The sequence below is a fragment of the Nicotiana tabacum genome, chromosome 10 (assembly GCF_000715075.1).
Source record: "Nicotiana tabacum cultivar K326 chromosome 10, ASM71507v2, whole genome shotgun sequence".
NCBI lineage: Eukaryota > Viridiplantae > Streptophyta > Magnoliopsida > Solanales > Solanaceae > Nicotiana > Nicotiana tabacum.
This window is the reverse complement of record NC_134089.1, coordinates 75,034,895-75,106,983: the sequence shown is the minus strand read 5'-3', so window position 1 is coordinate 75,106,983 and position 72,089 is coordinate 75,034,895.

The window sequence follows — 72,089 nt, the reverse complement described above, 5'->3', positions numbered from 1 at the left end:
AAAAAGTTCAAGTTTTTCGGCTAAGTATTATGTTCCAGTAGCTTGTCCCTAACTTCTTTTTTCTCTTTTCATTCCTACTCAAGTTCGATCTCTGTACGTGATTCATTTTGGGCTTGGACTCCTAAACGGCTAGCAAAAGACTCTTGCTTGATTTGCTACTCTGTAGAGGGTAAGCGTACACTGACCCTCTCTCTATTAGTGATTAACTGTGCAATTTTGTGTCTACAATGTTTTCTCCTTTTTTTGTTACTTTTTTTATAGCATATATCAATGACATGCGATCATATTTGTGATGTTCTTCCTTTATATGGCATTTTCACTAATTAGGCTAATTATTTCCTAATAAGTTATGATTGTTTTGGTACTGCTGACCAATTTTGTTGTAATAAACTTTATAACTTAGCTAGATAAATGTTTTATGTGATGGCTATACTCTTATGAATAAATCTTGTTGAAACTTTTTGAGCTAGATCTTAAGTTAATACTATGTGTGCTCTATCTCTGTCAGTTAAATGATAATTATACTACCCTATTAACTAAATCAATCTAGTTATATATAATGACCCAACGATTGTTCTAATTTATAGATCCATGTTTCCCTATTTAAGACTTTCCGTACGTGCTTTTACTATTTTATGAATTGCGGGGATGATTGATTTGTTTTTTCAAGGGTTCGGGTTGAATCAAAAACACTTAGTTCCATAATAGTGGCCTAAGGTGGCCATGTTTGACTTGATTCAACATTTTTAGTAAATGACCTCGGATCTGGGATTTAAGCTTCTAATAAGTTCGTATGATGATTTTGCACTTGGGCATATGTTCGATCGAGTTTCCGGTGAGCAAGAAGCGTCTCAACGCTTATTGTTGAAGGTTGATGTTTTGATCGTTTTAGAATTTCCTAAGTTTGACTTGAAGTGGATTTTGGTGTTATTGATGATCGTTTGAGATTCTGAGCCTTGGAATAGGTTCGTATTATGATTTATGGCCTTTGCGTAAAATTTGGCGTCATTCAGAGTTTTTCAAGTATGTTTCATCACATTCAGAGTTAGTTGAAATGCTTTTGAAACTTAAGAGTTGATTGATTTGGTGTTGAGGTATGATTCTTGGTTTAGGTGTTATTTAATGTAATCCAAGGCTTTGCGTAAGTTCGTAGTATGTTTATAGACTTGTTGATGCATTTGTACGGGGTCCTGCGTGGCTCTGGTGTGTTTTAGATGACCCAGAGCATGATTGAAATTGACTAGTTCATCTCAAACGTGGCCTTGTGGTCGCGAACGTGTAGGGAGAATTTGGGCAGCTGGGTAGTTAATCTTCTCTATCCCGAGGCCTCTTCTGCGATCGCGAAGAAGGGGTACCTGAGCAAACTTGAATTTATTACGGGACTTTGCCCTCTTTTTTCTCATTTCCACTTGGTCTTGGATGAATTTGAGAGCATTTTTGTGGGGGATTTTTATCAACATCACAAGGTAAGTGATCCCTATCCATTCTTGAGTTAAATACACGGATTATGGTTGGATTTAACATGGAATTAGAGAAAATTTGTGGGATTTTTGTTGGAACCTAGGGTTTGGTAAAAATAGGATTTGACTACGAAATTCTTATGGTTATGGAATAAACTATATATTTGAGTTAGTGAGGCCATGGGTAACGTTAATCTTCGAATATTTTGAAATCCAAGCACGTGGGCCCGGGGTGACTTTATGGACTTTCCAAATTTTGTTGGGAAATTATTTTAATAGTTAAATTATGAACTTTTGAGCATATATTTATTAGTTTATACGAATTTTGATTAGTTTCGATTTGCTTGGCATCGTTTGAGGATTTCTAGTACGGTCAAGAGCCGGATAGTGAACTTGGAAGAGAGGTAAGTCTCTTGCCTACTCTTGTAAGAGGGAATTATCCCTTTAGATGTATTAATTCTTGTGTGCTACTTGTTGTGGGAGCTACGTATGCACGAGGTGACGAGAGTCCATATGTAGCTATATTTATGTTATGTCGGAGTAGACTTAGATTCACATTTATGTTATCTCGGGGTAGACTTAGATTCACATCATGCCTTAATTGTGCTATTTGTATTTACCCTATGTATTTGATTTCCTTAATTTCTGACTGAGATTGTAATGAACCGACCAGTCATTTTGCTTTCTATATCCCAGTTCCCTTAATTAAGACTACCTCGTATGTGCTTTTACTATTTTATGACATGTGGAGATGGTTAGTTCGGGTTTGGAAGGGTTTGGGTTGAAATCGGAAAACTTAGTTCCTTAATAATGGCTTAAATTGGTTAAGTTTAACTTGAGTAAACAACCTCGAAACCGTGATTTGACGGTCCCAATGGGTTTGCATGATGATTTTAGATTTAGGCGTGTGTTCGGATCGAGTTTCGGATGACCCGGGAGAGTTTCGGTGCTTAATATTGGAAGTTGGCGCATAGAAGGTTTTCATGTTATGTAAGTTTGTCTTGGAGTAGGTTTTGGTGTCGAGGTTCGTTTGAGATTCCGAGCTTGGGAATAGTTCTGTATGGTGAGTAGATTAATGATTGCATGCAAAATTTGGTGTCATTCCGAGTAGTTTAAGTATGATTCAGCGCATTCGGAGTAAGTTAGAAGAACTTATAGTTCATAAGTTGATTCGATTTGGTTTTGTGGTGCGATTCGTAGTTTTGATGTTGGTTTACGTGTTTCAAGGATTCAAGTGAGTGCGTTAGTTTACGAACCTGTTGGTATGTTTGGGTGAGGCCACAGGGGGCTCGGGTGCTATTCGGACGATGTGTGGAACATGTTTGGACTTGGAATAATTGTTGAAGAAGCAGGGGTTTTGGTGCATTCGCACCTGGGAGAAATATGCCATAGGTGTGAGCCAACGAATACAAGAGTGGCTGGGAGTAGGCTTACCAGTGTCCGCAAAAGCAAAGCATCTTCCATAGAAGCAGACTCACTTTTGCGATGGAGGGACCGCAGATGCAGAGGGAGGCAACATGGCAGGGTCGCAGGTGCGCGAGGCTAGCCGCAGAAGCAGGCTCGCAAATGCAGAGCTTTTCCGCAGGTGCGATCAGTCCAATGTCATGCGTGTTCCGTAAAAAGCAGACGTTTGACCGCAGGAGCGGCCTTGAAGAAGCGGCGAAGCTGCCGCAGGTGCAAAATCGCTGAAGGCAGTGAGGTGCATTTAAGTCGGGACTTAGGCTTTTTGGTCCATTTCTCTCACTTGTTGGTCGATTTTAAATCTCTTTGAGGAGGGATTTTTACCTAGCGCTTTGAGGTAAGTAATTTCTACATAATATGATTTTAATACATGCATTTTGGGTAGATTCGTAACATATAAATTGTGGAAATTATGGGTTTGACTGAAAAACCTAGGTTTTGATAAAAATGAGATTAAACCATGAAAATGATTACGGAATTAGGTAGAAATTATATATTTGAGTTCGTGAGGTTATGGGTACATTTATCTTTAAAAAAATTCAAAATTCGGGCAAGTGGGCCTGTTGGCCCGTGGGGTAAATTTTAGGAATCTTCTAATTTGTGAGTACATATTGATTAATTTTTTTAATATTTGGCTAGCTTCGGATTGTTCGGCACCAACTTGTGGCTTTAGAGTGAATTTGTGGGCCGGAAAGTGAGCTTTGGGCCAGGTAAGTCTCTTCCCTAACCTTGTAAGAGGGAAGTCACTCCATAGGTGTTTGAAATTACTATTTGCTTCTAATTGTGGGTGCTACGCACGCACGACGTGACGAGAGTCTGTGCGCACCTACAAATCATGCTTATGTCCAGGTAGTTTTAGGAGCCTATCATTACATTACTTGTATTGTTTGCACTCTACTTGTTACTTTAAGTGCTTAAATTATATTGAGACTCAATAAATGATTCCTTAAGACCGAACTTCATTTACTTTAAGTTTTGGCGAGTTACTTGATCGTCGATAGAAATTATGCCTCTGGTGTGTATTACTCTTGTGATAACCGTTAAATTGAATGTTTGTAGAGTATTCTCTCTTCTTATGAAATGGGCCGAACACCTCGGTAGTATAATAGATGTATCTATGGTTTGTGTCGGTCGACTCTCGGCAGTGAACATATTATTCTGGATCAAGTTGTACGACGTCGGCATAAATCATGCGTGAAAATGCTCGAGGTCCGGTTGCACTTGATAATATTTTTATGATTTGAGAAATTATAACTTACTTGATGGCCCATAATTGTTGAAGTTAGTATGTGTCAGTGGAGATTTTAAACTGTTTAGTTAAAGAATAACTTATTTATTATTTATTATTATGTTATTATTATTATTGATGTATTCCATGCCTATATAAAATTTCCGTATTTTATTTATTGGCCCATAGTAAGTGTCGATGTTGATCCCTCGTCACTACTTCTTCGAGGTTAGACTAGATAGTTACTAGGTACATGTTGTTTATTTACTCACGCTAACTTTCTGCACTAATCATGCAGGATCTGAGGCAGGTGCATCTGGAAGTCATTCAAGAGCGCACTCCCGTTACCCTAAGGAATAGTGGCGAGCTACTCTCTGAGTCCATTCTGCAGCACCCATAGTCCCTCTTTTGTATTTACTTTATCGCTATCTCATTTCAGATAGTAGCATAGGTGTTTTGTATATTCTACTAGTTGCTGATACACCCGTGACACCGGATTTTCGGAACATGCTAATAGACACTTTATGGTTTTGAGTATTTATTTCACCGTATTTACTCTCTCATTAGTTTATACTTTACCTTACTAAATTTCTCATTATTCATCTACTTAATAAATAAAAAAATCAACTACTTTTAAATTATTAAAAAGCAACAAGAACATGACTATTTCACTATTGGCTTGTCTAGCGGCAACGTTGGGCACCATCACGACCTATAAGGGAAATTGGGTCGTGTCAACTTGGTGTCAGAGCACTAAGTTCATTTATGTCTCACAAGTTATGAGTAGGCCTAATGGAGTCCTGCGGATCGGTGCGTAGACGTCCGTACTTATCTTCGAAAGTATATAGGGTGTTAGGAAACTTCTCTTTCTTCATCTCCTATAGATATGGTGAGAACGCGCACGTCAGATATACCCAACCATGGAGGAGCTACTCCCCCTGTTTCTAAAGGTCGAGGGAGGGATCCAACTCGTTCTAGAGGAGGAGGGCGTCCTAGAGCTGCTCCAGTTGTGCCACTAGTGGATCCAATGGAGGACCTGTTATTGAGGAGTAGGGTGAGGTACCTGCAGCAGAGCCCGCCCCAGCGAATTTCATGTCCGCACTATAATTCCAAGAGGTCATGGGTTGTATGCTGCGGTTCATAGATTCTATGACGCAGGTTAGTTTATTTCCAGCAGATCCAGCCATATCTCAGGTGGGAGGGGGAGCATAGACCACTACCACTGAGGCTCTAGGGCATGCAACTGCCGTATATTAGACCCCGGGTGCACTACCTATCGGTGGAGCTCAGTAAGTTGCAACGGATATACGAGAGCCTAGACCAGTCGCGACCAACGAGCCGCAAAAGCTATTGGATAGATGGACCATGCTACATCCTCCTGCCTTTGGAGATGAGTGACATGAGTACCCCCAGGACTTTATTGATTGTTGCAGGGACAAAATTTGACGAGCGCAAAACGCACACTTTAATTATGTTCGCTAATCAAATATAGTATAGTAGAATATCATATCGTATCTACAGGGATTAGATTTAAAGTATTTTCGTAGTTTCTAGATTGATTTCTATCGATGAGGATCAATAATTGAGATTTATTTGATTACTAACTACAATTAACTAAAAATCTAAGATATTGACTAATGACTATCTAGATAAGGATTAAGTAAATAGAGTTATTAGTAGGAGAAGATAGGGGTTTGATAGGATAGGTGCAAGATAATTGTCCAAGATCTAACTCTAGATAATTTACTTCTAATCTTTAAGTAAGTCTCTCGAATTCACTCAATTATTAGTTCAAACGTTTATAAGAAACTCCTCTCTCGATTAAGTCTCAACCTCGCGAGATCAACCAATTTAAGTTATGTGAAGATATGCAATAATGCGTAGTGGATTGGTCTTTAGGAGAACCTCTCTTGATTATCCTCCTAACTAGGTTTAATCAATAATTCGACTAGCCTCTTTCAATTACTTATAGGAATATATGAATTCAACCAATAATATAATGCAAAGATATCACAAGTTACGCCTCTCTCGATTACATGAACTAGTGAATATAGATGCAACAATTAAATTGTCACGACCTAAACCGAAAGGGCCACGATGGGCACCCGGTGCCTTACTCAACCGAGTACCAACATAACATATCTTTCTTATCATACTATCATAGGTAAATGAGCTAGAAAACCTGTCATGAGATAACAAGAATAAAACATAAGGGAATACTCAACATATGATGACCCAACATGATATACAAACTTATACATGAGACATACGGGCCTATAAGGCCGACATGACCATTTGTAAACTCGAAACATAGGCTGACAAGGCCATACAAGTATCCATACACCTGATATCTATCTACAAGCCTTTAAGAGTCCATAAATTCATAAAGGTCTGGACAGGGCCCCGCCATACCAATCAATACATATCCAAAGCATACTAACCAAATAGACAACTCCGGAGCAAGTAGAGTACACCAACACCTTCCGCTGAGCTGATAGCCTACTTGGAGGACTGTTAACCTATCAATTGGGACTTGCATTCATGAAACTCAATGTCCCCAGGAAAGAGAGATGTCAATATGAATAATGTACCGAGTATATAAGGCAGGAAAGCATAAACAAGAATAGTACTGTAAAGAGAGATAGAAGAGATACAACCTGTAACATCTGAGTGCCTCTGGGGCTACTGACATGAAATGCATAATACATATATATACATAAACTTTTAAAAACATTCGCCTCTGTGGGCATCATCATCATCATATCATACCCAGCCTCAAAGAGGACTTCGGTAAAAACGTACCTGGCCATCATAAGGCTCGGTAGAATCATACCCGGCCACGTGGAGCTCGGTAAATCCAGCTGATCAGTGGTTGCACAATAGGTTCCGTACCCGGCCGACTATAGCACAGATCGGTAGAGTAAAATCGGTACTATATATAATGCATGCTAGACTCATGGAATCATGTTCTAAACCTTTCGGAGTGACTTAAGGTCGTTGCACCTTCGATTAACATTATGGACATCCATACCCGCAATATGAACCTCAGTAGGATTCAAGGATCATACACACTTACTTAGAATAATTTCATAAGGAAATAACAACATGGACAACCTTAGTTGCTAGGAGTAGATCCCTTATGAAATAGCGTATTCATTTCACTTTAGATCATGCCAAAAGAAAGAAGGAAGTGCCTTAACATACCTTAAACCATGTTGAGTCCTTAATCCCTTCCAAGCAACTCTTCAAACAAGTCAACTCAATCTATCGTAGTATAAGGAGATTCAAAGTTAGTGCTGAGCAAAGGCTAAGTCTGTAACTTCAGCTAGCAGCTCATTTACGTAAATTCAGACAACATCTCCCTGTAACAAGGGCCTCCACTAATACCATATACCAATAACAACAACTAGATAAATCTATCAACATATAAATATCAATAACAAGACACCATATTACAATAACAAGTCACAACTTCTTCATGACGAGCGGTAAGCTCCGTTTGGAATCCGTATAACCCATATCACCCCTTATAGACTTCTTGCATTAACTTAACAGCATCATTAACATGATAATTAATTAGTTCATAAATGATTCCACCCTTACACCGTATATTTATAACAAAGGAAACAATCCACAACTCCAACTGTCTTCAAATTAGAAACTTTATTCACTAGTTCATGTCTAGTCCAACCATTAACTTAATCAACATCAATATAACCTTAAGCACCTGCACGAATGCAATACACATACCTCCTACAGTAGCTTCAAGTTAAAATCCAAGTTATATTTAGCTTACAACAGCCCTCAATGGCAATACAACACCATAGAAGTGACTTAAGCTAATCCTAGTATTATCTTGTAATTTATCATACTAAAACCTTAACCAACATACACGCAAGCTTAAGAACAACTAGTAGGATGTTATACTCACCTTAGACAGTAGAAAAAACTTGAAATTTTAGGACAAAACAGCCCACAAGTATCCTCAATGACAACACAACCTCAAAGAGGTGTTATTCTTCATTTTTGATGTTAAAATATGGTGTAATCCATTTGAAAGACTTGAAATAACCTAGGGTTGATATGAAAACCATGGGAGAGTATTTTACATAACATATACCAATTAAAACAACCTCTCAGACGAGCTCGAACCACCCAAAAATCAGCAACAACAAGAAGAACTAGAAACTTAATAGCGCCACGGGATTCCCGACATTTGATTTGTGTTGTTTGCCCTTTGTTTGGGTATGGGATCATGAGAGAAACTTGAGAGAGTGTTTATAGTGTTCTAAGGACTTAATATACTGATAATAATGATTTAAAACGGGGTTGAGGCATCTTATATATATCCATATGTCATAAACCGCCTATGTGGGCCCTAGAGAGCTGCTTGGCACAGTCTTGCGAAAATGTGAAAATTTTATATGTATATCATCCCTTGATTCCAAGTATATTGGGAGACAAGTGCAGCTATATTTGACCTAAATTTCAGCACATTATGAATGCAACTTGTGATGACCTATGCCAACTTTTGTTCTACAACTCGCTTGACTTCAAAACAAACCACACGACTATCATACGACTACAATAACTCATAACTTAACCTCCTCATAATGTTAATCGCCCTAGTATCACCCCAAAAGTATATGTTATAACATTCCAAACCTGTCGACTTTCGACGAAACTTATTTTTTTCAATTCGTTTAGCGTCTAAGTTCTCCAACCCTTTTGGTACTTGTTATTCATCATCTTAAGGATTTTTAACCTCCAAGATAACATTATGAACTTATGTTATGTACTTTCAAAAATTATCTCATTTTCGAGCTTACATAAATTGGCTTACGACGTACTCTCACGTACTAAAACATGGGATTGTCGCGCCCTCGCTTTTCCCTTTTGATGGGGAAGTCCGAGTTTCGACATTCATGGGGGTAATAACTTATTTCCTTTTGGGAATTGGGTATTTGAAGAGTCTCCACCTAACGGATTACGGTGAGTTAGGGCACCTAGAGTGATTAACTCTTGGGTTGGTCTGCATGATCAGAGATTAGGGTAATGGCTCGAAGTAACCTCGAGGAGAAAGTGTTAGGCACCCCTCTTGGTCCATAACTATGGGACCCAGCCGAACTTATATTCACAAATTAGTCCATTACAAGTAAATAGTCGAATTGAATAGGTTATAGGTAAAGCAAGTTGGATAACTCAAGTAATAAGATAAAGATTCGGACAAGTTGTAAAACAAAGGTTTAAATAAAAAGGGAATTTTGGTAAAGGAGGGGTCCTAAGTTGGTTATCCTATAGGATCACCCCATACAATGTCTGGTAAACACTCCTCAATGAGGGGCTACACGTGACATAAGAGCGTAGTAATCATATCGCATATTTACCCTTCCCATCCCCTTAGTGGTCATGCAAAGCGAGTGTTTGGTTAATGATTTCTATTGCGTGCTGCTACCCGACCTTTCTTAATGGTCTTAGAGGGAGTTAGGACCTCTACTTATAGGTGGTTCTAGATGGACCCCTATGGTTTTAAAGGTGGAAATTCTAAGGAAACAAGCAAAACACTTAGGACTTTCAGCACATAAAAGGGAGCAAATAGAGGCTCAAGGTTTCCTCCTCAAACAAGAACATAAACAACACGACTCAAGCACAATTAAGGGCTTTTATTAGACAGTATCTTAAGACAGGATGTCTAGGTGAATATGCAAAAGACAAATAATTTCTTTTTAGATTCAGAAGTGATAACCCTAGCAGTCGCCTATCGATTTTAAAAAGCATGTTAGGATCAGAAAACATTAAGCAATAGGAATAGTTTCGGAGATGCAGTTTTGTAAACGCCCTAAAGGCTTGCCTACATGTGGAGTACTGATGACTGCATTGTATAATAAGACAGGGCAGATTTCAAAATAGACTTTGAAAACCCTATGGGCATGATGTCTAATAATAGATTAAGGCGGTTTTAAAAGACTTGTTTCAGAAATGTAAACTACTTAATTGAACCAATTCAGAAGTGAACTAGGCATGGATTAGGTTGAATCATTTAGACTAGTTTAGGCAAATATTCGAGCATGGTTTCCTATAGGCATGATATCTAAGTTAAATACTGGTTTTAAAGACTAGCAGACATGGAAACATACATAACACTTGTTATAACAGAATCTGGATTAAGTCCTATAGGCATGGCATTTATTAGTTAATCTGTTTTTAAGACATTGAAAGCATGATTTCCATTACGAAATTATTTGAAACCTATAGGCATGGTTTCTAAATATGACAAGATGTAAAGCCCTATAAACATGATTTCTACATGGTACGATAGTCAAATTTAAACATGAAGTCCTATGAGCATGATTTCTACTTGGTAAAGTAATCAGATTGAAACATGAAGTCCTATGAGCATGACTTCTACTTGGTAAAGCAATCAGATTAAAACATGAAGTTCTATGAGCATGATTTCTACTTGGTAAAGCAATCAAATTTAAACATGAAGTCCTATGAACATGATTTCTACCCGTATTATCCCCATAAACATGTATCTACCCATCCCTTTCACTAAATACCCTAATATTTATTTACAAGTTATTACAAACCAATGAATGAATTACATAAGTAAATAAGAAAATAAGAAGCTATTCTATAGGGAGCCTTCGATTAGGCCCAGATTTCCCAAAGCCTCCAATGGCCTCAAATGCCTCAATTCCATAGACAATGTCAGAGTCTAGGTGCATCAAAGTTCCCTAAGGATCTCAAGGATCCCGGGCAGTGCTTACACCTATACTTAGTAACCAAAGATTGAACAAGTGCAGTGTGGAAAGGCCAGCCTCAATATGCCAGAGTTCAGAGGGTTCTCAAGAGGATCCCAAGGCAGTACACATACTGGAGGGGCAAAACTTATTGAATAGAAGTAGAGTGAAAGTGATTGACACAAGTTGAAGGTTTTGGTGAAAAACTTTATTAAAGAGGAATTTTGTTTGAAAGTAATTTAGGAAAACACATAGACTGTTTGAAAAGAGATCGAGGAAATGAATAGAAGCCCAAACACAACACCTTAGGACAGGTTCATACACAGCCAGGGGTCACAGCACCAAGGCAAGTTCAGTAGCCACAAACATGGGTCGAGGGGTTTGGGGAATACATAGGACACATAATTAAGCAAAGATCTAGGAATTGGTATAGACATGCTCAGAAACAAACAGAGGGGTAATACACCGATTTTTAAGGGAGGGGAGTACATAATATGTAAACATCAACTACAAATTCCCCAATAAAACCATAAATAGAAGCAAACTAGAAATAGGATGAACTAAAACAGTAACAGAATCATATTGTTGTTGGAACTTTGAATTGAAACTAGAACATACCAGTAAATAGGACAGTAAGCAAAGTGAAAGAACAGGAGAACACAATGGTTAGCCTTGGCTTGCAGTCGGCTAACTTAGAGCAGTAGCAAGTAGCACAAAAGATAGCAGAAAGTTTTAAGTGTGAGAGATAGTTTTGAACTGAGAGTGTTCGTGTGTTATGTTTACGAAAGACTAAGGTATTTATAGTCTGAAAGCAGGTAGCAAATAATGTAAACAAAATCAAAGTCCATCAGTAATTAAGGAATTCAGAATCAGTCAGTCAGGAAATCAAGGCAAGTACTCCCTTTAGGTCAAGGGAATTAACTCAAATGGTAAGACACATGATAATAAAGAAGGAAATTAGTATACAACTAATAAAGGAAGATTCAAATTCAGTAAGTATAGGGTATACAATTAGGGCCAAGTTTAGAAGGCTCTTATTAAGGAAATAATTCAGTAAGAATAAAGTACCACAGCAAATAAGGTAGGAGAATCAGTTAATTTAAATAGACGACGTAGAAATTTAGGATTTAAAAGAAGATATTTCAATCAAACCATAAAATAAGGAAATCAGAATCAATCAAGAGGAAATAATGATTCTATACTCAACATATAAATACAGTAAGAACAACTAGACTTAGGAAAAAGGCAAGGCCAACAATATAGATAGAAAGAGGCAAGTCTTGAACAATCAAGATGAATATAATCACATAGAGGTGGTATGAGTTAGTCTAAGAACTTAGTAAAACATATTCGAAGCAAGGTAATCACAGGAACTTAACAAAAATCGAGTAGTCACGCCAATACACAGAACCAAACAAAGGGAACCTAGAAATATTAGGGATTTTAACATAGGCGAGTTGAAAAAGTTGTAAGAACATAGGATTAGTCGAGATATGCAAAGGATAGAAGTTTGAACATAAAAATCGGTTTAAACAATGTGTAGAAGAAGTTTCGAAAAATCCTAACTTTAGAAGAAAGTGAAAACAACTTGAAATCGATGATTTGTGCAAAAGAGGTTCAAGAACAGTGTAAAACATAAAAGGAACAGACTCGAATCGTTTAAAAATAGCACAGATCTAGGATATGTAAACAAAAATTAGGGTTTTAGAAGAAAGCCAAGTAGATATGGAAGAACCTGCTTAGAAACTCAAAAGATCGTAAAATATACAGTGTGATTTTGCTTGAAATCACACTGGAGCAACCATGAACAGCCAAAACAGCAAACCTTAGATACAAGTCGGCATGGCCTAGGGCCCTTGAAGGCCTTAGAGGAGATGAGCAAGTCAATGTAGGAGCCATTAGAGGCTTGGGGTTGAAGGGTGGTCACCGGAGAAGACCGGAGAAGGGAGGCGGTTGAAAGGAGGATAGGGTTAGGTTGAGAGAAGAGAGGAGATGAGAGGATTTGAGGGAGCAGGCTTTTGGAAATGAGGCTAGGTTAGGGGTCTTAGGAATTAAAAAAAGGAAAGAAGTAATACGGGTTGTTTATATGGGAGATCAACGGCCAAGATTTAGTCAATATTGGATCGGGTAGACGAGTTCAGGGTTTGGGTCGGGTATTTTAATAGGAAATTGGGCTGGGGTTGGGTTCGATTTAGGCTATAATCACAATGAAAATCTGGCTATTTAAAATATATATTTATCATTTTAAAAATATAGGGACCAATTTTACGCATATAAAAAGTAATTATACATTAGATAGGCTAATATTGCAATTAGATGCAATTTTGCCTAAAAAATACCAAATGCCATTATAAAAATGCATAAAAAATATATTAACCATATTTGGCATAAGTATATGAATTAAATGGCTAAATCATCATAACAATAGTTTTGGAAATAATTATTGGGGATTTTATGAATAAAAAGGGGAGAAAATAAATCAATTTAAATACTCAAAATTATGGAAAATTTATAAAAACCATGTGCATGATTATATATGCATTTATATGCTATTATGAAGGTATTTGTGCATATTTAAAATATATAGGAAAAATTGGGTATCAACAGTTGCCCCTCTACCCGGAAAGAATGAAAGAGTTTTCGGGTAAAGAAATGATGGCCAATTGTGACCAGACGGGATGTTTTGAAAAATAGAGGCTGAACTTCTATCTTCGAGTTGCCTACAAATCCCTGGTATTACAGGAATCAGGCCATGTGTAGTTCTGGATTCAGCCATGGAGTATGCCGATAAAATTATTGCAAGAACGGACACGAGATGTGGAAGCGGCTACGGTGAGCAGTTAAGGCTCGGGACGGTTAGAGGGAACTGGAGTGAGATTGCTCCTTATAGTATAGCAGTTGCTTACTAGTTACCTGCAGATAAAGAAGCTACGACGTATTTGCGAAAATTTGAACATGATGCAGATTTCCCTTTGGACCATGAGGTTGTCTTTGGAAGATTAAAGATGACGTCCTCAGACCATGATATCCTGGTTCATGAATTTTTTAGTGAGGGATTTGCAGGCCATGAAATGATGTTCTCAGGCCATGAAAATGGTGCCTCCGAACTATGACACCTTTGAATAATGATATTCAAATTTGATAGATCCTCAAGCCATGACATGGTGTCTTCCGGCTATGAGGATGATGCCTTTAGACTATGACGCCTTCAGATAGATTAGAGATATTTCATCCCATGATGTGCAATAGTCATGATGTTATCAAGACAATGATTAGTCTTGTGAAATAGAGGGCAGAGCTTAGCCCGATTGGAAAACAAATAGATAGTAAAATAGAGCAATATCTATGCAAAAGGGACAGTTCTTAGTCCCATACAAATGTGGAGGCAGGGATTAGCCTTATACAGATAGGGAGACAAGGATTAGCCTCATGCAAACAGGGAGGCAAGGATTAGCCTTATGGAGTCAAGGATTAGACTCATGCAAATAGGGAGTCATGGATTAGACTCATGCAAGTATGGAGGCAAGGATTAGCCTCATGTAGATATGGAGCCAAGGATTAGACTCATGCAAATATGGAGGCAAGGATTAGCCTCATGCAAATAAGGAGTCAAGGATTAGACTCATTCAAGTATGGAGTCAAGGATTAGTCTCATGCAAATATGGAGGAAAAGGATTAGACTCATGCAAATATGGAGGCAAGGATTAGCCTCATGCAAACGTGGAGCTAGGATTAGACTCATGCAAGTATAGAGTCAAGGATTAGACTCGTGCAAATATGGAGGCAAGGATTAGCCTCATGCAAATATGGAATCAAGGATTAGACTCATGCAAATATGGAGGCAAGGATTAGCCTCATGCAAGTGGGGAGGCAGGGATTAGCCTCATGCAAGCGTGGAGTCAGGGATTAGACTCATGCAAATATGGAGGCAAGGATTAGACTCATGAAATATGGAGGCAAGGATTAGCCTCATGCAAGTGGGGAGGCAGGGATTAGCCTCATGCAAGCGTGGAGTCAGGGATTAGACTCATACAAGTAGGGAGGCAGGGATTAGCCTCATGGAGTCAAGGATTAGACTCATGCAAGTATGGGGAGAGGGATTAATCCCATGCAAAGAGCAAATAGTAGGTAAGAGTAGTGTATTTCTTAGCTGGAGATGTATTCGATGTCTAATGGCCTGATCGATAGTGAATTATCTTTGTGTACACATGTTTTGCGAATGCTATCATCACGTCAAATGTGCCTGCATTCAAAGAAAAATTGTAAGTTTTATGAGGGGAGGTTGGTTTTTGCTTCGTCTGTGGGCCTTGCTCCGCTTCGTTCTGAAAGCCCCTTAGAGTCCCCCTAAGTAGCACTTGACTGTTATGGAAATAGAGTTTTCGAAAATATACAATTATTGATAAAAATATAGAGTTGTTTTCAGAAATATATTCATACATTTAGATGAACTAGTGATTGTGACACATTTCAAAGGCATCGCAGCTATCTCTTATTGGAATTTTGAGGGTCCTTCTCAAAATTCTGCACCATTTCTTGACTGATTACTGACTTCCCGGCTTGCGATGGCATTGGATGGACTTGCTCTGAAATTTTGAGGGTCCTCATCAAAATTATGCCCCAGTTTTTGATTTTTGGCAAATGAAAATTTTATTATAATATGACCGAACCCATAAAGCTGCCTACGTATCCCCTCTTTAACGGGTATCAGGTCGAGCGTAGTTTAATTACATCAAGTGGGAAATGTATATAATCTAAGCATAGTATCTCTTGACTGCGTCTGAAATGATTGGTTTTGGCCAGATTTCTCCGTCCATTTCTGCAAGTATGACTGCTCCTCCTGTTAGTACTTTGTGAACCATATAAGGACCCTGCCAGTTGGGATAGAATTTCCCTTTGGCTTCATCTTTATGCGGGAAGATTTTCTTCAGCACCAGCTGCCCTGGTGCGAACTGTCTTAGTTTGACCCTTTTGTTGAAAGCTCTAGACATTCTATTCTGATAAAGTTGGGCGTGACATACTGCGTTCATCTTCTTTCCATCGATAAGGTCCAATTGTTCTTGGCAACTCCTTATCCATTCTGTATAGCTGAGTTCATCTTCCTGTATGATTCTTAGAGAAGGGATTTCCACCTCAGCTAGGATGACAACTTCGGTACCATAAACCAGCATGTAGGGAGTTGCCCCAGTTGGTGTGCGAACCGTGGTGCGTTACCCCAACAGAGCAAAGGGTAGCTTCTCATGCCACTGTTTGTGGTTCTCTACCATTTTCCTTAGTATCTTCTTAATGTTTTTATTGGCGGCCTCTACGGCACCATTCCTCTAAGATCTGTAGGCCGTGTAATTCTTGTGCTTGATTTTGAAAGCTTCACATATAGCTTTCATTAGATCACTGTTGAGATTGGCGGGGTTGTCACTAATAATGGACTCAGGAACTCTGAATCGACAGACAATACGATCCTCGACAAAATCTGCGATGACTTTCTTGGTTACAACTTTGTAAGATGCAGCTTCTACATATTTTGTGAAGTAATCAATGGCTACCAGTGGGCTCAATCGGACAAATAACATCCATTCCCCAGGCAGTTAATGGCCAAGGTGAGCTTGTTGCATTGAGCTCATTTGGTGGCACTTTTATTATATCGGCATGCATTTGACAGTGAAAGCATAGGCGGACATACTGAATGCAATCTGTCTCCATCGTCATCCAGAAGTAACCTGCTCTGAGTATCTTCTTAGCTAAGATGAAGCCATTCATGTGCGGACCGCAGGTCCCAACATGCACATCCTCAAGTAGCTTGGGAGCTTCCTTCGCGTCGACACACCTTAGTATCCCCAAATCAGGAGTTCTTCTGTATAAGTTTTCTCCGCTGTGGAAGAGGTAATTTGACAATTTTCAAAGCGTGTGTTTCTGAGTGTGATTTGCATGCTCTGAGTATTCTCCTTTTGATAAGTATTATTTGATGTCATGGAACCAAGGCTTTCCATCTCCTTCTTCCTCGACATGAGCATAATACGCCGGCTGGTTATGGACTTTCACCGGGATGGGATCAATGCAGTTCTTATCCAGATGTTGTATCATGGATGACAAAGTGGCTAAGGCATCGGCAAACTCATTTTGAATTGTAGGCACATGTTAGAATTCTATCTTTGTGAACCTCTTTCTCAATTCCTACACATGGTGCAGATATGGCAATATCTTGAAATTCTTGGTGGCCCACTCTCCTTGTACCTGGTGCACAAGCAAATCTGAGTCACCGATCACCAGCAACTCCTAAACGTTCATGTCGATTGCCATGTTGATCCCTAGTATACAGGCTTCATACTCTGACATGTTGTTGGTGTAGGGAAATCTGAGTTTACCAGATACGGGATAATGTTAACCCGTTTCTGATACCAAAACTACTCCAATGCCTACTCCTTCGAAATTTGCGGCCCCGTTAAAGAACATTCCCCAACCGCTGTATGCTTCGTTAATGTCTTCCCCTACAAATGATACTTCTTCATTGGGAAAATATGTTTTCAAGGGTTCGTATTCTCCTGCTACCGGATTTTCGGCAAAGTGATCGGCCAACGCTTGTCCCTTGACCACCTTTTGATTTCTATAGACAATATCGAACTCACTTAGTAGTATCTTCCATTTAGACAACTTCCTAGTCGGCATGGGTTTCTGGAATATATACTTTAGAGGATCCATCCTGGATATGAGGTATGTAGTGTAGGCATAGAAGTAATGCCTAAATTTCTGGGCTGTCTAGGTCAAAGTACAGCAAGTGCGTTCAAGCAGAGAATATCTTGCTTCATAAGGTGTCAACTTCTTACTCAAGTAATATATGGCTTGGTTTTTCCTTCCTATCTCATCATGTTGTCCCAAAACATAGCCAAATTCTCCATCCAATACAAACAGATAGAGTAGCAAAGGTCATCCTGGTTTTGGCGGGACTAGAACTGGTGGTATGGACAGGTACTCCTTCATCTTGTCAACAGATTTCTTACAATTCTCAGTCCAACATATCTCGGCGTCTTTCCTCAGCATCTTGAAGATGGGTTCACATATGACTGTGAACTATGCTATGAAGCGACTCATATAGTTGAGACGTCCTATGAAGCTCATCACATCCTTTTTGCCCTTGGGAGGTGGTAACTCTTGAATAGCTTTGACTTTGGATGGATCTAGCTCGATCCCTCGGCGACTGACAATGAATCCCATCAACTTTCCTGCGGGAACCCCGAATGCACACTTTGCAGGGTTTAGTTTCAAGTTGTACCTCCTTAGCCTGTGAAAGAACTTTTTCAAGTCTGCTATGTGATCTGCGGCCCTCTTGGATTTGATAATGACGACGTCCACATATACCTCTATATCCTTGTGTATCATATCATGGAAGATGGTTGTCATGGCCCTCATGTAAGTGGCCCTAGCATTCTTCAAACCGAATGGCATCATCTTGTAATAATATACACCCCATGGTGTAATAAAAGATGTCTTCTCGGCATCTTCTTCATATATCCAAATCTAGTGAAAACCCGCAAAGCAGTCTACAAAGGATTGGAGTTCATGCTTGGTGCAATTATCGATCAGGATGTGTATATTTGGCAGTGGAAAATCGTCTTTGGGACTTGCTCTGTTTAAATCTTGATAGTCAACACATACCTTGACCTTCCTATCTTTCTTTGGAACTTGCATGATGGTAGCTAACCAGGTTGGATATTCAACCACCCTGAGAACCTTGGCTTTGATCGGCTTGGTAACTTCCTCCTTGATTTTCAGACTCATGTCTGGTTTGAATTTTCTGAGTTTCTTCTTGACTGGCGGACACATGGGGTTAGTAGGCAAGTTGTGAGCTACTATGGAAGTGCTCAAACCGGTCATGTCATCATATGACCAGGCAAAAATGTCCTCATATTCCTTTAGGAAACGAATGTACTCTTGCTTTTCTGTTAGTGACAAGTGAATGCTGATGCAGGTCTCCTTGACAGTCTCGGCATCTCCCAAATTTACTATTTCTGTTTCATCCAAGTTGGACTTAGGCTTGTTCTCAAAATTCTCAACCTCCCTGACAATTTCCTCAGGTATCTCATCTTCTTCCTCTGAGTCACTATTCTCATGTTGCGTTGCCTCATTACATGTCACAGTCACTGGTTCATCAGGAAAAGTAATAATAGCGTTGTGGAAAGAAAAGGTTTAAAGATAGTAGTGAATCATAAAGAGCAAATGCATTTTGTTAAAACTTGAGAAATTGTTCAGATAAAGCAGAGCTCGATGAATCGAGTATTTATTTTGAAACAAGTAAAGATTAAAATGAAACTACAGGAAATTTTAAGTGCCTAAAACGGCTATAGAGGTAAATCTTGCCAAGCTACCTAAGGACTTTGTGGGCTCGGGATGGTGTGGCGGTCCAGTTTCTGAGAACAACTCCCTTTTCCACGGTCTGAATTGTGAGGCCTTCTTCCTCCTCCTCCTCCTCAATTATGGCACATCAATCTATGTCCTCGTCCTCCAAGAACAGATCCTTCAGCCCAACTAGTGTTTCTTCTTATGTAGTTCCTCATATTGTGTCGGCCTGATGAAAAGCCTGTTTCAAATAAGGCACTGGCTGCTCAAGAGGGTAGTACGGCCCGCGCCATAGAGGCGACCAATCATTGTACTCTTGCCATGTATACTGGTATCTGAGTCCAAAGGTGCTACCATGATTTTTCAGCCATATTGGTTTGGTGATACATTGGAGGTTCTTTCCCAACCCTTTGCCGGGTTCATATCCAGACCATGCTAGTATGCTTTCTATTTTGTTACTCCATTACTTATCCTTCTTGATGGCATTGACCCGTTCGATGTGATGATAGGTTTCCCCTCCTAGCCTTCTTCTATGTCCAATGGCCGGGATGGTTTGACTAGTGTATATGGAGTTACTCCCATCTCCATGGATGATTACCTCCTGGCGGTTCCATTCAAACTTCATGGCTTGATTTAGTGTGGAGGGCACGACTCTAGCATCATGGATCCATAGGCGGCCTAACAAAAGATTATATGAGGCTAGTATGTCAAGCACTTGGAATTCAACATCGAACCAAGTTGGCCCTATCTGCAAGCAAAGGTTGATTCCCCCGATCATGGCCCTATGGGACCCATCAAAAGCCTTCACATTCATGCTTCCTGTCCATATTTCATGGAAACCTTTGTCCAACCTTTTCAGGGTGTCTAATGGACAAATATTTAAGCTCGAACCTCCATCAACCAGGACCCTGGCAATGAACTTGTCTTCAAATTGTACCGTAATATGCAATGCTTGATTGTGATTCAAACCCTCGGGCGGTAACTCATCTTCGTGGAAGATAATCTTATGGCTTTCCAGTACTTGCTCGACCATGTTAGCCATTTCTCCGCCGGTGACGTTATTGGGCACATAAGCCTCACTCAGTACTTTCATCAAAGCGTTCTTATGTGCTTCTACATTCTGCAATAGTGACAGGATAGATATTTGAGTAGGGACTTTATTCAGATGGTCAACAATAGAGTACTCTTTTGCTTGCACTTTCCTCCACAAGTCATCTAGCCCAGTCTCAATGATAGGCTGCCTAGTAGTGGCATCCTTACTTGAACCTCCCAAATGTTCAGGAGTATAGGCTCTTCCAGTTCTAGTCATTCCTTGCGCGGCATCAGATTCCTCTACCTTAGTCTTCCTTATTCGCCGAACCTTGGCAACATAATCCCAGGGTATTGCTTTTGAGTTGAATGGGGGTGTGGTTGATACTGTCACATTAAAAGGTGTGACCATCTCTACTTCAAATGAAGTCGAGGCAGCTGTGGGTGGAGCCACTTCTACTTTGAATAGAACTGGTGCATTTACATCAATAGGTGCCTGAGTTTGTACCATAATAGGAGTAAGTGTGACTGCAACCTTAAAGTCGCCACCTTCTCGAATAAGCTCGATTGACCCCTCAGGGTCCCATTCTTCATTTGTTTCTATCACATGTACACCATCACCTCTGTGATCATGGAGGGGATTGTTGTGGACATTAGGTGCAGCTTCATTTGCTAGTATTACCTTGTTGTCAATGAGTTTCTGGATCTTATCCTTCAATGTTCGGCACTCAGCAGTGGTATGCCCCTTCATACCGGAATGGTATGAACAATTTTTGTTCGGATTGACCTATTGGGATGGATTTTCTAGTGCCACAGTGGGAATATGAGTGATGTAACCTACGACTTTCAACCTTTCATACAGTTGGTCAATGGGTTCAGCAATGGCGGTATATTGTCTAGGTGGCTTGCGGTCGAAGTTGACTCTTGGTCTTGGATAATTCTGGCGAGCTGGTGGTGATTAGAAGTGGGATGGTTGGGAATTATAGGTGTGATGGACAGTGGCTGGTTGGGAATATCTGGGAGATGAGGGTTGATATGTAGGCGATGATGCTTGGTATGTAGGTGGAGGTGTTTGATATGTGGGTGAAGGTATCTGATATATAGGTGGAGGTGTTTGATAGGTAAGTGAGGATTTTTCGCTCTGAGCCACCATTACTGCCCTAACATCTCTCTTCTTCAATATGCTGCCTGATTGGAGTGCTTTATTTGTGGCTTGCAGTGCCTCAAAGTTCATTACCATCCCGCTCTTGATTCCTTCCTCGATCCTTTCCCCGAGTTTGATTATATCAGAGAATTTGTGACCATCAACCTCTCATAATATTGTGGATCATATGCCCTGATGAAGAATTTATTCATATGTTCCTCATCTAAAGATGGTCTGACCTTGGCTGCTTCCGAGTAGCATACTCACAGAAAGTTTCAGTAGGTTTCTTCTTGAGATTCTAAATGTAAAAGACATCAGGTGAATTCTCTATGTTGAATCTAAACTGGTCCATGAAAACTGATGCCATGCTTACCCAATTTGACCATTTCTTGGGATTTTGGCTGATATACCAAGATAAAGCGTCCCCAGTAAGGCTCCTCATAAAGAGCTTCATCCGGATCTTTTTATCTTTTCCGACCCCAACAAGCTTGTCACAATAGGTCCTTAGATGAACCTTGGGATGACCTGTAACATCGAACATTTCGAACTTGGGAGGTTTGTACCCCTCTGGCAGTTCTACATCCGGTTGTATGCACAGATCCTCAAAGTTCAAACCTTTTATCCCTTTGTCACCTTCAATACCCTGAACTCGGCTTGTTAATTTTTTGAGTTCTTCAAACATGTTTTTAATGAGTATATCCTTTTCAGAAGATTCCGGTGTATAGGAAATTAGTTGGGTAGAATGAGGTATAGTTTCCACATATATGGGGTTACTTTGATGGGTGCCAGGAACTTGAGTATAGTGATGGTCATTGGTGGAGTTTTGGGGATCGGGAATGGGTTGTGTGTTTTGGGGAGTGTGGTAAGTAGTGGTTGGTGGGTATAGAATTGGTTGATGATGATGTTGTGGTGGAGTTGATATTGGCAATGGATTGATATTTTGGGGTGGAGTTGCGTATTGATTTGGTGCGGGAGGATTTTGTGGCTGTTGGTTTTGTGTGTTCTGAGGAGGTGTAGGGTTCTTTGTGTTTTGTTGATGGATGTCAGGGACATTGAGGGTAAGTGACAGGTTTTCCAAGTTGCGGACCTGCTCAAGTTCTCCTGGCAGTTCTAGCATCTTTTGTTCTAGTCTCAAAACCAGGTTGTTTAGGGCCGGAGTACTACGGCCATCTAAAGTCTCTGCATTCTCAACATTTTTCTTTCGGATTCCACTTAAGTCGTCCATCTTTGATTTTCCTTTGCCCTTTGTTTTTCTTGGAGGAGGAGGTGGTGGAGGGCCTCTAGATCTGGTATGATATGCTGATGAGGCCAGTATGAGTGAACCAACCTAAGGGGATGGGAATAATCATAATGAAAATAAGCAAAAACAAAAAAAGTAACAAGTTAGTGAGGATTCTGAAATGTTTGCAATATTTAAACACATATTGCGAAATGTAAACTCGGATCTTAATTTGGGAGCCTCATTGTGCCCGAGGTAGACCTAGCGACAAATGGATTTGGAGAACTTTAAATTCCAATAAATGCTTTATTTCATAATATAAAAATAGACGAATCCCAAAACGACACTAAAATAATAATAAAATAAGTCACTACTGGCACTTGGCCTTATTATATTTTTAGGAAAATCAAGTAAATCTAATCTATTTGGTCCTAGAAGGACCTTCCCTAGATTCGATCTTCCGGACTCCATCGTACAGATTTCCCAGCTCGCATAGTCCCAGCAGCAAGTAGGCTCTGGCCAGATGTCCTCCGTCAGCTCCTTCAGCGTTCTGGCAATTTTCAATCCTCTTTATGACTTTGCCCTCCAGCTCCACTATTCCTCGCTCCAGATATTCCAGTTTCCTGTTGGAAGTGATTGCCATCTCTTTCCACTCCTCGATCAACCTCACATTCCTCTCATGTATTTCCCGGTGCTCATTCTTAGAGTCTTGAACCCTCTTGCACAGCCTGTTGTATTTCACTTGAGCTTCAGCTTCCTCATCTATGATTTTGTTCCCTTGACCAGTTTCTGGTGTCACCATTCCTTTCAGATTTTCCTCCAACCATGCCGGGTAGAGAGGCTCGCACCTTGCATGATACCTGTCTGGTGTTGATACCCAATTTTTTCCTATTTATTTTTATACTCAAAACACTTTCAAAATAGCATGTGTATGCATATATACGCATGCCCAAGAGATTTGGTATTTTCCCCTAATTTTTAAAGATTTTAAAATTAATTTATTGTCTATTATAGCAGTGCAAAACCCATAATTATTCTCAAAATCATCAATCTTGGTGAATAATTTATTTCATTCCTATATTTATACCAAAATATAGATAAGATAATATTTGCATATTTTTTCAAATTTATTTGGTATGTTAAAAGCTAAATTGCATATAATTGCAATTGTAGCCTACTTTAAGATTAATAGCATTTTATAATTGTAAAATTAGTTCCAATATTTTAAAATTAATATTTATATATTATTTGTTGGCTCAGTACTTTTAATTTGCTTTCAAGATCATTTTACCATTTTTGTAAAAAATAAAAAGGGAAAAATTGGCTATTTAAAATCTGGCCCATTTTTATTTCAATCATAGCCAAATTGATCCCCCCTAATTGACCCAATTCTGAAACTCAATTGGACCGGCCCAATTCCGATTTAACCCAACCCCTTTACCCATTTATCCGACCCGCCCGGTTTTCTTTTAGTCCCAGCCGTTGATATTTTAGATCAACGGCTCCCCTCATCCCCTTCCTTTTTTAATTCAAACGACCCCTTTACCCTACCTCATTCTCACCAACCACTGCCTCTGCAACCCTCCACTATCTCAAACTCTCTCAAGGGTTCTCAAACCCTAGCCTCCTCCTGGCTTGTTCCACCGTGTTTTCACCGGAATCCATGGCTTCTCAGGCCGTGGACATCCTATATTCACCTCCTCCGGCTCTTGCATGCCTGATGCTCGAAGGTTCGAGGCCAGACCTCGAAGGTCTTCACTCAGACCTTCACCGATTCTAAGGTTCTGGCCATCTCCGACTTTGCTCTAGTGGCTCTTGGTCTTCTGAGCCTGTTTCTGACCTCATCCAATTTAGATCGGACCTCTTTCCAAGCCTTTCTCATTCCAGGGTTCCTCTGAAACCCTAGCTATTCGAGGTTTTCTCTGATTGTTCTTTTAAATCTATGTTATATCTGTGCTTTACTGGAGTTTTAAAACGCTTTCCCCAATTTTTCTTTCGAAAATTACTTCTTTCCGATCTAGGGTTTCTGAAAAGCTTAAAATGTTTTTCTGACTCTTCCTTTTCTTTTCTTTGTATGTATGTGTCCATACTATGTTCGTATGTTTTCTTTTCTACCACGCCTGTATTGTCCTTTTACTTTTCTCTTATACATGTTACTCCTGTGCTCACATGATTATCCTTGTTATGTTTTCATTACTCTTCTACTATATGTGTTTACTGTTAAGTTCTTCAATTTTTGTTTGCTTTACTGGACTCTGTTCGTGTTATGTTTCATCTACTGCTTCTTAAGTTTGTATCACTTTTTCTTCTGAACTTGTTTAAGTTCTGAGTTTTTCTCAAAACATGTTCTCCATGCTTTTGACTGTGTATCATGTCTGTTTATTTCTCATAAGTCTTTGGAAAAGACTCCTGAGCCTCTATTGAATGATTTGCCTTCTCATCTCTATTGTCTGACTCAACTCGAAACCCTAAGGTTCGAGGATTTCTTGGCATTTTGATCTTTTGTGTGCGAGTTAGGTTCCACTTCGGGACCCTGGACTCTCAGACTCATTGTGAGTCTGCGAACTAGACTTATACCTCTTCTTGCTTATGATTCTGAACCTTTCTTTGTTAAACTCTCTTCTAAATAATTTGACAAACCCCTCTTGTATTCACATATTTGTGTGCTTTATATATAAGGACTCTGCCTTCAAAGGTTTTTGATTGATTCTGAAATCCTCTAATGGGGTTTGATTGATTGTTACTGATTTTTCTTTTATTGAACCTCTTTTACCATTTCCTGACTTAGTTCATTCGAATTGAATTGTAATTTTGATTTCTCTGGCTGTTTGATTGATTCCCTTTCCTTATTTTTTCCAACCCATGTACTATTGAATTCTTTCCTTTAATAACTTCTTTGTATTTACCCCTTTTGTGCTACTTTGAAAAGGTTTTAATCAAAACTGCTTTCCTTAATTGGCTTTTACCCATTGAAATTAGAATCCCTTAACTAAAGGGAGATTGATTTCAATGTTATTTCCTTACCTTTTCTCACTTGTTTTCTGCACAATAAAAGGGGCATGACCCTTCTGCACTTTGATCATCCTTAACTTACAATTCAATACTTTTACAACACACTTCAAATTGCATACTCTTACACACACACACTCTCAATTCAGCACTTTACACACATGATCTCATAGCTCTCTTCTAATATCTTCTGACTATTTGTTGGCTTTACAAGACTACTGTTTTTCTTTTCTTGCTTCCCTGAAACTGGTATGTCCTTTATTTAATTTTCTGCCTCACCCTTATGTGCTTCAGCCTGTTGTTTACTCTATTGCCTATGTTTAGTAATTTGTGTTAAATAGTTTTCTTCCTAGCTTCTATTTCTGTTATGAATCCTCTACCTCTATCCCCTTCTATGCGCTGAGTTAAGTTCTTGGCCTGACAGTATCCTAATTACTCTCCAGGCCTTAGCTTGATCCACAATGGATCCTAACTCTCAATGCTTGACTAGCAGGCTGGTTAGGGGTGTGCCAGCATCCCAAATGCTGGGCATGACCACTAGCTTGCCCTGTCTCTCTTTGATTCCCTTCCCCCCCTTGTGCACTTACACCTATTCCTAGAATCTTAAGTTCTGCCCCTCTCTTTTGAGCCTTGCTTTGGGACCTTGAGTTCCCTCTGAACTTGGACATCTGAGAGCTGGCATTTCCACACTGCACTATAATCTAAATCTGCAATATATTTGGGGTGTAAGCACTGCCTGGAGTTCCTGAAACTCCTTGGATCTCTGAAACACCCCAGATAAGAGAAGGCTTTGGAAATTTGGATTTCGGAAGTGGTTCAATTTCATATTGTTAGACACTAAGTCTGAATTAGGCTGCTCGGATGTAGCTGTGATTTCTGATGTACTTTTAATTTCTGTCATATTTTTTATTGGCCTGTAATAATTTGTATAAACTCATGGGGATTTAGTGAAAAGGGAGGGGGTTACTTTATGCACAAAGGATAGAGATCATGCCTATAGGATTTAATTTTTGGTCTATGCAACTCTACACGTAGAAAGCATATCTATAGGGATTAACTTCTAAACTTTCCGCAACTACGCATATAGATGCCATGCTTATAAGAGTTTATATTTTCAGCGCATAATGATACCATTAGGCAAACTGTAGGTTTAACAACAAGGTTGCATATAGACATAATGTTTGTAAGACTCCTGTTTTTTTTTAAAAAGGTGTTAAAATCAGTTGACATACAGAAAGCATGCCTATAGGAATTTCGAATTTGAACTATCTCATTCTTGTGCAAGACAGCACCAACCGTTTAATTAATAAATACTTTTGGTAAAACTGGCAGTCTTCTGCGATTTTCTGAGCCTCGTAAGTTAACAAACATTTCCTAAACAAACTGGCATTTTCTGAAACTCTCTTTTTCTGATAAGTTCGTGAAATCTCTTTTACTAGTCTGCATTCCTTTTGAAGTTCCTTTCATTTCTTTTAGACCTCTTCAAAAGGGAACACACTTTTCCTGAAACTCGTTTTATTCTGAAAAACTGATAACTCTTTATAATCAGTCTGCTTTTCGAAATCGTTAGTTCTGTCCAACACATAGCTAAAGTGGTTCAGTCTTTGACGACTGCATTCGAGTAAGCCTAATGCGGACTTCCTATCTAAAAATATGAGTTAAACCAGTCCGTTTATCGCTTTAATTTTAAAGACCAAACCAGTATGTGCAAGACATGCTAACCTCCATGGCTTATGTGATTTAAGGAGGTTTACTCGAGCCGTATTTGCTTATTTGCTCTCTCCTCTATTGTATTGTGTGTTTTGATTAACGCCTTAATATTTTGTCCTTTGAAGCTCTCCAAAGGCCCCAAATCCCTTCCCTTTTAGGATTAGTAGTCCTAAATGCCTCCGAGACTGATAGGATTGAGGGCGGGTAGTAGCATGCAATAAGTAACGATACCATTCCACGCTTTAATACCTTAACGGGTGGGAAGGGTAGAATATTGATATGATGACCGGTGCGCTAATATCACGTGCGACCCCTCTTCCGAGGAGTGATTGCTGGATATTGCATTGAAGTGATCCATATTAATTATAAACCTAAGACCCCCCTCCCTTTATTTGCTTTCATCTTTTCTGGTAAAATTATTCAAATCTCTTTTTTAAAATTTCTGCCCTCTCTATATACTTTCAAAAGTTTTCAACCTAATTGCAATGTTATATGCAAGTCTTTATTCGAGCCTTGATTATTTACTTGTAAAGTCACAATTGCAACATGGACGGGACCACACTAGTGGATCTTGAGGGGTGCCTAACACCTTCCCCTCGAGATAATTTCTAGCCATTACCCGAACTCTGGTTTTCCAACTCAAACTCTTCTAAAAAAAGTGTCCTAATGCACCATAATCATTAGATGGCGACTCTTCAAATTCCGAAACCCAATTCTCGAAAGGGAATAGAGTTGTCCTTCCCAATGTCGTATACCCGATTTATGACCCCACGGTCAGAGAAAAAGGGGGCGTCGACATCTGGCTCAACAGTGCTTTTCTCCACAATGATTTTGCAGTGCCACATGTGCTGTGCTTGGCACTTGTAAGGGACGTCGTTATCTTGGAAGCGTGCCCTGAAATGACTCATCTTGACAACCCTTGGTACAACCTGTTGTCTACATACTTTCCTCATAAATTGCATAGGGACATATGGATATATCCTTCTCAACCTGATCAGCACCAAGTGCGGAGCATCCCTGAACCTGATAATAAACTCATCTATTGGGAACCATTCAACCATCCACTGTACTTGTTCCTCGTTCATATTGTCGAAGAACTATACCCATTCTTTGGCATTTTCCGGCCGAGCAAATCTATCTGGAATGTAGGTCATATGCTTAGGGTGATGGAAGACAATATGGTCGTTCCAATCCCTTAGCAGAAATTCTTTGCGATAGCGACCCTTTTGGAAATACTCCAATAACCATAACTGCAGCAACAAATTAAAACCCTCGAAATGCTTGACCCCTCTTTGACAGCGTTCCAGAGCCCTGTAGATGTCGGCTATGTTCTTGGGGACTATGGTATATGTCTGTCCATTAATCCCTTCCATCAGAGTCTTGGCGACCATGGCCAACCTAGTGTGGATTCTTCCTTTTTTAATGGGAACACTATCAGGCCTAGGAAGCACACAATGAATATAAACACTTTGCGGTGGATGTGACCCAGAGAAGTGAGAGAGATCTCATCATGGTAAGTGCAGAAAGACTTGCTATGGCCATACCTTTCATACAGATATTCGAAAGGTATGTATGAATCCTTCAAGCACACTAGGTCAACATTCTTTTTCATCCCATCATCTTCAAAAATCCCCTGCCCGTACGGTTTTCTAGTACCAAAAGCCCGGGACTGTCCCAAGTCAACCCCGCAAGACCTTTTATTTCTTCTAGAAGCGGTATCATCTCTATGTCACCAAAACGGAACACAACTCTTTCACTATCCCAGAATAAGGTGGCACCCTCAATCAGTTTGTTGTTTGGTTCAATGTCTAACAAGGAAGGCAAGTTACCCAGGTGCTTTTTCACATGCTTCTTGTCACTTGAAGAAAGATCCTCCCACCAATCTAGCAGCAATGGTGGGATGTTTCTAACCATATTGAATCTGGGGACCTCGTGCCTCATTTTCTGCAAAACAAACGGGTTATACCTTACCCCCACTGGAAGCGACTATTTATACATTTATGATCAACATATCAGCATTTAGTTCTTCAAATTAATGCACAAAACGTGGTTACGTCCATTGGGATTATGGAAAACCCGATGGACTTTGGATAAGGCTTATCTTAAAGGATCACTATGTGGACAACATAACTGATCTGACTAGGTTTGACCATGATGCATGCATAATTTTAAATAGAGTAAGGTTTCTATGGGGTTTTAGACTGGTACCCTCAAGCGGACAACTTGAGGCGGAAGGCACGGAACCGTTGACTTCACCGCTGATCGACTGGTTTTACCGCAAATAACCCTTTCCGAATTTAAGGGTAGTAAATAGGAAAAGTTCAACCACTCATTAAAGCGTTGCTATAGGATTTGATATGCACGAGTGGAATATGATGTGGTGCATGATTTATGTAGCAGTTAATAGCATGTAGTCAAGTATTTGCACGTAGGAAAAATAATACAACATTTAAATAATTGAAAGACAGTTACAGGAAAAAGGAAACAAAAAGACAAGTTAGTTTCAGGACAATAATGAAATCATAAATGCTTAACAAATGGACAATAAATTCAACTAATGGAGAAGGGTACGAGACAAGCATGCTTGGATTAATTTGTAAAAAGATAAGTTCGTTATGGTAAGAGCCTAAAACAATCCCCAGCAGAGTCGTCATGCTGTCACGCCCCCTTTTTCCCCTTTTGACGGGAAAGTCCGGGTTTCGACATTCATGGGGGTCATAACTCATTTTCTTTTTGGAATTGGGTATTTGAAGAGTCGCCACCTAACGGATTATGGTGCGTTAGGGCACCTAGTGTGATTAACTCTTGGGTTGGTCTGCATTATTAGAGATTAGGGTAAGGGCTCGAAATAACCTCGAGGGGAAGGTGCTAGGCACCCTTCTTGGTCGACATCTGTGGGTCCCAGCCGAACTTATATTCACAAATTAGTCCATTACAAGTAAACAGTTGGACTCAGGGTCAGTCATCTTCCGCACTGAGAGGTTATTTCAAGTGCGGGATTCTTGGTCACGTGAGAAGATTCTACCCCAGGCTTAGGGGCAAGGCAGTACAACAGAGTCATCAGCCTATGACTACAGCACCAGCTATCGCACCAGCTGTCTGGTCGGCTAGAGGCGAAGGGCATGTGGGTAAGGGCCATCCTAGAGGTGGAGGCCAGTCAAGTGGTGCTCCATCTAAGTTACCTTTCCAGCCAGACCAGATGTAGTGGCCTCAGATGCCATGATCATAGGTATTATTTCTGCCTGTGATGGGGATACTTCGGTACTATTTGATCCAGTATCTACGTATTCATATGTTTCATCTCTATTTGCTCACTTTCTTGGTGTTCCTCGCGAGTCATTGTGTACTCCTATATATGTGACCACTCCAGTGGGCGATTTTGTTGTTGTGGATTGCATTTACCGATCCTATATCGTAACTTTCTGTGGTTATAAGACTAGAGCAAATCTTCTATTGCTCGATATGACTAACTTTGAGGTCATCCTGACCATAGATTAGTTGTCTCCATACCATGTCGTCCTTGATTGCCATGCCAAGATTGTTACCTTGACGATACTAGAGTTGCCTATATTATAGTGGAACGGTACATTTATCAATGCATCTAGTCGGGTTATCTCTTTCCTGAAGGCTCGACACATGGTCAAAAAGGGTTGTTTGGCTTACCTAGTTTATGCTCGGGATATTGATCTAGGAACTCAAGCAATTGATTTAGTCACGAACTCTCATATGTGTTTCTTTCTGATCTACCAGGCATGCCACCAGGTCCTGATATCGATTTCTGTAATGATTTGGCTCCAGGTACCCAGCATATCTCCATTCCACCGTACCGCATAGCTCTGAAAGAGTTGAAAGAAATTCTTGAGGAGTGTCTAGCAAAGGGGTTTGTTAGATCGAGTTTGTCGCCTTGGGATGCACCGGATTCGTTTGAGAAGAAGAAGGATGGGACTATGGGAATGTGCATTGATTACTCCAGTTGAACAAAGTTACCATTAAGAACAAGTACCCGTTTCCACATATTGATGATTTGTTTGACCAGTTTCAGGGTGACAGGGTGTTTTTATAGATCGACTTAAGATCAGGGTATCATCAGCTGAAGATTTGTGTTTCGGATGTTCCAAAGACGGCTTTCCGGACTAGATATGGCCACTATGAGTTTCTAGTGATGTCCTTCTACTTGACCAATGCCCCGACAACATTTATGGATTTGATGAATCGGGTGTTCAGGCCATATACTGACTCATTCATCACTGTCTTCATTGATGACATATTGATCTACTCGCGCAGCATGAAGGAGCACGAGCAGTATTTGAGATGTGCTTCAGACCTTCCAGGAATAGAAGCTATATGTAAGTCCTCCAAGTTTGAGTTCTGGTTAGATTATGTGGCATTCGTGGGGCATGTTGTATGAGGCGAGGGTATTAAGGTAGATCCCAGAAAGATCGAGGCAGTCTAGAGTTGGCCTCATCCTATCACAACGACCGAGATCAGGAGCTTCTTAGGGTTAGCAATTTATTATCGCTGGTTTGTGTAGGGATTCTCATCTATTGTATCATCTTTGACCAGATTGACCAGAAGGGCACTCCGTTCCGATGGTCCGATGATTGCAAGACCAGATTTCAAAAGCTCAAGACCGCATGGACTACATCACCTGTGTTAATGTGGGCGTCCGGTTCAGGGATGTATACTGTGTTGTGATGCTTTATACGTTGGTCTGAGTTGTGTATTGATGTAGGAGGGGTGAGTTATTGCATATGCTTCACGTCATCTGAAGCCAGTTGAGAAGAATTACCTCGTACATGATTTGGAGTTGGTCGTGATAGTTCATGCTCTCAAGATCTGGAGGCATTATCTTTATGATGTGTCTTGTGAGGTTTACACCGATCATCGTAGCTTGCAACATTTGTTCAAGCAGAGGGATCTCAATTTGAGGTAGCGTAGGTGACTTGAGTTACTAAAGGAATATGATATTACCATCCTTTATCATTCGGGCGAGGTGAATGTGGTTGCGGATGCTTTGAACAGAAAGGCTGAGAGTATGGGGAGTTGGCATTCATTTCCGCAGAGGAGAGGTCATTGTCTTTGGACATTTAGTTCTTGGCAAACAGACTTGTATATTTTAGAGCCCAGTCGAGTTCTTGCATACATCGTCACTCAATCTTCATTATTAGAGCATATCAAGGTTCGTCAGTTCGACGACCCACACTTGTTAGTTCTTAGGGAGACAGTGTTATAGGGTGGTGCCAAGGAGGTTACTATCGGTAAGGATGGTGTTCTGTGACTCCAGGGTCGTCTATGTGTTCCTGATGTTTTTGGCTTGAAGGAGAAGATACTAGAGGAGGAACATAGCTCTTGGTTTTATATTCATCTAGGTACTACGAAGATGTATCGCCACCTGAGGCAGCATTATTGGTGGCAGCGGATGAAGAAGGACATAGTTGAGTATGTAGCGAGGTGTCTAAATTGTCAGCAGGTTCAGTATGAGCACTGGAGGCCAGGTGGCCTACTTCAGCAGATGGTTATACCTGAGTGGAAATAGGAGCGCATTGCTATGGACTTTGTAGTTTGATTTTTGCAGACTTTAATGAAGTTTGATGCAGTTTGGGTCAATATCGAAAGGTTGACCAGTCAGCACACTTTATTCCAGTTGTGACTAGGTATTCTTTAGAGAGATTGTCCTAGATTTACATTCAAGAGATTGTTTGGTTGCATGGTGTGCCTGTTTCCCTCATTTCAGATAGAGACCCTTAGTTCACTTCGCTTTTCTAGAGGGCAGTTCAGAGCGGATTGGGCACCCGGGTAGAGTTTAGCACAACCTCTCACCCGTGGACTGACAGACACTCGGAGCGGGCGGTTCAGATCTTGGAGGATATGCTCAGAGCATACGTGATTTACTTCGGAGGGTAGTGGGATCGATTCTTGCCTTTGGTCAAGTTTCCTTATAACAACAGTTATCAGTCTAGCTTTGAGATTGTCACGACCCAAATTAGAGGGCTGCGATATTCACTCGGTACCTTACTCAACCGAGTACCAACCATCATGAGATAACCAGAATAAAACATAAGGGAATGCTAGACATAGGATGACCTAACATGATATAGAAACTTATACATGTGACATACGAACCTATAAGGCCGACATGATCATTTGTATACTCAAAACATAGGCTGACAAGGCCATACAAGTATCCATATACATGACATCCGTCTACAAGACTTTAAGAGTACATAAACATCATAAAGGTCGGGACAGGGCCCCTTCATACTGTAACATCCGAGGTACCATGATAAATTACTATATGTGCTTTCAAAGGTGATCTCATTTGTGAGCTTACATCAATTCACTTACGATGTACTCTCACGTACGAAAATATGGGGTGTAACACATACCAATCAATACATGTCCAAATTATACTGACAAAATCGACAACTCCGGAGCAACTGGAGTGCACCAACACCTTCCGCTGAGCTGATAGCCTACTAGGAGGACTGTCAACCTGTCTATCAGAACCTGTGGGCATGAAACGCAACGTCCCCAAGCATAAAGGACGTCAGTACAAATAAAGTATCGAGTATTTAAGGAAGGAAACATAAATAAGAACAATAATATAAAGAGTTATAGAGGAGATACAACCTGAGCATCTGAGTGCCTCTGAGTGCTACTGACATGAAATGCATGATACATATATATACATAAACTTTTAAACACATACGCCTTTGTGGGCATCATCATCATCATCTCATACTAGGCCTCGAAGAGGATTTGGTAAAATTATACACGACCATCATAAGGCTCGGTAGAATCGTACTTGGCCACGTGGAGCTCGGTTAACCCAACTGATCAGTGGTTGCACAATAGGTGTCGTACCTAGCCGACCATAGCGCGGCTCGGTACAGTAAAATAGATACTATATATAATGCATGATGGACTCATGGAATCACATTCTAAACTTGTTGGAGTGACGTATGGTCATTGCAACTTCTATTATCATTATGTACCTCATATCATCAATATTAACCTCAATAGAATTCAAGCATCAGGCATACATGCTTAGAATAACTTTATAAGGAAAGAACAATATTGACAACCTTAGTTTCTAGGAGTAGATCCATTATGAAATAGAATATCATTTGTGTTCGTTTCACTTTAGATCATGCCAAAAGAAATAAGGAAGTGTCTTAACATACCTTAACTATGTTGAGTCTTTAATACCTTCCAAGAAATTTTTCAAAGAACTCAACTCAATCTACCATAGCATACAGAGATTTAAAATCAGTGTTGAATAAAGGCTAAGTCCGCAACTTAAACCAGTAGCTCGTTTATGTAAATTTGGGCAGCATATCCCCTGTAACAAGGACCTCCTCCAATGCCATATACCAAAAACAACAACCAAAGAGATTCATCAACATATAAATATCAATAACAAGACACCATATAACAACAACAAGTCACAACGTGCGGCAAGCTCCGATTGGAATCTGTATAACCCATATCACCCCTTATAGGCTTCTTATATTAAATTAAAAGCATCATTAACATTATAATGAAGTCATTCATCAATGATTCCACCCTTATACCATATATTTATAACAAAGGAAACAATCCACAACTCCAACTATCTTCAATTAGCAACTTTATTCCCTAGTTCATGTCTAGTCCAACCATTTAACTTAATCAACATCAATATAACCTTAATAACTTGCAAGAACACAATACACAGAACTTATACAGTAGCTTCAAGTCGAAATCTTAGTTATATTTAGCTTACAATAGCCCTCAATGGCAATACAACACCATAGAAGTGACTAAAGTTAATCCAAGTAATATCTTGTAGTTTATCATCCTAAAAACTTACCCAACATACAAGAAAGCTTAAGAACAATTAGTAGGTTGTTATACTCACCTTATCTAGTAGCAACAACTTGAAATTTCAGCAAAACACATCCCACAACTATCCTCAATGACAACACAACATCAAAGATGTGTTATTCTTCACTAGAACTAACTTTTGATGTTGAAATATGGTATAATACATTTGTAAGACTTGAAATATACTAGGGTTGATATGAAAACCATGGGAAAGTATTTTAACGAACTTAAACCACTTAAAACAACCTCCAACATGAGCTGAAACCACCCAAATATCAGCAACAACAAGAAGAACAAGAAACTTACTAGACGGGATTCCCGATACTTGATTTGTGTTGTTTACCCTTTGTTTGGGTCTTGGATTATGAGAAAACCTTGAGAGAGTGTTTATAGGTGTCTAGGGTATATATATATATATATATATATATATATATATATATATATATATATATATATATATATATATATATATATATATATATATATATATATATATATATATATATATATATATATATATATATATATATATATATATATATATATATATATATATATATATATATATATATCCTATAGAGAGCTTCTTGGCGCAGTCTCACAAAAACGCAAATATCTCTCTACTCCGATGTCTTATCGACAAAGGGTTTAATGATTTAGAATTCTGACTTATAGATATTTAATTTTATAGGTAGATAACCCCGTAATTCCAAGTATATTTTGAGAAAAGCTCAACTACATTTGACCTAATTTTCAGCACATTTATGAATGTAACTTATGATGACCTTTGCCAACTTTTGTTCCATAACTTGCTTGACTTAAAATAATAATACAAGACTATCATACTACTAAAATAACTTACAAAATAACCTCCTTATCATGTTAAGCACCCTAGTCTCACCCCAAAAGTACATGTTATAACATTCCAAATGTGTCGACTTTCGACGAAACTTATTTTCTTCAATTTGTTTAGCATCCAAGCTTTCCAACCCTCTTGGTACTTATTATTCACGATCTTTAATATTTGTAAACTCCAAGGTAACATGATTAGCTTACTTTATATACCTTCAAATACGATCTCATTTTCGAGCTAACATCAATTGACTTACGATGTACTCTAACGTACAAAAATATGGGGTGTAACATCATTCCCCCCCTTGGAACATTCGTCCTCGAATGTTGATTGATGCGCTTGTCAGTTTCATAACCTATAGCTCTTACGAATACTTTAACATTATCCTTGACATCTAGTAAACTATTATGTAAATAAATCCAATGGTCAGGGTATTCCCCCCTTTACGACTCTTTCTCATACCACGATCTGTGGTTGGAATTCTTCCAATCTCGTAACTGTTGTTACCTTCTGTCATGCAACCTGTATGATTGTGTCCTTTTATGCACGCCTATGCGACTTTTCTCTATTTTTACCTCCAACTTTTAGCTAGACTCTAGGCCTCACTTTGGGAACATATACAGAACTTGACAAGCTATCCCTCTAGGCATCTATAGGTGTACTGAAGTTCTTCTCTCGGTACTTTGTTGAACATACGACTATTGCTATATTTTGTTTAACAACCTCAATTATCTATCCTTATGGCTTTACTACAACTTTGTAGGTCATACTATACCATAACACTTATTTTTGTTTATGATTACCAAGGTCTACTATCCAACTTTAGTGTCACACCCCAAACTCTGGGAGATGCGACCGACGCTCAACCGAGTGAACCCAGTTAAGCAAGCGTATTAGAATTTTTCTACCCGAACTCACTCATGAATAAAGAGAAGACATATTATCATTAATTAGATAATAAGGAGATCATGTATACAATATAAAATCATTTCCATTAGTTACTCCAATTTTTTAATGTCTCAAAATACACACACTTTCATAGTTTAAAGTGGAACAAGTGATTCAAACATAACATGAATTTTTTGACTTTCCCCAACATCGGCATACAACCTACACTATGTCTACAGAGCCTCTAAAAGATACAAATGGGTATTATTATAGTGTCGGCAACAAGGCTCCGGCTATAACTCAAAACGTGGTAATAATATGAACAAATACAATACTTGACACCGGGATGAAGTAGGGCTTACCAAGTTTGCTGGGAAGAGGGTGTACCACTATCGCTGATCAACACCGCATACTATGGAACCATCTGCATCCATTTAAAGATCCAGCGCCCCCTGTAAAAGGGATATTAGTACTGTCGAATAGTACTAGTATGTGTAACTAAACACCATCTCAATAGAATGAATAATAATAATACAAGGGGGAAACAATCACAAAATCAATAGAAGCCTCAAATAATACCAAAACATCAAGGTAGGAACCACATAAGTTTTCAAGTAAATTTCCATGCTACTAGGAAAGAAGTTCTTTAGCACCGATATGACATCATTCACAATACCATTGTACTTTTACACGGAGTCCGATCATGACCCGATTGGCTAGGTCGTCTCATTTGAGACATCCACCACAATCACAATTCCAATTTAAATTTCCAACACAATCACCACCATGTGTGCGGCATGGCATCCAATCATGGCCCGATCGGCTAGGTCGTCTCACCCGAGACATTACCTTTTTATCAATCATCTCACATCATACCGCTTTCATGCTTTTTCGATTCATTGGCACTAGTCGCCACAATTATAATGTCATCTTTAGCACGTGGCCACATTTCATATTTCGTACTCACCTTATTCATTTTCAAATATCATCATCATCATCATCATTGTCAACAACAAAGCCTTTCAATTCAAGACATTAAGTACACATGTGAGTAATTATGAGTCTTAGGCATATAGAGATTTTCACATAATTTGGCATAACAACATTTATTCAAACTTGACTTAGAGTCGTAACATTTATAACACAGTCCATACTTAGAACATATTTTCAAGTGATAACATAGCATGATAAAAGCATTTTTGAATACATATTGAACATATATCTTTCACCACAAGTTTATTCGGAATAGCCGATTTTATAATGATCAAATTAGGACTTACACCAATTACATGAACACCGTGGGAATCAATTCTAAGAAGAGGAGGGTTTAGCCAACATACCTCAATTGAGCTTCCTTAAACTCTAAAATGTTCCGAAATTCTAAGCAACTTCAATCAATTTTAGAAATATAACAAATTGTATCAAAATTAGGAAGATGGTCATGGTTCTTGCTCATTTGAGTATTTTATCAATCACTAGGTGTGCATATAGTTTCAAGACCCTTTCTAGGGAGGATTCCATCATCCCACAATCCATTCTTTTCCATTTTTAGCGCACAATCTTCCTTCACCCTTTGTTAATACATGCATTCAAAATAAATAACTCCCATGCCCAAGAATTAACTTGCTAATTATCGATTTTTAGTTAAATTTCTGAATTAAAGCTAGGGTGTAGAATCTTACCTTTAGGATGAAGACCTAGTGAGTTTTGCTTGATAATCAGCCAATATATGAGCAAGAATTGGTGGACAATAGGTTGAAGATCACTCTCCCACTCTAGGCACTCTCTCACTCTCAAAATATTAGAATTTAGCTAAAAAATGGTCCATTGCCTCTATTTTATCGAAGTAGGGTCGGGTTATAAAAACCCAAAAATGAAGCCCCGAAATAGGAACTGTGGTCGCATATGCAACCGCATAATGCTTTTCTGATCCGCAAAATGGGCCGCATAATTGGCCCTCCGGAATAGGCATTTTCTGCTTCACTCTGCGACCAATCTGCAGTCCGCAGACCTATTCTACAGTTGCATAATGGGCCGCAGAAATGCCCAATTCTGCCAAACATTTCCTTTAACTCTCTAACGTATTGTTCAACCCAAAAAGTCAGTGCCATGGCGAGCAAGATCATTACGAAGAATCTCTACAATCATGAACACGTAAGCCTACCTCAGCACCACGAAATCCCGGGTTTTAAGTGAAATTTTAAGGGCCTTACATCCTCCCCCACTTAAGATCATTCATCCTCGAATGAGGGTCAAAATTCACTATTAGATTTCCTATGCAACTCAACTACCATACTACGTACCAGTAGTCCCAAATTTTGACTAGCTCCCTAAATTTCCAAAAATTTCGCCAGAGTTTCCCCTGTAGCTGGGCCTATCCACCTGCCAGAGAACCCCAGAAACAAATCCTAACAGCATATACATAATCCAATGATGTAACACAACACAAAATAACACTAATCGTGGACTCATAAGCAAAATATAACTAAAAAGGAACGCCTTTACATCAACTGAGCAAGTGATACAAAATTCATAGGCAAAAATTTCATAAAAAGAATACATAGCTATTCAAACAAGTAAGGATATTTCTTCTTCATCTCTTCCTCAGCCTCCCAAATAGCCTCTTTAACCTGCTGGTTTCTCCATAACACCTTCACGGAGGCAATTTCTTTGTTCCTCAACTTTCAGACTTGCCTATCAAGAATGGCAACTAGAGTTTCTTCATATGACAGTTCTTCATTAACCTCAATAGTCTCAACTAGCACAATAGTCGACGGATCTCCAACTACCTTCGTCAACATAGACACATGGAATACCGGGTGCCCTAATGACATCTCAGGTGGTAGATCAAGCTTGTACGCCACCTGACCAATCCTCTAAATGATTCTGTACGGCCCGACATACCTCAGACCCAATTTCCCTTTATTTCCAAACCACATTATACCACTCATGGGGGAAACCTTCAAGAATACCCAATAATCTTCTTTGAACTCCAAATCTCTGCGACGAACATCCGAATTGGACTTTTGACGACTCTAAGCAGTTTTCAATCGTTCCTTAATGATCTTAACCTTTTCCATAGCCTGATGCACGAGGTCTGGTCCTATCAACTCAGCTTCCCCAATCTCGAACCACCCAATGGGAGATTTACATCTCCTACCATATAATGCCTCAAATGGTGCCATCTTAATACTAGCATGATAGTTGTTGTTGTAAGAAAATTCTATGAGTGGCAAATGGTCATCCCAACTACCTTTGAAATCAAGGACGCAAGCACGCAACATATCCTTAAGCGTCTGAATAGTCCACTCTGCCTGCCTGTTAGTCTGTGGATGAAAGGTTGTACTAAGATTCACTTGAGTACCCAAACCTTGCTGAATATCTTCCAAAAATTAGCTGTGAAATGTTACCCTCGATAAGAAATGATAGAAACTGGAGTTCAATGCACCCTGACTATTTCCATGATATACAACTGAGCATATTGTTCTGCTGTGTCGGTAGATTTAATTGGCAAGAAGTGTGCTCATTTCGTGAGTCGGTCCACAATCACCCAAATCGAGTCAAAATTTCACGGAGTGCATAGTAGTCCCACCATAAAGTTCAAGTTAATCATTTCCCACTTCCACATTAGAATCTCTATGTTTTGTGCCAACCCGTCGGGCCTTTGATTCTCGGCCTTCACTTGCTGACAATTTGGAAATTTTGCCACAAAGTCCGCTACATTCCTCTTCATGTCATTCCACCAATAGACTTCCTTGAGATCGTGATACATCTTCGTAGAACCTGGGTGCACTGAATACTTAGAAGTGTGAGCTTCAGCCATGATTCTTTCCCGAAGACCATCTATATTTGGAACACATAGTCACCCTTGGTACCGTAATGTACCATCAACCATGCTAAAAGAAAAAGTTGTTGTCTTATGTTTGTGAATCCCCTCCTTCAATTGTACCAATAATGGATCACTATTTTTCTTCTCCTTGACCTCCGCCACAAGCAATGATTCAGCTCTATTTTGTAAAATTACCCCTCTTTCACTAGAGTCTGCAAGAAGAACTCCCACACTAGCTAACCGGTTAATTTCCTTGGCCAACGGCCTCTGATACGCTTCCAAGTGAGCCAAACCTCTCATAGATTTTCGGCTATGAGCATCTGCCACAATATTGGCTTTTCCCGGGTGATATAGAATAACGATGTCTTAATCTTTGAGTAACTCCAGCCATCTTCTCTGCCTCAGATTCAACTTTTTCTATTTGAAAATATATTGAAGGCTCTTATGGTCCGTGAATATATCCATATGGACCCCATACAAATAATGACGTCAAATATTCAAAGAAAAAACCACCTCCACAAGTTTTAAGCCGAGTGTTGGATAGTTCTTTTCATGATTCTTGAGCTTCCTAGAAGCATAAGCTATCATCGTGTTTCATTAGTAAACACCCAAGCCCAACCCTTGAAGCATCGAAATACACCACAAACCCATTTGTACCATCTGGCAGGGTCAACACCGGTATCGTAGTCAATCTTGATTTCAACTCATCGAAGCTCCTTTCACAAGAATCGAACCATTAGAACTTAACCTCTTTCTGTGTCAATTTAGTCAACGGAGAGGCAAGAGCAGAGAACCCCTCCACAAACTTCCTGTAATACTCTGCTAAGCCTATGAAACTACGAATCTCTGTTGGAGTTGTAGGTCTACGCCAATTTTTCACCACTGGAATCTTTTGAGGATCAACCTTAATTCCTTCTCTAGAGACGACATGACCCAAGAATGTAACAGATTCAAGCCAAAATTCACATTTCGAAAACTTCACATACAATTGGTGTCGATGTAGAGTCTGCAAAACTACCCTGAGATGATGGTCGTGGTCCTCTCGAATTTGTGAATACACAAGAATATCATCAATAAACACTGATGTTTTATACTTCAATACTGATTTGTGTGGTCCAATTTTTGCTTAACTAGATTATAGAAGGACATGTTTCTTCTATGTGTTCCAAGTACTACTGTTTGCGGAATAATATGTAAAGAAAATAAAGAACGCAGAGATTTTTACGTGGAAAACACCTAACTCAAAAGGTGAAAAAACCATAACGTACTACTCAGTAAGATTTTCCCAAACTTTCACTAAAATCACTTAGCCAAAAATTGCATTTACAAAAACTCTTTTGTAAACCTAGGATTAACTCTAATCCTGTTATGGCACACAGCCTCAACTGTTGCGAAAACCTCAAGTTAACTCTAACTTGAACACTCTAGGAACCTAATACAATTGCTTCTATAAAAGCTGAAAGGTACAATGTAAAATCACCTACTACAATTGAACTAGAATAAAAGATAGACACTTGGAACTTGTTCTTCTATCTTGTTCAAGTAGCTTCAGGATTGAACGCTTGAATCACACATAAATTGCTTGCAAAATTGCCTTGCTCTTTTGCTCTCAATTTATGTTTAACTTCTGCTTATGTGCATTACCTGTAAAAGAGAACAACATTGATATTTAATGGGTTAGTAATTAGAGATTGACTGAGATACAGATGCTACTCTTCTATAGTAGAAGAGTTCTAGTTGATCTCATAATCTAACATTATCCCCTTCCTAAACTGTATTCTTTTCGTGTGAGGAGTCTTTCTGTCCTTATCCAATATGCAACATTTTCGATCAGATCAGGAGATATTACTTCTGATAAGTTAGATTTATCTCCTTCATGTGCATCTCACATGTTTCAGTTGATCATGAATGTGCTTCACAAGATGGACCTGGTCCATGTCTGAGTTCCTTTTGTCAATCTTCAAAACTTCACATTTACTTGGGCCAACAAATTTCCCCTTTTGATGATGACAAACTCTGTGCTTTTTACTTACTTGGACCCAGTGAGAACTCAGCTTAACCATCAATACAAAGTTTAGAAAATTCACTTATCATCAAGGACCAGGTTAATTAGGTTATAAATATCACTTATTCAAATTATGTAAAGCACAATATCTCTTCCCCCTTTTGGCATCATCAAAAAGTTGTATATACAAAGTGTGAGTCCCAGATTTTAATAAGTACTCATGGCCACTGGGGCAACTACAAGTGCAATCATGGATTAATCATCAATAATCAAGCAAACATATTTAAACTATCAAGGAAATGTTAACATTTAATAAGAGCAATAATAGTAGATATCATTGATAGAAGATATGTTTCTACCACAATCCACAACCAGAAAGCAAAAATATTCAAAACATGAGCAAAAATAAAGAAAAATCCCTAATCCGAGTCACTGAAGGTACTAGATAGATTTAGGACATAAAGGCTAGAATTCCTAAGGCTTGGGAGAGCTAAAGGTTTGGTTTTGCGCTTGGACAAGATTCAGTATATTGTGAAGAATTCAATCATTCTTCTCTTTTTTCCTTGGTGAGCTCAATTCTGAGAGCATCCCTCTCAGATTCCACCATTGCCACATGAGCCTTTAGCCTAGATATCTCAGCATCCTTGGCCTCACTTTCCTGAACAAGAGCCCTGACTTTACTATTGATAGGAGTCTTCTTGGATGAACCAGGTTCATTTGGGATGGCATTGACTAAGTAATCACAAGCAATCAGAGTATTAATACCAAAGTAATCCTTGCTTGTAGCCATTTTCCATTTCTTCAGAGGCACATTGCACCTATCCAGAACTGTAGTCAGAATAAAGCCATAGGCGGTAGCATAAGCCTTGCAGCCATTGATAACCTTTTCTAGTAGCTTGATGATGAATGCAGGCCAATTAATTTGCCTTCCACTTTCAAGGCACTCCATCAGAACTAAGTCCATATAATTTGCAATATGCCTTCTCTCTTGCCTGGGCAGTAGGCACTTGTTGACAAACTCAAAAATGAATTTGTGGTGTTGCTTCATTTCACTCTTGTGCACAAACTTGGCCTCATTCACTTATGCAACATCACAAAATCTCCTAGTGATTATAAGGGTAGATGGAAGGGAATCCAGACTTGGCCATCTTTGTCTGGTGTAATCATCATATCCCTCAGCAGGGATGTCTAGAATCTCTCACAGCTTCTCTGCATCAAATGTCACTTGAACTCATTTGACATTGCTTGTAACTCTGCCATCTTTGACTTTAGCATTTGCCATGAATTCAATAATTTCATTTTTGGCCAATCTCCATCCATCCGAAGGACCATGTCCTTCCAACCCTAAGTAGTTAGTGTGTCAACCAAACGAACCATTCCTGGTTCCACCAAATCTTTCAGCAATCTTCCATTCAAAAATTTTCTTTTGCCAAACATGGCTAGCTTGTCTTGTTCATCATCAGACTCACTTTCTTCATCACCACTCCATTTCTTATCTTTAGAAACTCTAACTTGATTGCTTTTTACTACAGACCTGGTCCTCTTGGCCAATGAAGGTTGAGGAGCCTCAGACATAGAGGAAGACTTCTTGGAAAAAGTCTTGGTCTTTTTGGGCTTGGGGGTCTGAACCTCCACTGTTGTAACTTTCTCTTGATGGACCTGTTACATCTCCTCAACATCAATAGCTTCTGAGGACTCTGCAACCTTACCTTTTCCTTTATCTATCCTTTCCTTCTTACTTTCAGCCAAAGCCTTTTGTAGATCACTCTCACTCTGTTTCACCTTGCTTCTTGCTCTTCCCTTTGGCAAGGAAGTTTTAGTAGTTGTTGGGGAGGAAGCCTTTCGTTTCTTGGAAGGTTTAGCAACACTGGGGGCTTTTGGTGTGGGAGTTTTTCTTTTCTTTGGATCGTAACTTGCACCTACCTTTTTCAGAAGATCTGCTAGGGTTTCTTCAATTTATGAACTAGGTTCATCTCCCTGTGAACTTAGATTAACCAACCCTTCAGCAGCTTTACCAGAACCACTTCCCCCTGACTTCTTACCACTTTCTTCAATAGTTTCTTGTGCAACCCCACAAATAGCAGGTACAAGCAATACAGTAGTGGGTGAGTAATCAACCATTCCTTTCCCTTTTTTCCCTCACATCACCACATTCACCCTCTCTATCCTTTTCCTTTTCAAATTTCTTTTTACCTCCACTCCTTCTTAACTTAGGTAATTCTACATCCCTGATAGGCCCAACCAAAACAAACCTATTTTCTAAATTTTCAGTCAAAGAAGAACTTACCTTAGAAGGGAATTTTTGAGCCTTCTCAGAGTCAGAAGACCCAGGTCCTTCCCCCTCACAGCAGATTTGTACGACTCAGAATCATAGTCAGAATCAGAATCTTAAGCATGACTTGCCTTTAATTTCTCATTCAATTTCTTTGAGAGAGCACCAAATGCCACCATTTTGCGAGCAAGCATTTTCACTCTCCATAGCCTAGGTTGGGGAGTCGTGGTAGGTGGAGGAGGGGTAGATGAATCAGAGGGAGTGGGTTGTGGAGGAGTTCTAGGGTTGTCTTGTGGGTTTGTCATTATAGCTGATTTCTTGAGAGAATTGGTGAGTTAAACCTTTGGAGAAGAAAGCAATTGAGAGTGAAGAACGTGTTTGACGGTTTTGAATTATGAGGGCAGCAGGAAGTAATAATGAGTATTTAAAAGGAAAGACTCATTTAATGGATAATGGTAACTTTAGCAGTCAATTAGAGGTCTAATCAACCTGAAATTGCAGGTTGAACGAACGGTTAGGCTTCCCTAGATTTTAGGCAATTTTTGTGGTTAGAATTCTAATGAGGGTGGAACTGGTTCAAAAACAAACGGATAGGATTTTCTAAGGAGTTGAACAATTGTAGGACTCTGCTCATGATTTAAATATTTATATTTCTAATTGTGCGGAGTATAGAAAACATACATTGGCATTCAGATGAAACAATACTGATGAACCAGGTTCTTCATTTAGAATTCTCTTGACCATGCCTCAATTTGCCATAATAGAAAAAATTTTGTAAGAGATAAGTGAGTCATATTAACACATGTTACAGGAGTATACTATTTACAGTATGAAGCTGAGTAAAAATTAATCTAGATATTTACACAAGTTCAAATTTCCTAGCCAATTTTTTTTTCAATATTTATTTTATTTTTTTTCATTGTGCATTCTGAGCTGGTCCCATTAGGTGATCTTAATCATCCCTAATTCCAACATGTTCCTTTCAAAGTTTTATCTACTTAGTACTTTAGTAAAGATGTCAATAATTTATTTATCAGTAGCACAGAATTCTATGGTAATCCATCCTTTCTCATAGTTATCTCTTAAGAAGTGATGTCTAACTTCTATGTGCTTAGTCCTCTTATGATGAACATGGTTCTTTATCATACTTATAGCACTAGTGTTATCACAGAAGATAAGAATGCAATCAACTTCAATGCCAAAATCTATCAGGTGATGTTTGATCCACAGCAATTGAGCACAATAAGAGGCAGCAACAATATATTCAGCCTCAGCAGTCGATAAGGCTGCTGAATTTTGCTTTTTAGTGGCCCATGATACAAGACATGAACCAAGAAAATGAGCCATACCTGAGGTGCTCTTCCTATCCACAAGGAACCTGCATAGTCAGCATCAACATACCCTACTAGATTGAAATTACTACCTTTAGGGTACCAAAGACAAAGATCAGTAGTGCCTTTCAAATATCTCAGTATCCTCTTAACAGCAGTCAAGTGAGATTCCTTAGGATTTTCCTGAAAATGATCATAAAGCCCTATACTGAAAACTATGTCAGTTCTGCTAGCAGTAAGATACAAAAGTGAACCAATCATACCCCTATACAACTTTTGATCAACAGATGAACCAGGTTCATCTATGTCTAATTTAGTATCTGTTGCAATGGGTGTGTCTATTTCCTTTGATTCATCCATTTTAAACTTTTTAATCAACTCTTTTGCGTATTTCCGCTGATGGATCATGGTTCCATTTGGGTTTTGTTTGATCCGTAAGCCTAAGAAAAAGTTAAGCTCACCCATCATACTCATTTAAAACTCACTCCCAATTAATTTGGCAAAATCCTTACTTAATTTGTCAGTGGTTGCCCCAAAAATTATGTCATCAACATATATTTGTACCACAAAAAGATCCTTACCTTTTTCCCTCAAAAATAGAGTACTGTCAATTTTACCTCTTTAGTAGCCATGTTCAAGCAGGAATTTGGACAGTCGTTCATACCATGCTCTAGGAGCCTGCTTAAGTCGATAGAGAGCCTTGTCTAATTTGTACACATGTTGCGGACACTCCTTGCTCTCAAACCCTGGAGGTTGTTTGACAAACACTTCTTCTTTTAGGTAGCCATTCAGGAAAGTACTTTTGACTTCCATCTGATGAAGAGTGAATTCCATGTGTGCTGCAAAAGCTTTGAGGAGCCTTATTGCCTCCAGTCTTGCAACTGGAGCAAAGGTCTCACGATAATCTATACCTTCCTCTTGGCTATAACCTTGGACCATCATTCTTGCCTTGTTCCTTGTAACTATTTCATCTTTATCAAGCTTGTTTCTAAAGACCCATTTAGTGCCAATTACTAATCTGTCCTTGGGTCTTGGAACTAGATGCCAAACTTGAATTCTCTCAAACTGATTGAGTTCATCTTGCATTGCATTTACCTAATCTATATCCTGCAAAGCCTCAACAACATTTTTAGGTTCAATAAGAGATAGGAAATCATCAAAAGCACACAGATTCTTTAATTGTGATCTAGTTTTAACTCCAGAGGTTGGATCAGTCATTATGTTCTCAATGGGATAAGAACTTTGATACTTGTGAGGTTTCATAACCAACTGATTTCTACTTGACGTTTCTCCCATGTTCTATTGCTGATGAACAAGGTCATGAATAGGTTTCTTTAGGGGATTAGTTTTAGTTCCTCTTTGTTCAGTTCCCCCTGTCAGGTTGCCCTGGATGGAAGAACCTGTTCCATCACTTGTTCCTTCTTTTGGTGCAACTTTAGCTTGAGCTAAGACTTCACTCAATTCTTTTACCAGCCCAGTAGCTTCATCTTCATGTTCCTGTCTCTCAAAAAGAATGTTAGTTTCATCAAAAATTACATGTACACTTTCTTTTACACACAATTTCTTTTATTGTACACTTTATAAGCTCTGCTATGTGAAGAATATCCCAAGAATACTCCCTCATCATTTCTGGGATCAAACTTACCTAGGGAGTCCTTTCCATTATTGTGCACAAAGCACTTGCATCCAAATGCCCTAAGATGGGATATATTTTGTTTTCTTCCTTTTAAGTAACTCATAGGGAGTCTTCTCTATAAGAGGTATAGTCATGCATCTATTAATGATGTAACATGCAGTATTTACAGCCTCTGGCCAGAAGCTATGGGGTAGTTTACTAGAAAGAAGCATAGTCCGAGCCATATCTTCAAGAGTCCTATTCTTTCTTTCAACTACTCTATTTTGTTGAGGAGTCCTAGGGGCAGAAAAATTATGATATATACCATGCTCATCACAAAATTCAGCAAACTTAGCATTTTCAAATTTAGTTCCATAATCAGACCTGATTGATGCAAGTTGATTACCTAGTTGTTTCTGAGTTTTTCTAACAAAGGCAGTAAACATGTCAAATGCTTCTTCCTTAGATGTTAAAAACAATACCCCAGGTAAACCTAGAATAATTAGCAATAAGTACCATCACATATTTCTTACCACCTTTGCTCAATGTTCTCATTGGACCACAGAAACCCATACGAACCAGTTCTATCGTCATGGTTGTGCTTGCCATTTTCTTGATTTTAAAGGATGATCTTACCTGCTTCCCCCTTGCACAAGCCTCATAAACTTTGTCTTCCTTGAACTTGATGTTAGGTAACCCGATCACCTGGTCCTTGGAGACTAATTTCTTGAGTTGATTCAGACTTGCATGACCAAGTCTCTTGTGCCACAGGAGGGGATCATTGTCCAACACACTCAAGCAAGTGAGTTCATTTTCTGAAAAACTGGACAAATCTACAATGTAAATATTGTTAACTTTTTTTCCCTGCAAAACAATCTTATTAGTGGTAAGATTAATTACAAAGCATTTGGTAGAGGTAAATGCTACAAGGTTACCTCTGTCAGACAGTTGTGATACACTGATTAGGCTATATTTCAAGTCATCTATCAAGAAGACATTCTCAATGGAATGTGAGTCTGTCTTACCTACCTTTCCAACCCCAATAATCTCACCTTTCTTCCCATTTCCAAAGGAGACATTACCTCCTTTTAAGTCCTCAAGTGAAAGGAATTTGTTTTTGCTTCCATTTATATGTTTTCTATCCATGTACCATATTTGGCTACTTCCCTTCACTTGGACCTGCAAAAAGAATCAAGGGTTAATCTTAGGAACCCAAACTAGTTTGGGTCCCTTCTATAGGAAAAAGAGTAAATTAAATTCCTTTTGGCCCACCCAGGCAGCCTATTTTTCTCTTGAACAAAAATTTTGTTCTTTTGACTGGCCTTTTATTTTGCATTACATTCATTTTTGTAATGACCAGTCTTGCCATAGTGTGTGCAAATTTTGTTTTCAGGAAGAGTGATGTATTTTCTTTTGGGGTCCCACTTAGGTGTTTGGGTCCTATAGCCAAGTCCTCTCTTGTTACTACTGTGGTGATCTTGTAGCCAGGATAGTGCATCAGATGCCTTATTCCATTTGCAAGTTATGTCTAGTTCATGCTTTACATTCCCTAGGTCTTCTTTTAAGACTCTTATTTGTTCATCTTTCTTGTACAACTCATCCTTCATTTTTCCTAGATTTTCTTCCAAGATGATATGTGTGTGATCAGCTTTCTTCTTACATGTTCCTAATTTTAGTTTTAAATTTTCATACCTAATTTCTGAGACACAGGTGTCAAATTCAAGAAGCTGGTTCTTCAACTCAGCATTTTTACGGTCACTCTCATTAGCCCTAGATTCTAGATTTTTGCACTTGGCTTTTAAGATCACACACTCCCTAGATAGTTGTTCCTTCTCATTGTTAATTACCTCATACTCATCGATGAAGTCTAGCAATAGTTCAGATAACCTTTCTTTAGACAGAAAATTAATTTTGTCTTTGAGATGAATCACACTTACCTCTTGTTCATCATCTAATTCTTCTATGTCCATAAGTGCTTGTTCATCTCCAGCTTCATCTTCTGAATCCTCATTTAATGTTTCTCCCCAAGCAGCAACCATAGCCTTTGTTGATCCTTTGTTCCTTTTGGGTTGAACTTGTTCCTTCTTCCTGTTCCCACGTTCAGCCCTTTCCTTCTTCCATTCAATTTCCCACTGGGGACAGTTTTTGATCATGTGATCAATCTTACCACATTTGTAGTAACCCTCGTTGGTCTGTTTCTTAGGAGCCCTTGATTTATTGAAGGTTGTACCTCTTGATGAACCCTTTCCTCTCATCAGGTACTTTTTAAATCCTTTGTTATCATGGCCATTGCATCATCTTCTAGATCTACACATTTAGCTATTCTGAGAGCCAGACTCCTTTCCTTCTTGGGTGCATCCATTTTCATAGTTTGCCTTCTCAGTTCATAAGCAGTGAGATTTCTAATCAGTTCATCCAACTTGAGAGTAGCAATGTTCTTTGATTCCTGAATAGCAGTGATTTTGCTTTCCCATGTTACTGGTATGACCCTTGTCAAGATTTCTCAACCTTGTCTTCTTCAAGTATAATCCTCCCAAGAGATTTAAGTTTGTTTTTTAGTGTTGTGAACCTTGTGTACTTCTCATGGATAGTTTCTCCTTCCTTCATAGTAAAATTCTCATATTGAGAATATAACAGTGTTTCTTTTGATCTCTTTACTTGAGGAGTTCCTTCATAAGCCACTTGTAAAGTGTCCCATATCTCCTTAGCAATGGTACAACTTTGAATCATGTTGTACTCGTCTGGACCCAGTCCACACACAAGACATTTGTTGGCCTTGGCATTCTTTTCCCATTTCTTCAAATGTTCAGCAGTGCAGTCAGCTCTTGTCTTTGGCACATACACTCCTTCAACATTATTCTTTGTATTAGCCAGAGGACCATCAATGACTATGTCCCAGAGTTCATAGTCTTCTCCTATGATGTGATCTCTCATCCTGTTCTTCCACCAAGAATAATACTGACCATTAAAGAGTAGGGGCCTAGCAATAGATTGCCCTTCCCAGTTTCCAGGTGGTACACTCATCTTGATCTTTTCCTAAGGTGCTAACCTCTTCAAGAATAACCCGCTCTGATATCAATTAATGTTTTATACTTCAATACCACACAAGAGGGAGAGTGATTTGTGTTGTACCAATTTTCACTTAACTAGATTATAGAAGGACCTGGTTCTTCTATGTGCTCCAACTACTACTGTTTGCGGAATAATAAGTAAAGAAAATAAAGAACACAGAGATTTTTATGCGGAAAACATCTAGCTCAAAAGGTAAAAAAACCACGACCTACTACTCAGTAGGATTTTCCCAAACTTTCACTAAAATCACTGAGCCAAAAACTGCATTTACAAAAACTCTTTTGTAAACCTAGGATTAACTCTAATCCTGTTGTGGCACACAGCCTCAACTATTGCGACAACCTCAAGTTAACTCTAACTTAAACACTGTAGGTACCTAATACAATTGCTTCTATAAAATCTGAAAGGTACAATATAAAATCACCTACTACAATTGAACTAGAATAAAAGACAGACACTTGAAGCTAGTTCTTCTATTTTGTTCAAGTAGCTTCAGGATTGCACGTTTGAATCACACATAAATTGATTGCAAAATTGCCTTGCTCTTTTGCTCTCAATTTATGTTTAACTTCTGCTTATGTGCATTATCTGTAAAAGATAACAACACTGATATTTAATGGGTTAGTAATTAGAGATTGACTGGGATACAGATGCTACTATTCTATGGTAGAAGAGTTCTAGTTGATCTCATACTCTAACACTATCCTCTTCCTAAAATGTGTTCTCTTCGTGTAAGGAGTCTTTCTCTCCTTATCCAATATGAAACTTTTTCGATCAGATCAAGAGATATTACTTCTGATAAGTTAGATTTATCTCCTTCACGTGCATCTCACATGTTTAGGTTGATCATGATAGTTCTTCACAAGATGGACCTAGTCCATGTCTGAGTTCCTTTTGTCAGTCTTCAAAACTTCACATTTACTTGGGCCAACAAACATGATTACAAAGGAGTCAAAAAATATCTTGAAGACTCGATTCATAAGATCCATGAAAGTTGTTGGGGCATTTGTTAGCCCAAAAGACATTACCAGATTCAAAGTGCCCATACTAGGTCCTGAAAGTTGTTTTCGGAATATCCTGCTCCCTGATCTTCAATTGATGATACCCGGACTGTAAATTAATTTTGGATAAGTACCTAGCACCCTGTAATTGATCAGATAAATCATCTATCCTTGGTAGTGGGTACTTATTCTTTATTGTGAATTTGTTGAGCTGCCGGTAGTCAATACACATTCATAGTGGCCCATCTTTCTTCCTTACAAAGAGAATCATTAAGCCCCAAGGCGGCACACTCGTTCGGATGAAACCCTTCCCTAAAAAATCCTTCAATTGTTCCTTTAGCTCCTTCAATTCTGCCGGTGTTATTCTGTAAGGTGGAATCAAGATAGGCTGCGTGACTGGTATCACATTAATCCCAAAATCAATCTCCTTGTCTGGTGGAATCCTAGGGAGCTCATCTGGAAAGACATCCGGAAATTCATTCAAACCTGGCACAGACTCAAGTATAGGTGCCTCAGCATCGGTGTCCATGACCTGGACCAAATGATATATAAACCACTTGTTAATCATCTTTGTGTCCTTAAGTTAAGAAATTAACCTACCTTTTGTCACCACATTATCCTCGTTCCATTCAACAACTGGTTCATTTGGGAATTCAAACCTCACAGTTCTAGTTCGGCAATTGAGTTTGTCAAAACATGTATAAATCCAATCCATTCCTATTATTACATCAAAATCAACCATCCCCAATTCAATAAGATCGGCAATGGTATCCTTACCACGTACCATGACAACACAATCTCTATAAACTCGCGCGACAATAATAGACTCACCAATTGCAGTAGATACAAAGAATGACTCATGAAGATGTTTTGGTTCTATCCTGAATTCCATAGCAACATAAGGAGTAACATAGGACAAAGTGGAACCGGGATCAATAAGAGCAAACACATCATGAGATTGGACAGTAAATATACTTGTGACAACACCTGGAGAAGCCTCTGCACTTTGGCGACCACTCATAGCATAGAAATGGCTCAGTCCTCCTAAACACTATGCACCACCCCTATATGCACCATGCCCTGTGGGTGTTGGAGTGCCTCGAGTTGGAGAGGGTGTTGAAGATGTAGTAGCTGCAAAAATGGATGGTTGTGTTGTACCCCTGCCCGCACCCTGGCGGGATCAACGACTCTCTTTGAATATGACCCCTCAATCTGCACCTGTAGCATATGGGTAGGTCCGTGTAACAGATCCCCAGTGCATCTTCCCATACATGGGGCATGGGGGCATCCGTTGTTGCTGGAATCTCTTTGCGGACTGCCCCTACTGGTGGGGTCCCTTGTTTCCCTGACTGGGCCTGAAACGACTCCATTGCTGCTGACTGGGCCCTGATGGAGGCACATTGGCTGAAGACTAAGCAAAAGACTTGGATGGCACTGGTGACCCTCCCCTGAAGGCTGATCTACCACCACCAAATAAATCTCCAAGGTTGCCCGTGGACCGGGCCTTATTGCTACCCTCTCGCTCCATTCTGTTCTTCAACTTACGGTTATCTGTAGCTTGAGAAAATGCCACCATCTTGCCATAGTTCATGTCAGAATTCAAGGCAGTTGTAGCAGCCTCATTGATAACCAAGGGGCTAAGTCCCTGCACGTACCTGCGCACTCTAGCCTCCACAATGGGCAGCATGTGAATAGAATACTTGGACAGGTGTACGAACTCCATGTGGTACTCCTACACACTCTTGTACCTTGCTTTAGGTTCTCAAACTCAGTGGTACAGGCTGCTTTGTCTTGGTAGGCAAGAAATGATCCATGAAGGCGTCAGCAAACTTACTCCACCTCGTCGGAGGGCTCCCTTCCTCATGGAGTCCTCCCAGAACTCGTACCAAGAATAGGCCACCCCTTTCAAGTGGTAGGCGGCCAACTCCACTCCCTCGGTCTCAGTATAACGCATAACTCGGAGAGTCTTGTGCATCTCATCAATGAAATCCTGAGGGTCCTCCTCGGGATTAGCACATGTGAACACTGGAGGATCTAACTGAAGGAACTTGTTTTCCCATAGAACTAGCAGAACCACCTTGCTGGCTAGAAGAAGTAGGTGCAACATTCGTTCTCTAGGCCTGGGAAGGCATTATCTGAGCCAACACTTGTATGGCTCCCCTAAGATCCCCATAAGAAACATTGGAAAAAGAAGTTGGGCTGGAGGTGGAACCGGAATATCAGTTGGAGGCACCCTCAATTGATGTAGGAACTGGTGTAGTCTGCTCAGGTGTAGTGGAATCAGGCAATGTAGTAGTCGGGGGAATATCCTCAACCCTCAGGTACTCACCCGCATCATCAAGTAAAGAATCAACTGCCACTCCTAGGGCGGCGTTGGCTCTTTGGACAGTTCTTGCTTTCTTCTTAAGTGCCATGTACTGAAAGTTAGAACAATGCAGGAATTAGAAGAGGAACAGTCTCATAATCAGCTTTATCGCACGATCCAGAATATCAAAGAAGAGCATCATTCTTAACTGTCCAAGTAGCCTCCTAATTATAGATGTGGTCGACAACACAGCGATAAGAAGGATTTTACTAGACGCTGCTCCGAGACATCCTAGGACACTTTAAAACCGTAGACTCTGATACCAAATTTGTCATGCCCCAAACTCGAGGAGCGTGACCGACGCTCAACCGAGTTAATACGGCTGAGCAAGCCTATTAGATTCTTCCCACCCCAACTCACTCATGAATAAAGAGATGACATATTTTCATTAATTAGACAATAGGGAGATCATGTATACACTACCAAATCATTTCCATTTGTTCCTCCATTTTTTTAATGTCTCAAAATACACACACTTTCATAGTTTAAAGTGGAAAAAGTGATTCAAATATAACATGAATTTTTTGACTTTCCCTAACATCGAGCCTCTAAAAGATACAAATGGGTATTATGATAGTGCCGGCAATAAGGCTCTGGCTATACCTCAAAACATGGTAATAATATGAACAAAAGATACAATACATGACCTTGGGATGAAGTAGGGCTTACCAAGTCTGCTAGGAAGAGGGTGTACTACTATCGTTGATCAACACCGCCTGCTATGGAACCACCTACATCCATTTGAAGATGCAGCTCCATCGGCAAAAGGGATGTTAGTATTGTCGAATAATATTAGTATGTATAACTAAACACTATCTCAATAATGAATAATAATAATAATAATAATACAAGGGTGAAACAATCATGAAATCTATAGAAGCCTCAAACAATACCAAAACATCAAGGTAGGAACCACATAAGTTTTCAAGAAAATTTCCATGCTTTAAGGTTGGGAGATCTTTAGCAACGATATGCCATCTTTCACAATACCACCGTACTTTTACACTGAGTTCGATCACGATGCAATCGGCTAGGTCATCTCATTTCAGACATCCACCACAATCACAATTCCAATTTCAATTTCCAGCACCGCCACCGCCATCTATGCGGCATGGCGTCCTATCACGGCTCGATCGGCTAGGCGGTCTCACCCAAGACATTACCTTTTTATCAATCATCTCACATCATACCTCTTTCACATCTTTTCAATTCATTGGCACTAGTCGCCACAATTACAATGTCATCCTTCTCACTCGGCCGTATTTCATATTTCTTACTCACCTTATTCATTTTCAAACATCATTATCATCATTGTCAACAACAAAGCCTTTCAATTCAATACATTAAGTACATGTGTGAGCAATTACGAGTCTTAGGCATATAGAAATATTCACATAATTTGGCATAATAAACTTCATTCAAACTTGACTTAGAGTCGTAACTTTTATAACACACAGTCCATACTTTCAACATATTCTCAAATGATAACATAGCATGATAAAAGCATTTAGGAACACATATTGAACATACATCTTTCACCACAAGTTTATTCGGAAAAGGCAATTTTATAATGATCAAATTGGGACTTATACCAATTACATGAACACCGTGGGAATCAATTCTAAGAAGAGGGGGTTTAGCCAACATACCTCAATTGAGCTTCCATAAACTCTAAAATATTTCGGAATTCTTAGAAACTTCAATCTATTTTAGAAATATAACAAATTGTATCAAAATTAGGAAGATGGTCATGGTTCTAGCTCATTTGAGCATTTTATCAATCACTAGGTGTGCATTAATATTTCAAGACTCTTTCTAGGGAGGATTCCATCATCCCAGAATCCATTCTTTATAATTTTTAGCTCACAATCTTCCTTCACCCTTTTTTAATACATGCATGCAAAATAAACAACTCTCATGCCCAAGAATTAACTTGCTAGTTATCCATTTTTAGTTAAATTTTGGAATTAAGGGCTATGGTGTAGAATCTTACCTTTAGGATGAATACCTAGTGAGTTTTGCTTGATAATCTGCCAATGTTTGAGCAAGAATTGGTGGTCAATAGGTTGAAGATCACTCTCCCATTCTAGACACTCTCTCACTCTCAAAATATCGGATTTTAGCTCAAAAATGGTCCATTGCCTCTATTTTATCGAAGTAGGGTCGGGTTATAAAAACCCAAAAATGAATCCCCGGAACAGGATCTGCGGTCCGCAAAATGGGCCGCATAATTGGCCCTCCAGAACTGACATTTTCTGCTACACTCTGCGACCAATCTGCGGACCGCAGACCTTATGCGACCGCAGAACCTCCCTCCAAAAAATTTCAAAGCTGGATATGCGATCAGAGTGCGGCCATGGAATGGTTTTGCGATCGCATAATAGGCCGCGAAAATGACATAAAATATGGACCAAAAGACTCTCTCACTCTGCGACTATTCTACGGCCCGCAGAGCGATTATGCGGCCACATAATGGCCCGCAGAAATGTCTAATTCTGCCAAACATTTCCTTTAACTCACTAGCATACTGTTCAAACCAAAAAGTCCATACCCAAAAATCTCTACAATCATGAACACATAGCCTACCTCAGCACCACGAAATTCCGGGTTTTAAGTGAAATTTTACAGAGCTTTACAGACATATAAATAGGAGTATCCAAATAATTACAAGACATATCCAAATATGAAGAAAAATAGGATGATACATATGAATAAGTATAACCCATATCAAATAAAACTAATGCATCCATATGACATGCCTGAACAATACCTGTAATGACGGCATCTAATGCAATTGTCTCTGTCGTGCCAGGGAAAGCATAACAACAGGCTTGGCCTCCCCTTCTATGATGCCCTCTACCCGCATGTCCTCTACCTATAGCTAGTTGTGTAGGTGGATTGGTAACTAAACGGAAACCATAGCCTGATTACACTGCTGAGTCCACCTCTACAAAGTCTGGGACAGTCTCTCGCGATGTGCCTAGACAAGGTCTACCATAATAGAATCACCAATGGGTGTAGACATATAAATAGGAGGATCCAAATAATTATGAGACATATCCAAATGTGAAGAAAAATAGGATGACACATAAGAATAAGTATAACTTGGATCAAATAAAACTAATGCATCCATATGATAGATCTGATGCAAGTGCCTGTGTCCTACCAAGGAAAGCATAACAACGAGCATGGCCTCCCCTTCTAGGACGTCCTGTACCCGTCTGTCCTCCGCATATAGCTGGTTATGCTGGTGGAGTGGTAACCATAACGGAAACCATATCCTGAGTAACCTGCTGAGGTCCACCGCTACGAAGTCTAGGACAATCTCTCACGATGTGCCTAGTATCACCACACTCAAAGCAACCCATCTGCGGCGTGGCTTATGGTAATGAGTTTGCCCCATAAAACTGGAATAACTGATGCAAGAACCCCGTGCAGAAGGTGCATTAAATGGTGGTTGCTCGATATGAGTACCCTGAGGTCCCTAACTAGCTAGTGCACTACGAGTAACCTAAAGCGTAGACTAAACCGATCGACTGACAAATCCTCTGCCATGACGGGCCAAAAACGTAGAGCATGAACCATTAAACCCTCCAAAATCTCGAGGCCTCTTAGCCTCCCTATCCCCCTTCTCTTACCCGCAAATTCTTAGGCTCCCTTTCCCCCTTCTCCTACCCGCATATACGCTCCAACCTCCTAGCAATCTCCACAACCTAATGGAATGGCGTCTTAGTCTCCAACTCTCGTGCCATCCCAAATTTGAGGCTATAATCGAGTTCCTCAATAAATTTGCCGACTCTCTCTCTCTCTCTATGATAGTAAAAACCAAAACATATGCATGACGAGACAACTCTTTAAACCTCATAGCATACTCAGACACAATCATACTCTCGTGGCACAACTGCTCGAACACGGTGTGCAACTCATCCCCGCAGGTCTGTGGAATAAACTCCCTTAAGAAGAGATCAGTGAATTGGGGCCAAGTAAGTGCTAATGCGCCAGCTGGCCAACTCGCCTCATAAGTCGGCCACCACCTATATGTCGGTCCTGTCCGCTGGAAAGTAGTAAGGTCAACCCCACTCTACTCTACCAAACCCATAGCATGCAAGTTACAATGATACTAGTCTAAGAAACCTCGTGCATCCTCAGAAGCCCCACCACTGAAATAAGGAGGATGATACTTCTGGAACCTCTCTAAGCTCTTTTACTCCTCAATCGATGCAACTGGCCCGACCTCGGGCTGAAGCACAACTACGGGCTACACCGGCATAACACCCGGAGCCTTAACAACATGAGCTCATTGCGTTGGAGTATGTATAGTGGGAGTATAGACCCTTACCAAACCTGTGAAGTAGCTGGTGAAACCGAGATCAACCCTAATTGAGCCAAAGTCCCGAATATGCTCAGAAAGTGCGCCAAGGTCTCCTTAAGTCCAGGGTATTAATAAGTACCTCGAGTTCCTGCTCCCCCACCGGAGCTACTGGTGGCTCCTCAGTCTTGGCCTTAGAACGACCCCATATTGCGGCATGTGCTTTGCATATGCCTCTGCCCCGATCTCTAGCAACACCGTCCCTGGGAAAACATCATCAGTAACTGAAACTCGTGTCCTCACCATCTGTGAGAAAATAGAATGATAAAGGCTCAAAATCCAATTTCAACACATTTGCACGATAAGGAATGAACGAAATGAAATTTCCTAATAGTTTCGTAGCCTCTCAAATATAAGTACAGACTTCTCCATACTGATCCACGAGACTCTACTAAACAAGCTTATGACTCATAGAAACTATGAACCTAGAGCTCTAATATAACCTTGTCATGACCCAAATCCCACCATAGGGGTCGTGATGGCACCTAGGTAAGCCTATCACATAACGATAGCAATCAAAATATAACAATTTCAAAATCAAATTAAAAACTGAGAAATGTCATAATATAGCCAAAAGGAGATACAACAGTCATTATCCCAAAACCCAATAATACTGAGTCATAAGCTCTACAAGGAATGCATAACAACTCTCAAGCATACATCACTGTTTGGAATACATAAATAGTAGAAAAGAAAGTAAAGAGGGTGACTCTGATGCCTGCTAACAGAACAACATGGATACCTTAAAGTCTCTAATAGCTCTAGCACCTCCTAACGATCATCTCGATCTGAAGTACCTGGATATGCACAAAGAATGTGTAGAAGCATATTATGAGTATAACACAGTCAATACCCAGTAACTATCAAGACTAAACTTGGTGGAGTAGTGACGAGGTTCAAGTCATGATACTCACTAGTCAAATAATATGTACAAGATATCCAAGAAACACTGACAACAAGTGCATAATAGAACAAATATCAACAACCTCGTTGAGCGTATTACATAAACTCAATGTAAAATAACTCATCTTTGCCAATAAAAATATCAAATAGGAGTAGGGCATCTGATAGCATGTCAAACTAAACCAACAACTTACAAAATGCAAGACAAAAATATTTATGAAACAAGTATATGAGCAAGATATCAACCCCATTCCAACATATAAAGAACATCAAAGGAATACCCTGAATTATCAACAATGTCACCCTTATGTCGTCACGTGCACATAAAAATGAATTTCTCCCCTTATACCGCCCCACGTACATAAGCCACCATTATCTCGCCGCATACACATCACAATGAAACGCCTCTCTCATGTTGATGCATACGTATCTCGCCATCCTTATACTCTACACAACATCAATCAAGATACACAATATGTCAACATGTGCCACAATATTACAAAATAACAAAACCCAAAGTCACATCAAAATATTGGCTCACCACTCAACAACAACATGCACAAGACATTACAATAACATAAGAGTGCGGGAAGTATTCAACAATAAAGCATATTTCATATAGTAAACAACCCCAATTTAAGGCATATTAATAGCCTAAGGTCTAATAAAAGCACATGTGCATACTCGTCACTTCATGTACACGTCATTTCACATAACACAGATATGCAAATTAGACCAAATCCTAAAGGTTATTTTCTCCACGCAAAGTTAGGCAAGATACTTACCTCAGTTAGGCCAAATCAATACTCTAAAAATGCTTTTCCTTTAAAATTCACCTCCATCCGGCTCGAAACTAGCCAAAAATGACTCAATAATATCAAACAATGCAAGAAAAATCAATTTCAATTAATAAAGTCGAGCTCTTTCCCAAATTCCCAAATATGCAACAAAAGTCAACCATAACCCCATCCGGTCAAAGCCCAAGTCGAGAGATAGATCTCGACTACCCATAACTACACAAGTTCAAATATATGATTAGTTTTCAAAACAGAGTCTAAATCGACTCTGAAATCTCACATTTTTATTTTTAGAATAGTTTTGTCAAAACCCCAAATTTTTACTCATGGATTCATCAATTAAACGTTAAATCAAAGATGAAATCGATGAAAAATAATCAAATCTAAGTTAAAAATACTTACTCAATTCAAGTGGGTGAAAAATGCCTCAAATCGAGCTCTCAATCTCAAAATGTGATAAAATGAGACTAAGTCCCGAAATCCCAACTATATGGTCAGTTGTAGAAATCGCATTTGCGACCTGTGGTTCGAAAATGTGACCTCCGCAAATATGATCAATGGATCACAAATGCAATGTCTACTAAGCCTAGGGAATGTCGCAAAAGTCACCACTAACTTTGCAAATGTGAAGTCCCACACTACCAGTCAACGTCGCAAAAGCGACAAAATGGTCGAGAAAGCGACCTGCCTAAGCCCCAAGCCTCCATCGCAATTGCGAAGCTTGTCACCGCAGCCCACCATCGCAATTACGACTTACAACTCGCAAGATGCGAGATTTGCAAATGCAACCAGGTTCTCGCATACCTGCAGCACCAGCAAACCAGCAACACTAAACAAGTCAAAAACATTCTGAAATACGTCTAAAATTCACTCGAGCCCTGGGGATACCAAAATAAACATCCACACGAGTATAGAACCATCACACAAACTCGCTCACGAGCTCAAAATACCAAAATAATGTCCGAAACAATGAATCAAACACCAAAATGCGTCGATTTCACAATGAAACTCAAGAACTTCAAAAATCACAATCAAGCATCTAATTCCTACCAAACAACTCGGAATGATATCAAACTTTACACACAAGTTTCAAATGACAAAACGGATCTATTCCAAGCCCTGAAACTAAAATATGGACTTGATAGCCACAAAGTCAACCCATGGTCAATCTTAGGGAAATTTTAAACCTTCAAATTGCAACTTTCGGTAAAAAGAGTCAATTCTTTCTAGGAACATCCGAATTCAATTGCGGATATATGCCTAATTCTAAAATCACCATACGAACGTATTGGAACCATCAAAACACCGTTCTAAGGTCGTTTTCACAAAAGTCAAACATTGGTCAACTTTTCCAACTTAAGCTTCCAAACTAGGAACCATGTATTCCAAATCAACGCAAAACCTCTCATATACCAAATCAACCATCCACGCAAGTCACATAATAATAAATACACATATGGAAAGCTTTAAAAGCAAACGGGGCTCAAATACACAAAATAGCCAGCCGGATCGTTAAAGTTTGAAGCAAAACAAGCTAAACATAATAAAGGCAAGGGAAGTTGTGTAGGAGATGAATCACTCAGACACCTATTTGTAGAAATGAATATAGTTTTTATTAAGAAGGTATACCTACAATTAACAGGTGAGTTCCAAAAGATGTCATGTAAAAGGTTTACTTGTAATAACCAGGGGGTACCTTGGTGGACCTTTATTTTGCTAATGGCAGCTCATGAGAAATTAATTATACGCTAAAATTAATTTGGCTAAATGGGATTTAGTTGTTGATCGGGCATGTTCTTTGTGCAGCTACAAGGATGAAAAGATAAATCACTTATTCTTCAGGTGCCTTTTCTCCCCAAGCGTCCGGTCTTAAGCTTCTTCAATGGCAAAATATATACTGTAAGACACGTTATAATTGGCAGGAGGAACTGAGATGGACAGCCTCTAAAGTAAAGGGAAAGAGTGCACGAGTCTGCATATATAGAATGTTGCTGATAGAATGTGTTAACCATTTGTGGAAAGAAAGAAATTGGAGATCCTTTCAGCAGAAACAGAGGAATCCCACATATGCTTATAAGATGGATGACTGATTTTACCCAAGAAGTTTGTTGTAGAGGAACTAGTCATTCAGCGATAATCAAGAAATTGAATTGCATGAACTTTTATCATTAGGCTAGTGACTGAGGAGTGGTGAAGCCAAAAATTTTGCTAAGTATATTTAAATTGCAAAGAAGAATTATTTTTAAAATGAATGAATGGATGCACCAAAAAATATAAATCAAACTCGGTAATATTTAACTAAATCCTAAAAACAGTGGTAATAGAACTAACAATTGTATAAGTTAAAACTAACCTAAAGAAGTCAAAAGATTTTCGGATTGGTCGTCTTTTTTTCTCTCAGGTTGATTTTGAAAGCTGAACTTGTTTTTGGTACTTTAGAACAAAAATCCACTGAAACTTTAAACTAATGTATAGGTATTTTAATTAGAAAAATAATCACACAATACAAAATGAGAATCCAAACCAAAAATTTAAATTAAAAAAACAGTTCTAGTGAATCAAGTCTGAACCAAGTAACTAGTAAAGGAAAAGAAGGTATTTGGACTTATTTAATTGTGAGTACTAATTTCTAGTTATATTAACTTGCAGCACGGTGTTAGTAATAAAGTGAAAGAAAGAAAAAGAAAGAAAAAAGTGAAGTTAAACTGTTGCCCTAAATTGCGCATGCAAGTATACGCGGTCAATCAAGTAATAAAGAGTGAGTAGAGTATCGTTTCCACGGGAACTTATGAACAATTATCAACTAAATCAAGCAAATTCTAATTTATCGAGTTAAGAACAATTTCAAGGTGATTTTTGTTTGATTAATTCTACAAACTAAAGTTATAATTAAAAGAAGAACTAATTATCTAGCACACTTAGCACGAAAGGTTGAATTCAGTGAGAATAATATTCCGGGGTCATGGTTATGTAACAACCCTATCGAAATCTTCAATTAACTTGACTTATTAATTTATCTGGGTTATTAACGCGCAAGGACAATAATACTCATAGAAATTTGACAACTTCTACTTGCATATTCAATTTATTCTAAACCCTATATTCCTATGAGATTAGAGATAAAAAGAACGCATTAATAATCTCTTGCACAATTGGCTAAGCACGGCAAATAGGTATATTTCTATCTGTATTCGCAAATCAACCCTAATGACTAGGTTCAAGATCGCACTTTGTTCAATCCTATTGCAATCAAGAAGTACCTCTTTCAAGTTCAAATCAAGATTCATATATAGTATTTCACTGTTAGCTAGGCAGTAAAATAATTAGATTCAAGATATCAATAAACAACCCAATCTAATAAATTAAATCGTCATATCAATATCTGAATATCAACATTCATGTAAAACCACAATCCTAGAATAAAGGAGTTTAGCCACGCATAGTCATGGTAGCAACCTCAATTAATTCCCAAGAATACATAAATATCAATAATAGAAGGGAAAAAGAAGAACTCAAGATGAATTCCACGGTTTCCGAACTCTGTTATGGTTTTTCTCTGCTTCCAAGTGTGTTCTTGCCTCCCAAAGGTCTTCTCTCCATTCAAAAAGTAGCTAACTATCATATTTATATGGTTTAGGGTTCAGTTGGGGCGAATTTGGCTTCTCCTAATTCGGATTGGAGAAGCTGATTTTTTTTGCTTCGGTCCTGGTCTGGCGAAGCGAACCTCGCTTCATTGTCCCATATTTTTGCCTTCAGCTTTTCTTTCGCCAGTTTTGCTCTTATTTGGTCCTTTTCCGCACAAGTTTGTTCCTACACATAAGAAACACGTAATGAGCATATTTTTACTTCAAAAATAATGTGAATTCTCGTAACTCACAAAAGAATTAATGCACACAAACACTCAAAACATGCACTTTTCACCCTTTATCATAAACCTGCCATGAAAAGTAAAGTTAGCGAATGTGGGAGGCCGCTTGGGCTATGAAAAACATAGTTAGAAATTGTGGAGAGCGTGTATCGATCTTATGACTACAAACTTCAAAGTCACTTTGACCAGCCTTCACTGCTGGGCTACTTATCTTGAATTTGATTATGGTTAAAATGAATTAGCAGATTATAGTAGTAAGTTTTATCTTTTATTAATTACTAATACATTTATCTCCCTTTTGTTTTCTATTTCTCCTCCACATAATTTTATTGTATTTACCATTTCATTTTCCAATTTTAACATGATTTGCCTGAATAATCTATAAAATAAAATGCAAATAAAAATGCATATCAACTGTAAACACATACGATTTTTCACGATTTCATTTGCAACTCAAAAAGCTCAAAGAATTAACGGTAAAAAAAATACTTATGAATTTCATCAAATAAGTTTAAGACCTCTTAAAATTTAGCTTTAGGCCTATGAGCTTGTTAAGCCGCCCGACTTGGCTATGCATAGCTCGCCCTGAGTGCTTTAGTTGCTGAGGAAGGTTTTTTTGTTGTTTGCTGCTGATATTTGGTGTTTAGGGATATCAATAGAACGGTGGGGGTAGGGGCAATGCATGTTTATACATATACGGGATAATGCAGGTGTAAACATATACGAGTGCGGGGCGAGGAGGGGCGGGTCAACATATATAAAAATTGTTGCGGAATATCGTGAGTTAACTAGCACACAATCACACACAAAGCAAATAGAGAAGAAAAATCAACACAAGGATTTAACAAGGTTCAGCTAAGCCTAATCCTCGGGGCAAAAGCAGAGAGAGTTTTCCACTATAATTGAAAAGAAAAGCACAATACAATCCAACTATGACCCCTATATATAAATACCAAAAGGTCCCAAACATATATGAGAAAGGTTTTCCAATTTGACAAGGACTATAGGTTGTCCTTTCCAAATCTATTAGGACAATGAGTTTTCCTAAACCTATAGGGACTATGGGTTTCCTAAAAATACAAGAAAATAATTCAAGCCACAAATAACAAATCTTCCCTTTGGCTTGAATTCTCTTCATCAACAGGAACAACGTCTCTCTACCTTGCCCTTAGCCCTCGCAAGGGCTCTATTGAGTACTGCACACACCAATCAAGTCTGGGCAATGCCTAAACTTGTTGGCCGGGACTGCCTTGGTTATCATATCGGCTGGATTATCATGCGTAGACACTTTCTCCACTTTAACAACCCCCTTTGATATAATGTCTCGAATAAAGTGATGTCTGACTTCAATATGCTTCGTCCACTCATGAAACATCTGATTCTTAGTAAGATGAATGGTACTCTGACTGTCACAAAATACTTGTGTCTTCTTTTGAGCTAGTCCAAGATCACTTACCAAGACTTGTAGCCAAATAGGCTCTTTAACTGCTTCCGTAATTACTATATACTTAGCTTCTGCTGTAGACAAAGCAACGACAGACTGCAAAGTCTCTTTCCAACTGATGACGCTACCAGAAAGAGTAAAAACATAGCCTGTCAGAGATCTTCTCTTATCCAAGTCCCCTGCATAATCTGAATCGACATAGCCAACTAAGGATTCATTTAACTTGTCTTTATAAAAAGTCAAGCCTACATCTGTAGTACCCTTCAGGTATCTCAAGATCCACTTCACCGCCTGCCTACCAGGACACGCCATGTATCTACTCACAACACTAATAGCATGTAAAATGTCAGGGTGAGTGCAAATCATAGCATACATAATGCAACCTACATCACTCGAATATGGAACACTAGACATTTGTTCCATCTCCTCATCTGATTTTTGTGACATGTCTGCAAACAACTTGAAATGAGAAGCAAAAGGAATAGACACAGATTTAGCACCTATCATATTAAATATCTTGAGTGTCGCGCCTCCTTTTATCCTCTTCGTATCGAAAAATCGGGTTTATGACATTGGGTATAAGACAACTCATTCCTTTTGGGAACTAGGGTTTGCATTTGTAGAGTCGCCACCTAATAATTTAAGGTGCATTAGGAAACCTATAAGGTTCACTTCTAAGTTTGTTTGATAACCAGAGGTAGGGTAAGGGCTTGAAATTATCCCAAGTGGAAGGTGTTAGGCACCCCTCGGGATCCACTAGTGTGGTTCCCGGCCAGACAGTTTTTTGTAAATTTGTGCAATTTAGCAAATAGACAAGTATAGGCTCAAATAGTAGGGGATTTAAGTTTAAACACATAAGAGTTTGAAAAAAAAAAGCAATTATTAAAAGGCGGATTTTGAAAAAAGAAGTTACAATTCTACAAATACTTGAGAATATAAAAGGAGGGGGGTCCTAGGTTTATTTATAATATGGATCACATCAATGCGATACCTGGTATGACACTCCTCAGAAGAGGGGATACACGTGGTATTAGCGCACCGGCCATCATATCCATATCTACCCTTCCCACCCCGTTGAGGTGTTGAAGCGCGGATTGGTCTCAACCACTATTGCATGCTATTACATGTCCCACTCCTATCAGTCCCGGAGGAACTTAGGATTACTACTCCTAAAGGGGAGGGATATTAGGCTAAAAGGTGAAAAAGCTAAGGCGACATGCAAAAAAACACATAGGACTGCATATTAGGGGAAACATGTAAACAACTAAAAGACTCATGTATACCTCCTCAAACAAAGCACATAAATAGCATGACTTAAACACAGTTAGGGTCTGAATTTAAAGTACTAAGGCAAGGAGAATTTTAATTGTTGAGGCAGACCAATTTATTACATAACTCAGATAAAAAGACTGAATCAGGCCAGCCTGCTGGTTGTAGCAGTTACTGATTAACAAAAGCAGGTTCAGTTTTTATTGTCGTTATCACCTAAGACTTGCCTAAGTGTTTGGATGAGATCCTATAAAGATGATATCTATTACTGATTCAGGACGTGAAAAATCAGTAACAACTCTAAAACAAATGACTTGAGATCCTATAGACATGCTTTCTAAACTGCGTTAAATAAAGGAGTAAGTCTGTTTAAAACTAATTCAGAACAATACGAGTTAGGCTGATTTTAAACTAGACTGATTTTAGATTCTATAGATATTGATATCTATTATTGCTATTTTTAATTCTTATAGGCATGATATCTAATAGAATGATACTAATTTTAACCTATTGGACATGATGCCGGATTATAACCAATTAGATCCTAAGAGCATAGTATCTAAGTGTGGTAATAAACATGCAGAATTTAAAACGAATCCTATAGGCATATTATCTAAATGCAGAATTAGACATGCTGAATATAAACAAGCCCTATAGACAGGTTTTCTAAATGCAAAGTTAAGCATGCAGAATTTAAAATAACAGATCTTATTGGCATATTCTCTAAATGCTGAATTAAACATGTAGAAAATAAGTCCTATAGGCATGATCTCTACCCTTCTATTAGTTAAGCATGCATAATTACCCAACCCTTTTCACTAGCTAACCCCAATATTTATTACAACTTATTATAGTCCAAATGATAAATTACATCAGAAAAGTGAAAAAGAAGAAGTTACATCTAGAGGAAACCTGATTCTTGACTTCCGCTCTGAGTTATGGAATAAACTACCTCAAATGCCATTTGTTTCAAAGCCTTTCTCGGGCTTGAGTGTGTCAAAGTTCCCTAAGGGTCTCAAGGGGGCCCCGGGCAGTGCCTACACCCAAGTTTGCATAACCCGATAGAGATGAGTGCAGTGTGAAAGGGCCAGCCCTTATGTGTCCAAGTTCAGAGGGAGCTCATGGGTCCCAAGGCAAGGCTCACACAAGAGGGGCAGAACCTAAGTCTAAGAGTATAGTGGAAATGCAGGAGCAGAGATTTTGTTTAAAACTGGGTTGAGAATAGTAAGGTGTAAGGGTAATTTGAAAACAGTAATAGTAAAGTTAACACTACACAGAATCAACATTTTTATACAAAGGGGTGAGGGGTTTGGGAATACATTGCAGGGAGCATATGACCCTAAGAGTGGTCAAGTTTGGACATGCACAACAACAGTTGGTACTGGCATGCCTATAAACCAGCCAGAGAACATAACGGGCATATAAAGCATATGACCCCGGGGAGGATTAGGTTTGGGTCATACCTAGTAATATCTAATGCTGACATGCCCTCAAACCAACCAAAGAATACAAACACATAGGGGATATGGGGGTTTGGGATTCATAAGTCATAATAAGTGACTGGCAGAGTTCATACATAAGAAAAATACATTAATTCAGAAGAGGAAGGGGCAGGTTACAATATGCTTGGTAATGTAACTGGATTAAACACAAGCAGGAAACATGCAAGAGTGAAGGAAATAGTAAAGAAATATGTTGTTGTTGATGCTGGAAGATTAATTAGAACATACCAGTAAAGAGGCAAATGCAGAAAGAAAAATAGCAAATTTCCACAGCCTAGCCTTGGCTTTCAGCAAGCTAGACAAGGCAGCAACACAAGTAGTAACAGAGAAAAGAGAGAGAGCTTTGAGTGAAGTGTGTGTTCTGAACTCAAGTGGTTCGTGTATGTTCGAAAGAAGAGAAACTGCAGGGTATTTATAGCTTCTCAAAACGAGTGAGAAGTAAGGTAACAAATAAAGTTTTAATACAAATACAGAAACAATCAATAGTCAGAATCAATTACACAAGTAGTTCCTTTTAATTAAGGAGTCACTGTTTAACAGGTAATGACAGATTCAAAATAAGGAAAGAAAATCAATTTAGAGACAAACTAATTATTTCCATAAAAGGAGTAGTAAAAGTATTGAGTAAGTAATCAAGTCTAAATATAGAAATATGCTTATTTTGGGGAAAAATTCAGTAAGGCAAAATAAGGAAAGGAATCAATTAACTTTAACAGGCGAGTGAAATTAAAGTTCATAAAAGAAAGTTTTTGTAATCAGTCACACGATTGAGATCAATCAAAGAAGAAACATGACTCTGCACTTCAATATATAAATAAAGTGAACAGGGTCATCAAACATGCAAGGCCAAGCACATTGGCAAAAGATATAATCACAAGCATGCAGTGGTGGCAGAAATAAGCTAGGGTTCAGTAGTAATGCAAATATTTGAAGCGTAGTAATCAAGTAGGTCAAGTCACATTGAATCAATAGTGAAGAAAACAGAGTATCAGAAACATGCAAAGGTCTCACAATAGCAGGTGAGGAAAAGTTTCAAAAAGTTAGGGTTTCAGCCATAGTCGAGTTGAAAGATAGTGAAAATCAGGTAAGTCACATAAAGAAAAGAGAGTCTGAAACAAGAACTTTCAATATCAAACAAACAATTTCAGACCTAAAGACCTAGGATTTTCTACAACAATCGAGTTCAAAAGATGGTAAACAGATAAGTCAAGCAAGGATTTTAAACAAACAAGCACACATCTAACAAACATCTTCAGAACTCGATTAAGACCCTAAAGAAATTAGGGTTTTAACATGCTGACTCAAGTAGAAGGAAAGCATAACAAACAGTTCAAACATAGTAAAGTCATAAAATAACATCCAGAATCAGAGAAAAGGTTTTTGAAATAACTTAAAGGAAAACCCTAACCAGAACAACGAAGAGTTGTTTTGAAAACAACGTTGAAGAACTTTCAAGAAAAAATGATTAAAAGTTCATGGTAAGCACAGATCTAAGGTTGATCTGAAAGAAATCAAAAGATCTTAGAGATTAGGGTTTCAGAAAGCCCAAAAGAAACAAGAAAGATCTCAAAAGTTAACGATCTAACCAGAAAAGGTCAAGGACCTGCCTTGAAAGGCCATGAATGGCCAGAAAAGGTCAAGGATGGTCGGAGAAAGGCCATGAACACTAGTCGAGCAAGGACTAGACCAAACTCCTTTGAAGTCTGGTTGTGAAACCATAAAACCAAACACATAGAAGCCATGGAAGGCTGGTACATGTCTCAAATGACCACGGAAGGCCATGGATTAGGTAGGTATTAGGGCGAATTAGGGTGTAGTTTTACGGCGGCGGCTAGGGTTTGTAGGAGTTTCAGAGAGAGTTGAGTGAGAAGAGGGATTCAAGGGCAGCGGTAGGTAAGAAATGAGATAGGTTTAGGGGTCATTTGGGGTTAAAAAGGAAAGGGGGAACGGGAGTCGTTGATCTAAATGATCAACGACTAGGATTAAAGAGGTTAGGTGGGGAGTCCGGGTTGGGTTATTTAAATTGGGTTAGGGGGTCGGGTTCGAGTTGCAATTGGGTTGGGAAATTGGGTCTAATTTGAGCTCAATTTCAGGCTGTAATTGAAATGAAATTGGGCTATCATTTAAATAGCCATTTTTCCCTATTTAAAATTAAAAAAAACAGTAAATTGATTTTTGGAAATAAATTAAAAGTACTAAAATGATTGATGATATATAATTATCAGTTTAAAAATACGGGACTTCATTTTCATGAATATAAACACAATTAAATCCTAAAAGAGGCTAATATTGCAATTATGCAATTTAGCCTTTAAAAAAACTAAATATATTTGTAAAAATATGTAAAAATTTATATTAGATATATTTTAGCATAAATGTGAAAGTCCAATAAACAAATTACAAAAAATAATAATTTTGAAAATACTTATTGGGGTTTTATGGATAATATAGGGAAATAAATTAATTAAAAAACCCTTAAACATTAAGGAAAAAATAATAAAACATTTGGACATGCTTATATATGCGTACATATGCTATTTTGAAGGTATTTGCATATTGAAAAATATATAGTGAAAAATTGGGTATCAACAGCTACCCCTCTTTACCCGGGAAGGATGAAAGAATTGTCGAGTAAAGATATGATGACCAATTTTGACAGAACGAAATGGTTCGAAGAGGTTAGGTCATGCCCTGGCCTATCAGCTGCCTACATATCCCTGGTTTTATAGGAATCAGGCTATATGTAGTTCAGGATCCGTCGATAGAGTATGCCGATGAAAACTCTTCAAGAACGGATGCAATAACCAAGATGGGGTGAGTGGGCAGCTTGCGAGAATGTTTAAGGTTTGATATGGCTGCGGGAACTGGAGTGGGCTTGCTCCTGCCGGGATGGTCGTCTCTTGCCGGTGTACCTACAATTAGAAACAATACATGCGTATACTGTACATGAATTTAAATATGATGCAAGTTCCCGTCGGACTATTAATGTTATCTTTGGACGGTTAGGATGACGTCCTTTAGACCATGATGTCCTGGGCCATAAAGCATAAGGATTCGCAGGCCATGAAATGATGCTCTCGGGGTATGAGGATGGTGCCTCTGAACCATGATGCCTTTGAATAATGATATGCAAAAGATTAAAAAGGGATCCTCGGGCAATGACATGGTGTTCTCGAGCTATGAAAATGGTGCCTCCGAAAGATGATGCCTTTGGATAATTTGGCGATCTTTCAGCCTATGAGATGCAGTACGCGGCAATCTTTCAGCAATGCGGATGCAGTATGTAGCGATCTTTCAGCCATGTGGATGTAGTATGAGGCGATCTTTCAGCCGTGCAGAGGCAATCTTTCAGCCGTGCAGATGCATTATGTGGCGATCTTTCAGCCATGCGAATGCAGTATGAGGTGATCTTTCAGCCATGCAATGCAGTATAAGGTGATCTTTCAGCCACTCGGAAGGCAGAGTGGTAGCCTTATGCAATGCAGAAATGCAGATGGAGACAACGTTTA